The following is a 72,089-nucleotide window of genomic DNA, read 5'->3' on the forward strand; positions in this document are numbered from 1 at the left end:
TGGACCTCTTTCTTGAGGCCTTAATAATACTTTTTGGGAAGCTTCAGCTTCAGGGGCATGAGGCCAAGTGAAAGAGATGATACATTTTGTGACCAGCCTTTTGCCAACAGACCCAGTACTCCATTACTCAGAGAGTCTTTTCTAGGGCCTGGATCTTTCCAAAACTATATATCCCTGCCTTTTTTCTCTAGGTATTTCACTGGCTGATGTATAATTAAGTTTGTGGGGACAGGAAAATTAGAATCTATCAAATAAACTCAGAGCAAAATGTTTGCTGGAAAAAGAAAATAAAGTCCTAGGTAAGCAGAGGTTTGAGGACTGTCTGAGAATTTTCTTTCTCTCTGTGTTACAGTAAAACAGAAGAAAATAAAACATGAATCCTGTCTGGTCAGGGTTTGCCTTTGCCTAATAATAGTCTGTGGGCTTTTGATCTGGGCAGTTAGTGAGATATTGAACAAAAAAAAAGAGCTTGGTTGATTTACAAGAGAGGCAGAGAAATGGGTAAGCTAGAAGGGTAGAAATAGTAAAGGTGAGGTCAGTCTGAGCTGGCAAGAAAGCCTGGGGACTTTTTGATGGAGAGAAGGAAAAAGAGGGGCAATTGTTAGGTTGTACTGAAATGTGACTCTGGGGAGAAAGATGGGTAAAGAGAAACTTGGCTGTGTGCTATGAAGTAAGTTTCTTCTTTCTATTCTGTTGGCACTACAGGAAATTTTAAAACCACTTCTCAAAATTTAAAGAGTTTTTAGAGGAAACCAGAGAGATAGTAAGTACAGCAGGTAAGGTGTTTGCCTTGCATGTCTTGGCTTTAATCCTCACCACCTTATATGGTTCTCTGAGTCCACAAAGATTGATCTCTAAGCACATAGCCAGGAATAAGCCCTGAGCACAGCCACGTGTGGTTCTAAACCTAGTTTTTAAGAACAGTAGTTTGAAAGGTTGCATCTGTATGGAGTGCTGAGTTGTGGGATGCATAGTAGGAGTCCTGGAATTTTTATAGATTGCAAGTGAGGCATGAGTCCTGCCCATAAAAATGCCTTTCCTTCAAATCCCATCAAACATTTACGCCGAACCTACAACTTCCTTCCATTATATTTTGTGCATGTTTCTTGCTTGTTAGATGAATTTGCTCAGAATGGGGTAAATATACCTATACAAGCAGAGATAAAAGAGAAAACCTAATGCTGGATCTCATTTTGGAAAATCAGACAGAACTATTGGGCTGCAATTTATCTTAGATTAGAATTCTATCCTGAATAATCAGCTTTGAGTACAGAGTCTTCTAAATTTCAGTCTCTGTGTTCTTGGAGAAATCATTGTGGTGGTAGAAGTAAATTCAGTCAGCCGTCAACCATTGGGTCATGTTTTCATTGTGCTGAAATTCTGCAACTACATCTCAGCAAAGTTATTTTAAACATTATTGTATATACATTATACAAGTTCACTTTCAAATTTTGTCTTGACCCTAATAAATAATGCGTTCTTTAATGTTATGTACTTTTATTAGTCCCTTAAAATTACTTTTAGGCACACACACATTCCTCTTGTTCAACCAAGACATAATTCTTCTAGAAGGAAAAAATTCTAAAGCAATATACTAAAATTTTCATCATCCATCAGGATTTATTCCAGGATTGTAAAGCCTCAGTAGACATCTCAGAGGCATTTGGTAAGACACAGTGCCTGTTTCTGATGATAATTTAAGTCAGCTAAGAGCATAAGGACATTTCCTTAACAAGATAAAGAATATCTTTCATAAAACAACAAGCAACATAATTTTTAGTGTTACCAAACAAACAACAAAGGAGCTAGAAGCATTTCTATTAAAGTAAGGAGCAGACAAGGAATTCTGATCTCAACACTGTTGTTCAACAGTGCCCTGTAGGTTCTCGACACTATGATAAGATGTTAAACATCAATGAGTGGGGGAAAAAACTATCAACATTCCCAGATGATTTACTTGTTTGCCTGGAGAAACCAAAACAATCTAATGAAAAACCAGTGGTCCAAATAATCAAATTCATTAAGGTGGGCATTTCTAGAGAGAAATACACAAAACTAATTCATAGCATCTTTTCTATAAATTCACCATCTCCATTTAGAATATATATTGGAAATGGAAACCACCAAAGTGCACAATGAAAGATGAGTTGGTAAAGATGTAGTGTATTACACAACAGAATACTACTCCATCATAAGAAAAGCTGAAATCCTGGCATCTGCTATATATAATGTGGATAGAACTGGAGGGTGTCATGCTATGAGAAATAAGTCAGGAGAGAGGCAAATTAAGATGATCTCCCTCAGAGGTGGGATGTAAAGAAGCAAAGTAAGGAAGCACGTAAAACCTAATGAAAACACATACTGACTGTAGAACTGAGGCTCCCCAGGGGAAGGAAAGATAATAGGGGATGATGGATTCAATGGACTATGGAGAAAGGAGAGAGGTTCTAGGTTAGTAGGTATGGTGACAGGGTGATATCGCACTCTCAAAACATATATGATCTTTTAAACCAATGTTGTCTCAATTAAGTTAAATCTGTATGTGTAGATATACACATCCACAGGGAAATATTATATAACCATAACATTGTTTTAAAAGTTGATTTCAATACACGCAAGGTATTCTGCCACATCTCCTATGATTTCCACCAATTGAGATGAACACTTTGGGGTGATACTCCCAAGCAGTACTTAAGATACCTGGGACCAATCCCAGCAATAGTCAGCCCAGCTGTGTGAGGCAGGTAAGTCAGTACCCAGACCATCCTGGCCTTGCTGGAACCCACCAGAGTCGCATCCTGAGATATGTAGGGTGCCATGCAGTGCCAGAAATCAAATTCAAGGTTTGATGCTTTGGCCTTATGAGTCCTGCTCTTTAGAAGGCTGATGTTCATCAGTCATATAATAGATTTCCATCTTTCTGACTGGAGTCAACCAATGAAGATACCTTGCAAGAAACAGAGACATGAATGACAGTGGAGCCAGAGTATATATAGTCTCTAGCTTGTTCTCCAACAGAATTGTCTCAGGTTGATTGGGCCACAATCTCATGGCTATATCTAAACAACCACCCAGTGAGACCCCATTTCTTTCTGGCCCAGCATGACAAGAGCTTCATACAATTTCTACTTGGATTTATGTTCACTGGTTTCCTTCAACCGAGCTTACAATCTTGTAACATATCCCTTTTTTGGAATTTCCCTCAGAATTATCCTTATTCATACCAGGACATTGAATGATTTAAGTTTGGGAAGATGAACTGTGCAATATTATCATCACAATCACCTTTTAAGATGAATGTTATTATCCCAATTTGGTACAAGAGGAGCTCAGAATGTCTAGCTAGATAGCGAAGTCAATGCCACCAAACTATGAAATGGTAGTGGTGGACAAAATGGGCCTTCCAGATTGCTGTTTTAATGTGGAACATTCTACTACACACACTCTCAGGTCAACTCAACACTGAGTCTGACTTTGCTTCTAATTCATCAACTCCTTGTATTTATTCTAAGTAAAATACAATAAAATTCTGGCTAACTGTGATCTAACTCCTCAGGTCTTCTTTTCTTTAGACCAAAGGCTTCAGAAGGCCTTGTTTCTGAGGAGTGTTTGGTTATATATCCTTTTATGTACAAAATGTCTTCAGCTAGCTAGTAGTTTGGGATTTGAGGAGGAAAAGGAAGCCTATACTAATCTTTAGACTCCCACAGAAAAGACACTACTATAGTCGGCTATTTTCCACTTGAAGTGATAAAAATAGAGTAGAAGTCTGCACCCACCCAAGCATGGCAGACTCTGAGGTGATTTCAGCCCTTCTGAATCCACAAGAGTTCTCATAAGACTCAAGCCAATTAATAATGACTCATGCTGTTCTCTTTCTTTCCATGAATTTTAAAGGTTTCATAAACAGCACTGTACTTTATAAAAATCATGTGTGGGGTGGTGTGTGTAGGGGGAGACAATAACGTATAATCTCTAAATAGAAGAGATTAGGGACCGGAGAGGTAGCATGGAGGTAAGGCATTTGCCTTGCATGCAGAAGATCGTTGGTTCAAATCCTGAGATCCCATTTGGTCCCCCGTGCGCCTGCCAGGGGTAACCTCTGAGCATAGAGCCAGGAGTAACCCCTGAGCGTTGCCGGGTGTGACCCAAAAAACAAAAAATATATAAATAAATAGAAGAGATTAAAAAGTCTAAATAACTCAAAGAAACGATTTTTACTTTTTACTGTAGAAGATCTGAAATACCAAAACCAGTATTTTTTTACTGCAGAAGATCTGAAAGATCACAATTCAGTCTTTTTCTTTTTTATTGTTCTGTAACATTAACTATCCTTACAAATTCCAATTTTTGACTGCTTTTTAAAATAAAAATTCTCTTTTCAATATTTAATAACAATGAAATAAGTTTAATCCTCAGATGGTCCTTAGAAGCAAGAGTTGTACTTTGAGTATAAAACTTGAACTTTGGCATCAGTCATCTTAAAACTGACTCCTCAGATCTCGAGAGTATCATATTGAATGAAATCTGTTAGAGGGAGAGATATAAATACAAAATGATCTCTCTTGTGTGTGGGATATTAAGAAACATAATGGCAGAATACCCAAAGACAGTGGAAACAAAGAGCACGAGACATGGTCTTCAGTAGAAAACATGCCACTTGAAGGAGGTGGGGAATAAGACAGGAATGGAGCAACATCAGTGGTAGAGGGAAGTATTTATAAGCAGGAAGGAAAGGTAGTGCAGAAAAGGGCTAAAATGTTTAGGTATAAAACCCTATCAGCAACAGTACTATAAACCACAATACAAATATTTATATAAAAAAGTGCCTCACATAAGAAGCAGACTGGTAAGTGGGAGGGAAATGGGGAGAGGTACATTTGGGGATGAAAGTGAATACTGGTAAAGGAATTGATCTTAAAATACTGTATTATTGAAACCCAATCATGAATAACTTTATAACTTCACAGTGACTAACATACCTGACTCCTCAGCTGTGTTATCTATGGCCAGTTTCTTAAATTCTCTGTTTCTCAGATTTCTCATATGTAAAATGACACTAATGCTGGCACTTCCTTCATAAAGCTGTTGGGAAAGGTAAATGAGCCAATTCATGTAAAACTTTAAATATGGTGTTTATCATCCAGTAAACACTCACTAATTTTTAATTATTATCCTTGCTATGTTGAAGCTTCTATGATAGCCAATGAGAAGGGTCAAAAATGAAAGACTTCGCATGCCAATAGATTATAATTTCATAGAAAAATGAGGGTAAAAGTATAGGGTAGAACTATTGGTTGGTTTAATAGAAATACAGAGTCATATGAATAGGACGAAGAAAGTATTTCTAGCTTTATATTCTAAGGAGAGACACGTGACAATGCAATTTGGATTTATCTAATGATGGTAGGGATTTTACTAGATTTGAAAGGGAGAGAATCTTAGAGATAATGAGGGATCCTAAAGAAAAGGGACCACTATTGTGCTCAGGGAAGAATGAAGCTGAAACTTAGGTGGAGTACAATGAACATCAAGGAAAGAGACACCTAAGATTTGGAAGGATGGGCAGGAAACAATGCAAAAGAGAGAGGCGTGGGTGGGTGGACATGTGGAAAGGTAAAAAGCTGGATTAATTAATGAAAGGACTGAAATGGAAGCAGAACTCTGGGTTTCTTTCTTTCTCTTTTCCTTTTTTGGGCCCCATCTGGTGACACTCAGGGGTTACTCCTGGCTATGTGCTCAGAAATCGCTCCAGGCTTGGGGCACCATATGGGATGCCAGGGGATCAAACCGTGGTCTGTCCTAGGTTAGCCATGTGCAAGGCAAACGCCCTACCACTAGCACCTTAGAACTCTGGGTTTCTTACTACGGGCTTGCTATTCATTGGGACAGGTTCAGTTGCTTCATTTAGGTTAGTGTGTGGTAGACCAGATGATTGCCAAGATAATTTTTATCTATATCACTATGAGCCTAAAAAGTCTAAGGTAGGCTCATCTACAGTCTGTATCTAATTCCTGGGATGTGGAACTGGAAATTCATACAATTGTTAAGGCACACGTTTGGCATGCACCTGACCCAAATTCAATTAACAGCATCATATGGTTTGTTGAGCATTACCAGTTGAAATCCTGAAAGTCTCCAGTATAGCTGGGATGGCCCGAGTATCCCTGGCACTACAAAATTCAAGCAGCTTCACATTATTGAGTCCTTGCACAGAGCTGAGACTCACCGGTAGGGCCCTGAACATCTTAAACACCACTTGGGAGATTTCCCCCTGATCCCAAACTAAAATAATTCAAGGAATGATGTGATGGAGTCACACTATGAATGACATTGTCTGGAGGTGAGTAACCATGTCTGATGTTCTTTACAGACTCACAAACTGTATGTATGGTATGGTATCCTCCTTCTACCTAATCTGAAAGGGGCAAAATCCAGTGGAATCAAGACTGTACATTTCTCCTCATAGCTAGAAGTTCGCACCATGAAACAAGGTAAGAACACTGTCAAGAGATGGAACCATCTTCACTTCTCTCTTGGAGCCAAAGCAAAGACTTCATGATTAGGCCTTAGGGAGGACACAACAATTCAATGGATATTTAATGCAAAATAATGTTTGCATTTGGAGGCTTCCATTTTTTAATCTTTTAAAAACAGTTATTCACAACTGCACTCTCATACAAGGCAGATTCAGCAACTGAAATAAACACATACCAAATATGAATCCAGCCTGAAGACCAAAATCACAACAGTTAGTTTAATAAAGAGAATTCCATTAAAATATTAGTGTTAATCAGATTAAAATGACACAGAAGGAACAGAACTTCTAGAACCACAAAGAAAGACTTCATCATAAGCTCTATTCCTTGACCTGGGCATATACCAAGATCTCTAGATACAGAGGTCTGATCTTATCACCCATGACAGAGCAGAAGTATTCCATACATCACAAAAGCACCGAGGGGAGAGTAAATGAACATGCAAGGAGTCTATAGTTAATTCCATGACAGTATACTTCAAGAGTGGAGAAACCCTGTATCTCATAGGCCAAGGGAATTCCTTTTCTAATGTTCCCAATATTTACTGTGCCTATGCAGAAAAAAACACAAAATAATCTTATTTATTTATTTATCTAGTTATTTATTTATCTTTTTTGACTTTTTTGTTTTGGTGTGGATATTGAAGTTGTTGTCTCCAATTGTTTTTCCTTTTTGCACTCTGTCATGTTTTTATTTCAGGACTGTGGCTATTATGTGGTGCTTGTCTTTATTGCTGTAGTACTCACTGGATATTTTATTTGATATTTCTGTTTGTATTGTGGTGTTTCAATTCTTTTTTCCCCTTTCCTCTCTCAAACTGAGGTTGAGAGCCTCTAGAAGGACTTCACCCATTTTTGGGTTATTTGATTTTTACCCCATTTTATTGCTTTTCTTTTCTTCAAACAAAACCACATAACTTGAACTATCTAGTTCTGCCTCTCAAATAGAGGGGGAAATAATGGAGGGTACCAAGACCAAACAGTTGTATGATAACTAAGTAGTAAGCTAGACACAGAGGGACCCACTCATTCTAGCAACCTGGGGGGTCAGAGTGGGGGATATGGGATGCAAGATGGGAACGGGGGTAGAGGGGGAAGAAATTTGGTGATGGGAATTCCCTGCTTCAATGTTAATATGTACCTAAAATATTACTGTGAAAGATATGTAAGCCACTATGACCAAAATAAAAATTATCTATTTAAAAAATATTAGTGTTAATGGAGGATGGGTCGAGTTGGAAGAAGGCTTAGGGGCTAAAACACCTGCCTTGTATAAGTGAGGTCACTATTTTTATCCCTGTGACCACTCTATACAACAAGCATGATCATAGTATCACTGATATTTGGGCCTGGCAATTTCTTTTTCTTTGATCCCTGGTTCTTTCCAGCCATACCACATCCAGGTTGTGCAAGTGCTGCAGCTAAAAAAAAGGTGCAAACTCTATCCAGCACTGAAATTCAAATCACAGTGTACAAACACTGTGATCAGGAGAGTTGGCTTCCTGAAAGCCCATGTGTGAGCACTACAGTGATTCCTTACAAGCACTACAACCATAATATGCATAAACTCCACAACCTGGTGTGGGGTCTCTTGTAAGTGCCACAGCCAGCCCAACAATAGAGGCCAGGAATAGGGAGGAGAAACACGAATACCAATCAACCAATAATAAAATTATTCACTGGGTAGTTGTATAGAATAAAGTCATCATGTAGGTAGTATTTACTGGAGGCAGCTACCAGTCTTGAGGAACAGAAGAAATCAGTTGGAATGATGGACCCAGACCTTAGAGGTGATGGCACTGGTCATTCATGCTGGTGTTTGTTGTGTGTGCAAGAAGCTCCAGGCTCACCAGGAGGAAAAGAAAGCTACAAATGCTACAGAAAATATGCCCCTGCTACAGTAAGGAAAGTCCAAGGAGCTGGGCTTCTGCTGCAATGCTCCAGAGACAGGAAGTAAAAAGAAAGGAGAAGGTCATTACTTGTATAGTTTTCCAGTTAGCTCCAATACTTCCTTTTGGTGGAATCTCATAGTGAGTTGGCTGAAACTTCAGGAATGAAGTTCAGTGATGAGGCTCAGTGGTCAAGTGCTTTCCTGAATGCATGACAATTGGGTTCAATCCCTAGCTCCAGCAATGCTTGACATATCATTGCAAACTATAGGAGGGCGGTGTACCTCTTTTGCTTCTTTGGTGGCTTAAACCACAGATGCTTTTTTACTGCTCTGAAAGATGAAAGTCTCAGATAAAAGGGCTGTTTTCTCCTGAGGTCTCCCTGACTTGCACTGAATCTTGTATGCCCTTCTCTCCATGTGCACACACATCCCTGGTACCTTATTATTGAATGACCTCATGAGCTCATGTAACCAAAAACTCCCATCCTATCTCCAAAAATTGAGAGGGCAATAAATGAGTTGGAAGGAGGAAAACATAAATTGTTTTTTCTAGGTGGGGGGGAAGGGCTTCGCCAGCAGTGCTGATTTTAACCAGTAGTCTACAGCTGAGATTATAGATTACTTTAATAAAATATTACGTAGTTATTTTTTTTTGAAAATCACCAAGGATATCTCAGATGGCAAACAATAATCAAACTAAGCTCCAGAGGGTTTCAAACACATAAAGGTTATAAAAGGTTTTCACAGCAGCTTTTTGCAGCAGGGTGTTTGTTCTAACTTGGAAGGGATCACTAAGATCCCTAAGTTTAAGTAGCTTCATGACACAAAGAGATACCAATTTAAAATGATCCCACCAAAGGTAGGAACCTACACAAAACATCACTCTTTTCACTGAGAGCTTGACAACTGTATACTTTGAGTAAGAATGAAAGTCTAGATTTGTCTGATTGCTTCCTTATTATCAAATTCAGGTTAAACATGTTTGGTGAGAAAATGACATAGGTAATATTGTATGCTTCCCATGCCTCACATCAGGATATACATAATAGGGCTTATCACATTGTTTTTGATGATGTTAGATTTGATCACTAGGTTAAAGTTATATCTACTTGGAGACATTAGGCAATTTTCCCACTTTGTAATTATTAAGTTTTCTGTAATTTGATAGTTTGAAACGATCAAGTCCAATGGTTTGCAATGGTAATAATTACTTTGAACTGCCTGGAAAAAATGCTACATATTAAAACATCCAGGATATGCAAAATCACAAAATATTGTGCTTTGAAAGGATAAGCCTTAAATGCTATTTTAGTCTTTTATTAGCTTCAAATTAATGAACTAAATACCATTTCAATGTTTAAGAAAAATATACAAAAGTGAAGGCAAGAAAGATACTGAACTATAAAAAAGTGTATAATATATAGTATTAACTAAGGTAAAACTTAATTCTAACTAAAATGTTAGTGAAATTGATTTTAAAACCTTCCTAGAAATAAATATTTAAAAAGATATGGATATGGACAAGGGCTAAAAGCAGACAGAGGCTTTTGCCTTGCACTCATCCAATATGGTTCTCTGGATAGGCCAGAAGGCATTGAAAGTGGAACCTATGTTGTAATAGAAGTGAATGTTCACACCTAGGAAGGCAAAGAAATCACCTGCTGGAGTTATCAAATGAACAATTATGAGAGTGCTCCCCCCTTACCCCAGTATAAAGAGGTCATTTGCATGGGTGCAAAAGAGAATGGTTTGCCACTGGGGTATCAAAAGAAGTTAAATGCAATAGAATCCAATAAGTATCCAGGAAAGGTCTCCGATGAAATCGAAGACATTATCAAAAGGGAGGAAACAAGAACTCATTAGAACATTATGAAATAAGGCTAATGACATTTTCTCTGTGTGCTAATCTAAATCATTTGTAATGTTTAGAACAGAGATCTGAAATGTCTGTTTACTGTATTTTCAATAATGGTCTGAAAAAATGTCTCACCTGGGCAACCTTTTATTTCAAACTATAAAAAGACAAGAAGTGGGATGGTGAATGGATCTGGGTACTGCTTCTCAGATAAATTCAGTTATTTTCTTGAGTAGATCTGAAGTATAACCTTGCTCTGTGGTAAGGGGTAGAGTTGCAGCTTTGCTGATGGTGCTGGGGAGTTACTCTGCTCTGTACTGTGGTCTTAGGACCACATCAATTGCATATTCCATTGTTTTCTGTGGACATAAACATTAGGTAATATTTACAGTTATAATCAAATGGAAAATGAACTTAGAACCCCCAGCTAACATCATGTACGAAGGTAAAATCCAAATGGATTAAAGACCTTGATATCGGACCTGATACCATAAAGTATATGGTACAACACGTAGGTAAAACACTCCAGGACATTGAGACTAAATGCATCTTCAAGGAGGAAACTGCACTCTCCAAACAAGTGAAAGCAGAGATTAACAGATGGGAATATATTAAGCTGAGAAGCTTCTGCACCTCAAAGGAAATAGTGCCCAGAATATAAGAGCCACCCACTGAGTGGGAGAAACTATTAACGCAATACCCATCAGATAAGGGGCTAATCTCCAAAATATACAAGGCACTGATGATAGAACTTTACAAGAACAAAAGCATCTACCAGAGGTCTCAAACTCAATTTACCTAGGGCCGCAGAAGTGCAAAGTCAGTAGTAACATTGAACATTGGGAGTGTGACCCAAACAACTAAAACAAAACAAAACAAAAAAAGATTCCTCTAGGACAGGGCCACAAAATGTTGTACAGAGGGCCTTTTGAGGCCCACGGGCCGCGAGTTTGAGACCCCTGCGAGTCACAGCAATGACCATAGCATCCAACAGCAGACATAATGCTTTTCTTTAACCTAACCCCATCAAAAAATGGGGAGAAAAAATAGACAATTTGACAAAGAAGAAATACAAACGGCCAAAAGACACATGAAAAAATGCTCCATATCACTAATCATCAGGGAGATGCAAATCAAAACAACTATGAGGTATCACCTCACATCACAGAGATTAGCACACATCACAAAGAATGAGAACAAGCAGTGTTGGCGGGGATGTGGAAAGAAAGGAACTCTTATGGTGCAAATGCTGTCCAGTTCAACCTTTCTGGAAAGCGATATGGAGATCCTCCAAAAACTGGAAATTGAGCTCCCATACAACCCAGCTATACCACTCCTAGGGATATATCCTAGAAACACAAAAATACATTACAAAAATCCCTTCCTTACATCTATATTCATTGCAGCACTATTTACCATAGCAAAATTCTGGAAACAACCAAGATGCCCTTCAACAGATGAATGGCTAAAGAAAATGTGGTACATATACACAATGGAATATTATGCAGCTGTCAGGAGAGATGAAGTCATGAAATTTTCCTATACATGGAATCTATTGTGCTGAGTGAAATAAGTCAGAGAGAGAAAGACGCAGAATGGTCTCACTCATCTATGGCTTTTAAGAAAAATGAAAGACGTCCTTGCAATAATTTGCAGAGACAAAAGAGTGAAGGGCTGGAAGCTATAGCTCACTTCATAAAGCTCACCACAAAGAGTGATGAGTGCAGTTAGAGAAATAACTACACTGAGAACTATCATAACAATGTTAATGAATAAGGGAAGTGGAAAGCCTGTCTAGAGAACAGGTAGGGGTGGGGTGGGGAGGAAGGAGATTTGGGACACTGGTGATGGGAATGTTGCACTGGTAATGGGATGTGTTCTTTACATGATTGAAACCCAACCACAATAATGTTTGTAATCAAGGTGTTTAAATAAAATATTATTAAAAAAAGTTTTGTCAAGACATTATCTTAATAAGCACTGTCTTTTGAGGCTAATATAGTAATGCAATGTGAAACTTGGGCAACCAACCTATTTTTCCAAGTACCACTATGGACAAAAAGATAACAGAGTTATTATATAAAAAGGTAACAGAGTTATTATAGACATATTAAAATTAAGATCCTATGGGGCCGGAGAGATAGCACAGTGGTAGGGGATTTGCCTTGCATGCGGCCGACCCAGGACAGACCTGAGTTCGATTCCCAGCATACCATATGGTCCCTTGAACCTGCCAGGAGCAATTTCTGAGCACAGAGTCAGGAGTAATCCCTGAGCACTGCCCGATGTGGTTTTAAAAATTTAAATTAAGACACTAAAATTCTTATAGTGAGCAATGTAGTGAGAGCCCATGACTTCCAAACACATTCTGCACCTGTTTCTGTGAATAAAAGCATTAGAACATTCTTATAGACATCTAAAAAGAGCAGTTGTTTGAACACCTGCTCAATCTAAACATTTATCCATTCCTGTATACATGTTTCCTGGAATGGAAACATGTATCCATTTCTAAAGGTCTTTTTGAAGTATAAAAGAGAATATAAGCTTTTGTGTTTCTCCTTTTCCACTTCGTTCTTTCTCTTCTCACTATACTCTGGTGCTAATGGTGTCCAAGACAACTATCATTTAGACCATTATGTTTCTTCATGCAGTTGTTCTAAATACCACATATAAGTGACATCATTCTGTATTTATCCTTCTTATTCTGGTTTACTTCATTTATTGTAATATCTTCTAGTTCTATCCATGTTGCTGCAAATTACATGATTACATCATTCCTTACAGCTACATAAGATCCCACTGCATATATGTATCAAATCTTCCTGATCCACCATTTATCTGTTGTTGGACATCTAGGTTGATTCCAAGTCTTAGGTGTTTTGCTGAGTGCTGCAATGAATAGTGGTGTGCATACAGTTTTTGAATGAAATTTTTTTGTTACTTGTATTTAAAATAACACTGCCAAAGTTAATGTCATGAAGCTTTCTCTCTGTTTTCCACTAGAAAGTTTTGATAAGTGTTATCATTTTGTGTGCTTCCAGCCTCTGAATTTATCAATTATTCAGTGTTCTGGACTACAGTGAGCAGCCCTAAGGGGAATCAGCCATGATTACAGCATGAGAAAGAAGGTGGACAGCCCATTGGATGGGACTCAAGCTCCAAATTGTAACTCCAAATTAGTTTAGGGTATACAGAAGGTAACAAGACTCCTAGGGTCTTTTGAGATCTAAACATCCCTCATGCATCTACCTTTATTTTTCAGGAGATATGGTTCTAAGCATGTTCTTGTGCTAACTCTGTAAATCCTCAGGAAGCACAGAGTGTCTCTGCCCAGCAATTCCCTATGCACTAGAAATTAAAGATGACTGTGATATACTCCTTATACTCAAGGACTTGGGCATCTAGCTTAAGCCACAAGAGTTTATTTTTCACTTTCCTATTTCCCTTTGCTTATCTTATACTCTGGCTCTTCTTCCATATAGCTCAACATATGTCAGACTGTCAACATATGGCATATTTTGCAAACATATAAACAGTGGCATATAAGCAACCATATATTCTTGGCACACAAATGCCTCAGCTTGGCTTCGTCAGTCTCAGCAGAAAGTATTTGGTAAGTCTCTCTTAGAAATTCTACAATGGGGCCCGGAGAGATAGCACAGTGGCGTTTGCCTTGCAAGCAGCCAATCCAGGACGAAAGGTGGTTGGTTCGAATCCCGGTGTCTCATATGGTCCCCTGTGCCTGCCAGGAGCTATTCTGAGCAGATAGCCAGGAGTAACCCCTGAGCACTGCCGGGTGTGGCCCAAAATCCAAAAAAAAAAAAAAAAAAAAAAAAGAAATTCTAGAATGCACAAGCCACTCGTGTTATCCTCTAACAAGTGATTTAAAAAAGTTTTTCCATGCTTTTGGCATGAAAGGCAGAACAATGTCTCCCTGCCCTTTAAGTTCAGAGCATTTAATACCAAAGTATCCTTCCTCATTTTCACTTGTGATGTTTTGACCAGAGGTCAAGTTGCCCATTAAAATTATTTTGTTTTTCAATTTGGCAGTGTCTCATTAACTCCTCTGCTCTGTGAAACAGTTCTAGTAGGACATGGATGATCTGTACTCTAAGAGCCTTAGTTTTATTATTTTTTTCTGCCTTAATATAAATTAAGGGTTTGGAGTAATAGTACAGCATGTAGGGCATTTGCCTTGTATGCAGCTGACCAAGGTTTGCTCCTTGGCATCTATATGGTTATTCTGAAATTATACTTTAAATTTTTGGGAGTAGGAGATCAATAGTAAAAGAATTTCTTCAACTTTGGACTTCTGACTGCCAGTATATGGAAAAGTCTGTCCTTTAATACGGTTCTTAATGTCAACAAAATAGCAACAGGAGATCCCAAACTGTTAGAAAAACTATCCCCAAATCCTACCTGGCAACTTGATGTGGTAAGAATATTCCCTAGCAGCTAAGCAGCATTATCTTGCTCTGGCCTTATGAAACTGAGTATAATAAAGAGAGTACCAAAATTAGATTCTGTCACTCTACCTATTCTGTAGCTTCTTGCCTACCTTTGAAATCATGTTTTGTTCCTTTTGCTTAAAAAGATTACTATGTACAGAAACTAAGGTAAACAACCATGAAAGACTAAAAATAACATGACTGGCTGTTAATAATGATGCATCAACAGGTCAACATGTACAGCACTCCTGACTGCTTTATGAATTTCTCTGCCATCACCCTGCAACCTTTAGACCCAACCTTCAGATCCACCAGGCTGTAGGGTCTACAGGAGCTGGGGCCGAACTGAGAAAGGGCCCACCATCTCCTTACCAACATTAGGACTCATTAATTTATATTTAAACACAAATCAACATTAAGCTCCTAAAAATCAGCCAACATTCAAAGAGACAAAACTCAGTGAAAAAGTTCCCCCAAAGCATTATACAGATTTAATGCGATCCCTCTAAAGATACCCATGACATTCTTCAAGGAAGTGGATCAAGCACTTTTGAAATTCATTTGGAACAATAAACACCCTCAAATAGCTAAAGCAATAATTGGAAAAAAGAATATGGGAGGCATAACTTTCCCCAACTTTAAAATGTATTACAAAGCAATAGTTATCAAAACAGCATGGTATTGGAATAAAGACAGACCCTCAGATCAGGGGAATAGATGTGAGTACTCAAGAATGTTCCCCAGACATACAATCACCTAATCTTTGATAAAGGAGCAAAAAATCCTAAATGGAACAAAGAAAGCCTCTTCAACAAGTGGTGTTGCACAACTGGCTAGCCACGTGCAAAAAGGGAATTTAGACCACCCACCCTCAGCTAACATCATGTACGAAGGTAAAATCCAAATGAATTAAAGACCTCAATATCAGACCTGATACCTTAAGGTATATAGAACAACACATAGGTAAAACACTACATGACATTGAGACTAAAGACATCTTCAAGGAGAAAACTGCACTCTCCAAACAAGTGAAAGCAGAGATTAACAGATGGGAATATATTAAGCTAAGACGCTTCTGCACCTCAAAGGAAATAGTGCCCAGGATACAAGAGCCACCCACTGAGTGGGAGAAACTATTCACCCAATACCCATCAGATAAGGGGCTAATCTCCAAAATACACACGTCACTGACAGAACTTTACAAGAATAAAAAACATCTAATCCCATCAAAAATGGGGAGAAGAAATGGACAGTCACTTTGATAAAGAAGAAATGCAAATGGCCAAAAGTCACATAAAATGCTTTATATCACTAGTCATCAGGGAGATGCAAATCAAAACAACTATGAGGTATCACCTCACACCACAGAATTGGCACACATCACAAAGAATGACAAAAAGCATTGTTGGCGGGGATGTGGAGAGAAAGGAACTCTTATTCACTGCTGGTGGGAATGCCGTCTAGTTCAACCTTTCTGGAAAGTGATATGAAGATTCCTCCAAAAACTGGAAATCGAGCTCCCATTCGATCCAGCTATATACCACTCCTAGGAATATTCCCTAAGAACACAAAAATAAAATACAAAAATCCCTTCTTTACACCTATATTCATTGCAGCACTATTTGCCATAGCAAGACTCTGGAAACAACCATGATGCCCTTCAACAGATAAACTGTGGTACATATACACAATGCAGCCGTCAGGAGAGATGAAGTCATGAAATTTTCCTATACATGGATGTACATGGAATCTATTATGCTGAGTGAAATAAGTCAGAGAGAGAGAGAGAGAGAGAGAGAGAGAGACGCAGAATGGTCTCACTCAACTATGGGTTTTAAGAAAAATAAAAGACATCCTTGCAATAATTTTCAGAAACAAAAGAAAGGAGGTCTGGAAGTTAGAGCCCAATTCATGAACCTCACCACAAAGAGTGATGAGTTTAGAGAAATAACTACATTGTGAACTATCCTAACAATGAGAATGTATGAGGGAAATAGAAAGCCTGTTTAGAGTACAGGTGGGGGTGGGGTGGAGAGGAGGGATATTTGGGACATTGGTGGTGGGAATGTTGCACTGGTGATGGGGGGTATCCTTTCATATGACTGAAACCCAACCACTATCATGTTTGTAACTAAGGTGTTTAAATAAAATATTAAAAAATAGTTCACTCCAGAAAGCTGAAAAATTATATTTATACTATGTCCCTTTAACTACCTACTCCCAATTTTTCAAGGAAATCACAGTGACAAAATTTTGTCAGATACTGTCTATGGGAAAAGAAAACCATGTGTCATGAGTATGAGGCCTGTTACATTTTTATCAGTCATCTTTTCAGTAAAGTCTAGACCATGGTCATCCAATAGAACTTTATAAGATGTTGAATATGGGGCTGGAACAGTGGCATAATAGAAAGGTTTGCCTTGCACATCTCTGACCTAGGACAGACTGCTGCGGTTCAATCCCCCAGCGTCCCATTTGGTCCCTCAAGCCAGGAGCGATTTCTGAGCGCATGGCCAGGAGTAGCCCCTGAGCATCACCGGGTGTAGCCCCAAATACAAAAAATTAAAGGGTCCGGAAGGATAGCACAGTGGTAGGGCATTTGCCTTGCACGCAGTCGATCTAGGATGGAACTTGGTTCCATCCTCCAGTGTCCCATATGGTACCCTAGCTAGGAGTGATTTTTGAGCACATAGCCAGGAGTAACCCCTGAGTGTCACAGGGTGTGGTCCAAAAAGCAAAATAAAATAAAATAAAAATAAGATGTTGAATATTCTAGTGCTACATTATAAAAAATTATCATTATTATCATTATTGTGTTTTTCTTTTTTTTTCTTTTTTGGTTTATGGGTCACACCCGGTGACTCTCAGGGGTTACTCCTGGCTATGCGCTCAGAAATGGGATGCTGGGGGATCAAACCGTGGTCCGTCCTAGGTCAGCCTTGTGCAAGGCAAATGCCCTACAGCTGCAACACCACTCCAGTTCCAATTTTGTTTAAAATTTTATGCATTGTATTACTGGGCCAAAAAGATAATACAGGGCTTAAAGTCTTGTCTTGCATGCAACCCAATCCTGATTCAGTCCCTGGCACCACGTATGGTATACAAAGCATAGAGCCACGAGTAAGCCCTGAGCATAGACAGGAGTAGATAACCACCCCTAAATTCATATATTACACACATGTTGTATATATATTATATATATAATAAATGTATTTTTCTTCAGTCACTGTGGTTTATAATGTTGCTAATAATGGAGTTTTAGGCATATAATATTTTTGTTTGATTTTTGTTTAAAAGTCATACTCTGTAGTGTTCAGAGATTACTATTGGTGGAGTTTGGTGGACAATATGTAATTCTGGATCAGGGTCTCCCCTCAGCCCCCATTAACATAATGTATGACACCATATCTTTTTGAAGTGTTAGCATCTGTCCAATATCATAAGGGAATGTACACTAAAAAAATGAGAATTCTTGCCTCAATTTTAATTTACATAATATCTCCTTTCTTCAGACTAAGCTTACCCTAAATTTGTGGAGTTCATGACAAATTATTCCTGTACCAGAGAATATGAAAACACTATTGGAAGAAATATATTCATAGCCAGGCTCATCATGGCATTATTCACAAAAGTCAAAATAGAGGAACAAATAAATGCTTGTGCATGGATGTTGGCATACACAAATATATATATATATATGTATATATGTGAATGCTATCCAGATACCTAAAATTGGGGCCGGAGAGATAGCATGGAGGTAAGGTGTTTGCCTTTCATGCAGAAGGTCATTGGTTCGAATCCCAGCATCCCATATGGTCCCCCAAGCTTGCCAGGAGTGATTTCTGAGTATGGAGCCAGGAGTAACCCCGGAGTGCTGCCGGGCGTGACCCCCCAAAAAAGATAGTTAAAATAACATGAATTTTTGAATATTTGCAGCATCGTGGATGGTATTGTGTTAAGTGAAATAAGTCAGATGAATAAAGACAAACACCATGTACATTCACTCATATGTATAAGATAAAGTAAAACTCAATGTAATAAAAAAATAATTGGAAGGAAAGGAATGGATATATTGAACAAAAGGGATCAATTATATGGCATAGGATAGTAGCCAAAATAATATAGTATACACAGCTGTCTAAAATACAATGCCATATACCTGTAGCCTATATAAATTTATTTAATAATATTACTTTAATAATAACTTTCTTTAAAAAGTTATTCTTTGTGGTATGATGACACTGATGCTGTCAGATTTCTGCATATATCACCTTAGAGTCCTTCACCGTACTCTTCATTCTCAGCAGCTGTCACTCTCTGCCCCCCTAACCTAAGGTATTTAGGGTAGCTGGCACCTGCATTTCTTTCCTATAAAATCGTCCACATTGCTAGAAATTATGCAAGAAAATCAGTAGTGCCTAGAAACTATGACTCAGTGAGGCCATATCCAAAGGTTTCCATTTGGGTGAATAAATACTTCAACTCTTTTGTCCTTTGATAAGAAGCTACACTATCTTTGGAGTAGGACTGAGTCGAAGTTACCTTCTTGGGGATTTTTCTTGATATAGCACCTAGATTTCTTCCCTTCCCAGCTCCATTTCCTTACCAGTGTTTATGACTACTGGGGAATTCACCTAAGTATTTTTATTTTTGGCTTTTGTGCCACACCCGGCAGCACTCAGGGGTCACTCCTGGCTCTGTGCTCAGAAATCATTCCTGGCAGGCTTGGGAGAACATATGGGATGCTAGAGATAGAACCCAAGCCTGTCCTGGGTTGACCACATGCAAGGCAAACACTTTACCACTGTGCTATCACTCCGGCCCCCCCTAAGTATTTTTTTAATTTTATTGCATCATAGTGAATTACAAAATCACAAATATATTTATGATTGAAATTCAGGAGAAACATTGTTCTAATACCACTTTCTTTACCAGTATTCAATAACTTACATCAATGTCTCCAGTTTCCCTCTTGCCTCCCCTCCCAGCATGCCTCTGTGGCAGACACTTTTTCTCCCTCTTTCCTTCCCACTACTTATCCCCCACTTCTGCCATAGTCAAAAGCTTCCAATTGAAGTTCTGCTCTTCACTTCTATTTTCATTAGGTATTTGACATTCCCCTATGAAGTTTCTTTTTTTCTCACATATGACAGAGGTCACTCAGAGGTCACTCCAAATCTGTTCCTCTCCCTCTGACTGATTTCACTCAACGTGATACTCCCCAGACCTATCTAGGTTGCAAAAAATTGCATGACTTTATATTTTTATGACTGAGTAAGTATTTCATTGTTTATATGCATCATAGTTTCTTTATGCAGACATCTATTCTTGGGCATGAATGAATAGAATAGCTCCAATGAATAGCTGCAATGAACATAAGAGTTCATATATCTTTTCTGTGTTGTGATTTTGGGATCTTGGAGTTTATTTCCAGGCATGGAGTCATATGGAAGCTCAATTTCTAGTTTTTAGAGGAAAGTCCATATTGTCTCCCAAAAAGGCAAAACCAGCCAACATTCCCACAAATGAAAATCCTTTGCCTTTTCACCAACACTGGTTGTTGTTTTCTTTTTGATAACTGCCAGTGCTTGTGATATAGATGATATCTCATTGTTCTAATTGGCATTTCCCTGATGATCAATGACACAGACTTTTTTTTTTTTTTTTGGTTTTTGGGCCACACCTGGTGATGCTCAGGGGTTACTCCTGGCTATGCGCTCAGAAGTTGCTCCTGGCTTGGGGGACCATATGGGACACCGGGGATCGAACCGCGGTCCGTCCTAGGCTAGCGCTGGCAAGGCAGACACCTTACCTCTAGCGCCACCGCCCGGCCCCAACACAGAGAATTTTTAATATACTTTTTGGCCATTGGTATTTCTTCTCTGAGGAAATTCCTGTTTATCTCTTTTCCCTATATTCGGATAGAGTTGGGTGTTATATTTTCCTTGTAGAGTTCTACCAGTGCTTTATATATCTTGGATATTAAACCTTTGTTGAATGAGTTCTAGGAAAATAATTTCTCCTGATCTGTCTTTGTATTCTGGTCAGCATTTCCTTGGAAGAGCAGGAACAGCTTAGTTTAGTATAGCCCCATTTGTTTACCTTTGCTTCTACTTGTTTGGTCAGTGGCATTTTATTCTTAAAAATGCCTATAGCTTCAGTGTCATGGAGAGTTCTACCTATATTTTCCTCTATGTAATTTATAGATTTAGGTTTGATATGTAGGTATTTTTACATTTTTACTTTTATTTACAGTTTCAGAAAAATCTGAGTTTATGCTTTTTTTTTTTATGTGACCAATCAGTTTTCCCAACAACACCTTGTTCCACTTCATGTTTTTTGCTCCTTTGTTGAAAATTATTGGTCATATAACAGATAATCTGTCTCTGAATTTACTATTATAGTCCATTTATCTGGAGGTTTTCTCTTATTCCAGTCACTGCTGTTTAAATTATTATCACTGTTTGAAAGTACTAGTATTAGTACTGCTTGAAATTGAGGAAAGTCATGCCTCCTATTTTCTTTTTCCCCAAGACTGCTTTAGTTATTGAGGTGGAGCTTATTGCTCAACGTATATTTCAGGAGCATTTTATCTATTTATTTATTTCACCTATTTATTTGTAATGTCAAGGCTATCCTTATAGGACTGCATTAAATCTGTATAATGCTCTGGGATGTATTGCCATTTCCTACGAATCCATGTATTGCCATTTCCTACCTATCCATGTGCAGGGGATTTGTTTTCACTTTCTTGTGTCCTCTTATTTCTTTAAGTAGTGTTTTGTAGTTCCTTTTTAATGGTTTTCCACCTCTTTAGTTAGGATGATGCCTGGATACTTGATTTTCTGAGACACAGTTGAGAATGAGGTTGTTTTTTTTTAAATATCTCCTTTCTATTTCATTGTTGGCATATAAAAAGGCATCAACTTTTCTGTTTTAATTTGTATCCTGCCAGTTATACAAATATATTGTTTCTAGGAGCTTTATGTAGTCTTTAGGATTTTCCAGATATGGTATAATGTCATTGCAAGTAGTGAGAGTTTAACTTCTCTCTTTCCTATTGGGATGATCTTAATATTTTTTTTGCCTAAATGCTATGGAAAGTACTTCCAATAATATGCTGAATGCAAGTGGTAAGAGTGGACAGCCTTGTCTTGTGCTTTATCTTAAGGGGAAGGATATTAGTTTTTCCTCGTTGAGTATGTTTACTGTAGGTTTATAGTAAATGGCTTTGACTGTGTTAAGTAAAGGTCCTTCAATTTCCCTCTTTTGGGGGGGCCATATCCGGCAGCGCTCAGGAGTTACTTCTGGTTCTCTGCTCAGAAATCGCTCCTGGTGGACATGGGGGTGGGGGAGACCATATTGGATGTAGGGATTCGAACCACCATTGGTCCTGGGTCGGCCACTTGCAAGGCAAACACCCTACCACTATGCTATCTCTTCAGCCCCTCAATTCCCATTTGATTGAGAGTTTCTAATCATGAATGGTTGTTCGATCTTGTCAAATTCTTTCACTGAATCTATTGATATAATCTTACAATTTTTACAATTTTTATTTTACTTGTATTGATATAGTGTATCACATTGATTGAATTACACATGTTAAACCATCCTTGCATACCTGGGATGAACCCCACTTGGTCATGTTATATGATCTTTTTGACAAATTGTTGGATTCCATTTCCTAGTATATTTTTTAGTATCTTTGCATCTATGTTCATCAGGGATATTGGTCTGTAATTCTCTTTTTGTTTTGTTTTTAGTCACACCAAGCAGTGCTCAGGGATATGCACTTAGAGATTACTCCTGGTGGTGCTCAGGGAACCATATGGGAGGCAGAGGAAGAAATGCAGGTCAGCTGCTACCCTCTGGAAGTGGTGGTCAGCTACCACCACTCCAAACCCAGTAATTCTACTTTTCTGTGTTGTCTCTGCTTTTGGCGTCAGGGTAATGTTTGCTTCATAAAAACTGTTGAGGGGCTGTTTCTGTTTCTTCTATTTACTGAAAGACTCTGAAAAGGATTGGCATTAGGTCTTCTTTAGAGGTTTAAAAGAACTCACTAGTGAATACACCCTTTATTTTGAGTCTGTGTTTGTCCTTGCTGTTCTAATGAGTTCCTTGTAAGTTTCCTTGTAAGCAAAAAAAGGGGAGGCTGACCTAAATCTCATGGCTGCACCCATGTAATCTAGCAGGTCCCCTAAAACCGTGCCAGTCAGGATGTGACCTCTGGGCTAAAGATCACCATGCTGAGGGCAATGTGCCAGATACTTAGATGGATTCGGACTCCCTGCTGACCAACACCCCCAACTTAGCGAAGACTGTGCCAGGCTTTTCTCCCACCCATGGGGCTTCCTCTCACATCCTTGAGGTCTTCGCCTCCAGACCTCCTGCAGGTATGCCCTCCAGAAGCCAGTACCAAGCAGCCAAGATGTTGGCCCAGCCCCTTCCACACTGTTTAATGACTACCAGAATGTTTCTAAAGTTGACAAGGTTGATGATGATGTGAAAAAACTCTTACTTTTGGAAATGACCAGCAAGCCAGAAAAGCTGAAAATCAGGAAAAAGCAACTGATGAGCAAGGTTGTAGTCGACCCGAGATAACACCTCCATGGAAGCTAGAATTTCTTTTAATATCTTTATTTAAGCACCATGATTGTAGTTGGTTTCAGACATAAAAAGAATACCCCCTTCAACAGTGCAACTTTCCCACCACAAATGCCCACCATCTCCCTCCTCCACTACCACCCCCCGCCTGTATTCAAGACAGGCATTCTACTTCTCTCATTTATTAACATTGTCATCATAGTTGTTAGTGTAGTTGCCTTGACTGTCAAGATCCAAAGTTATGGAGAACACATGAAAAAACATTGAAAGGACAAAGCCCACAAGATGCTCAAAAACCTCTGGAACACAAATTATGAGGTCTTTGAGAAGATGTTCAGGGAGCTGAACACTTTTTCCCCCCAGTACTCTCAGAAAGCCCACTGCCACTTAGTGGCCAAGAAGGCCCTGTGCATTCGGGTTTTCCAGGAAACTCAAAAGCTAAAGAAGGGGGCCCAGAGAGATAGCACAGCAGCGTTTGCCTTGCAAGCAGCTGATCCAGGGCCAAAGGTGGTTGGTTCGAATCCCGTTGTCCCATATGGTCCCCTGTGCCCGCCAGGAGCTATTTCTGAGCAGACAGTCAGGAGTAACCCCTGAGCACCGCCGGGTGTGGCCCAAAAACCAAAAAAAAAAAAAAAAAAAAAAAAAAAGCTAAAGAAGGAAAGGGCTCTAAAAGCTGCAGCAGCAGCCCAGAAGCAAAAACTGAGGAGGCCAGAGAGCCCATTCAAAGCTGAACCTAAGGCAGTCCAAAAGAACCAATAAAATCTGGTGAAGTTGAAAACATATTAAATTTGTACAGAACAGCATCTTGCTGCCAAATTAAATATTTTAGTACAACAACATTTTGACTTGACATCAACTACTATTACAAATATTCCAATGAAGTAAGAACAACATGCTAACACATCTGTCAATTATGATGTGGAACTTCTCCATCAGAAGGATGCACATGTGGATTTCTTGAAAAGTGGTGATACCCATCTAGGTGGCAGCAGTAGAGAAGGTGCATTTAAAGAGATGATAACATTGAAGTGGTGTATTTCCAAGAATGAATAACATTGAATTATACTATTGTACTAGGGCATATCGAATCTCCCCTTTAGATGTTAATAGCAGGCCTTCCTTCTGCCTTACTAATTTTCTGCTGAACAGTTGCTGTGTTCTGTTGGAGCAGCCACAAAAGTTAGGCTCCAAAGTCATTAGTCATATCTTATTAGACACAGAGGAGAGATTCTTTTGCACGTCCTTAGCAGTTCTCACGCTATTCTAGAAGATCTTCCTTCAATTAGTGAAGGATGTGGAATGAGAGTTACAGAATGCTGGATTACAGATTTTGGTGAATTTATGAGGGAACACAGATAATTTCTTTTATAGACCTCAAATATAAAAATCGATGGAAGTGGTGAAATCCCTTTGGAATGAGCGAAAGATCAATCAGAAAAACACACACATTACTGGCCTATGATCATTTCACAAACAACCATTTTTAACATGTAAATGTTAGTTCCATTAGCCAGTATTATTGTGAAAGAGTCTTTGAAAGAAGAAGACTTGTTAAATTGTCATAAAACAATATTCAACTTAGTTGATCTAGAAAGAAAAATGATCCTCTGCCTATTTCCACAGTTGGAACAAGAGGAAAAGGCCCTAAAAGAGATTAATAGTACCAGGTCATGTGGAGTGAATTAGAGACCCTTGTCAGAGTCCATATCAACAGCTCAAACAAGCACAAAGAGTCTTGGAATGTCTGATGGCATGTAGGAGCAAATCTCCCAAGGAAGAAGAATGGAAGAATCAGGAAAGAAAAAGTGAGGACAAAGAGGACAAGTCAGAAAAGTAATGAAAGATATGAACAGGAGTCCTGGCAGAACTCAGACAAATTGAAAGGAATCTTAGAACGTGGAAAAGAGGAGTTGGCCGGAGGCTAAAATTATAAAAGGTTCTCCTGGTTCCCCAGAACCTCCGGACAAAAAGCCCCTTATTGAGCTGGATGAAATGCCACCAATAGAGAAATCCAAAGGACCTGTCTCCTTGTTTCCATAATCTTTATGGAGTAATAGGATCGATGGTGCCAATTCCAGGAAGCATCAAGCATTTGCTGGACATTTGAACTCCGTTAATAACAAAGCTGAATTATATCAACATTGTAAAGAGGAAATTAAATGGAGTCAACAGAAAAAGCCTGTGAACAGTGAAAAAACTAACCTGAGAAACTCAACTTAGGGTTTGGGACATTAGTACTTTTACAGCAAGATTGTATAGTTATGTAGCCTGAACCAATTTTTACATATTTACATATTTTAAGTATTTCTACAAAATTTATCTTTATTGTATTGTAAAATTGGCACATATGTCAAAGATATACATTGAGATTTGTCTTCCCAGGACACACAAATTTATTTTATGGTAAAAGGTATTTCCTCTAGAGGTGTTTCTCTCTCTCTCTTTCTCTCTCTCTCTCTCTCTCTCTTGTTTTTGGGCCAAACCCAGCTGTGCTCAGGAGTTACTTCTGGCTCTGTGCTCAGGATTTTATTCCTGGCAGACTCAGGGGACCATACAGGATGCTGGGGATCAAACCCTGGTCTGTCCAGGATCAACTGTGTGCAAAGCAAACACACTACAGCTGTGCTATCGCTCCAGCCCTAGAGAGTTTTTTTAATTCTTAGACTTCTTTTTGCTAAATATAACTATTAAAAATATACCAGTTTTCACCGGCATAGATGTGGGGAGGCCCCAGGCGAAGGCCTCTTCCCAACCTTAGGGAGTGTTGGGAGGCTCGGGTGGCCCCCAGCTGTCTTCAGTCTCCTTCCTCCTAGACTCCAGGGCCTTCCCTGGGTGCCCGGCTAGGGGGCCAGCGAGGTGGGTGCTGGGAAGGCATCTAAAGCGGACCCCAGACCTTCCCCAATCCCCACCCAGCACAAGAGGGGCAGAATAGGAGCAGTCATTGGCAACATTTTTTCTCACCATTCTCCATTTTCAACACCACAGGGGGTGGTTTAATAGATAGTTTAATAGGATTTCCTAGGGATTAATGTATGTTTGCAATATGCAGAATGTCCATGTTGTATTCTGTCCTTTCCTCCTTGGCTCACTGCCCTACAATCTCATTTCTAGTACTTTACACCACTCCCATCCACCATTACCCCACATTTAAACTTTTTACCCTCAGTTCTTGGCTCCTCAAGAAGCAGATCATTATCCCCATGTTGGGAGCCAGTGCTTCCTTGCAGAAGCTTGACATGAGCACAGCCATTTACAGCAGCCACACAAAGCCAGCTGCCAAACAGCACCCTAAGTGATAAGATAGACTCTCACCCTGAGAAGATCCCAATACACTGTTGCTATTGATCTACTCTCAGAGGCCTCCTTTCCTCCTCCTTCCTTCATTGTGGACCTTTGCTTGCTAAGAGACTGTTTCTGAGAATCTCGCCTCAAGAATTTTACCGGACTATTGTGAGTCATTTATCAGACTACACAGGCTGAATCACAGACCAAAGTGTTGCACCAGACTTAATACCCCCTAACTACTTAAAAGACATAAAAGGGGCATGTATATATCCTCTGAATATCTTATATGTATTCCCTTAACAGCTATAATCCTTACTGAATATTCTCTTATATAGTGACAAGTTCCTCCACTATTTTGTGTTGTTCTTTTCTTTGTGGTCTGTTCAATGAGGAATTCTGGTAGAAGAGTCCCTGGGTTTAAAGCTTATATTAGAACCAAGTTATGGGGATTGTAGGACTTGTTCCCTCGACGCCCATATGCACCAATAATACCTTGTGGCATTGTTTCTCTTTTTCATAGGCACATTAAAATGGGAGAATAGTACACATACAAACAAGTCCTTATCTAATAGTGATACAAACACACAAATCTTGTAATGCAATGGAGCTTTACACTCTGAACATTGTAATAATGACCTGGCTCAGGCCTCAGAAGAATGGGCATTTTCTATTCACCCCTGAACCAGGATACCATCTAGAAAAAAACCAAAGCTGTTTATAACATCACTCGGAAGCAATCCTCTACCAGGGAAGACTCTACCACTGCCCTGGCATTGACTTACTCCAAGAGGGTTCCCTTAACACTTAGAAGTCTTAACAGCAACAACAATTTGCTTTCAGGGCAGGGCTCTCGGCATTGCCCTCTAATTGTGAGGTGAAACTAGAGGATGCTCCACATCATCCTGACTTCAATGTAGGATATGCACAGAATCCAGGAACTTTATTTTTTTATTTTATTTTTTTGGGTCACACCTGGTGGTGCTCAGGGGTTACTCCTGGCTGTTTGCTCAGAAATAGCTCCTGGCAGGCACGGGGGACCATATGGGATGCCGAGGGATAGCACCACAGTCCTTCCTAGGCTAGCACGGGCAAGGCAGAGTGTTACCGCTTCACACCACCACCCCAGCGCCTTTCTTTAACTCTTATCCTTAAAAAAAAAGAGCTTACTAAACCTTCAGCTAGGGCTTGAATAAGTTCGTCGGTGATTTAATAATTTTAAAAAATATACTTGCTACTGAACTTTTTCTTTTCTTTCTCTTCCATGTTTTTAGTTTTTCTTTCTACTTTTTAATAACTTTGCCTTTGTTCTTCCTGAAACAAATGTGTTATGATCAATGTGTCAACTATGTGATGTATTTTCTTTAAATAAATTTAAATATAATTTAAAAAACTATTAAAATAGTGAAAAGGGAAAATAAGTTTTAATGAGAAAACACGCCTTTATTTTTTTAATAACCGACTGGTAGGCCAGGAATGGGGCCATGGGGAAAAAACGACTCCAGTTAGTCAAAAACTCCTGTTAACCATTGTACAAAACTCTTATAAAAATAGGATCAATGAAGCAGCAGTGAGGAGTTCAATTACATGGGAGTTAAGAAATGACTTTGTGAGTGTGTCTTGTCTTAAAGTTGCCCCTTTACTTCTTGGGAGGATGGTTTCAAATCTATGAATTTCCTGAGCTCTTGCTTCTCTATGCTGTTCAGTGTACTTCCATTAAATCTGAATGAGAGTGCATCTGGGTAAAGCATTCTTGGTGAGTGATTCATTTAATTGAGTTTTTAAAAACAATATTCCACCATTGTTGGGGACTGACTTGTTTGAGGCCATTTTGCTGTTCTTTCTGCCATATTCCAGCTTTTCACCTAAAAGCTATTTTGCAGTCTTGCTGTAAGTTTTTGAGCTATAGAGAAAGGAATGTGCAACTGTAGATATAATTAACTCTAGCCCGGAGGAGAGCAACACTGTCCGGTACCGTTATCAGAAACTAGGCCTCACTCCTTAAGACCACATTTCGGAGTGAACTAGGCTATTATCAATAAATGTATGCTACATTGTCTGTTCAAGATCACTGAGGCAAGCACATCTTGCACCAGCTCCTGATGGTCAAGCAATTAGGAATGCAGCTAGAAGGACACTAGAAATTTCCATGGAAACAGCACGTTCATCATAGCTTGAAGGTCATCCAGCCCCCCTAGCCCGCTGCCCACTTCCTTATTTAGAGAATGCCTAACTTTCTTTGTTCCTTGAAACCTGAAATATATTCTTGCCTTGTATGGGCCTTCGCGCCAAAAGTATGACTGACATCACCTTTGTACTGCCCCCTTCTCCTTCATTATATAAGAAGGAGCTGTAGCCCAATAAAGGTACCCTTGAACAGTGAGACGCTGCCTTGGGTCTTTATTATTAACCTCTTTCAGATTTTTTACAGGTGTGGTTGCTCTTCTACTCAGCAAAATAGGAGTGCGGTTGTCTGAGAAGCCTTTCCAGCTAATTCCTGCTGGCCGGGTCCCCCCTGGGGGGGCTTCAGGACACCGCATTTTGGCGCCCAACGCTGGGCTCGAAGACCACCGCCACACTCCGAACGACTACGGGTCGGCGAGTCCGGAGCTGTTTCGTAAATCGCAGGATATACCCCATCCGGGTAGGCGTTGAAACGAGTTAGCCTTAATCAAATATTTAAACTGCAGTTTTTTCAGTCGTTCTGATCACCGCCCCTGATTGGCTCTTGGGGCTTCGCCCGTTGGCTTCACTTCCATGGGTGTTTTCATTGAGTACTGAACTTAAATTCATTATTGATATTCAGTCTGAGTTGAAAGCCAGACATGTAGAGGTTACCAAAAAAGAATATTTGTAATTTTCTTATGTTTATTCATAATGTATGTCATTGGTTTATTATTACCTGTCCAGAAATTGTTGCGTCCACTTGGGACAAAGTAGGACATGAAATGAGTGATTATTTTGTAAATAATGATGATTCACAGAAGGAAAAAATTATGTTCCAATATTGGAGCCTGTTAAGAGATATCATTGTAACTAAAAATGCCGGAACCGCCAAAGACATCATCAATGCCGTTGAATCTCATGTACAACAAGTCTCCCGTGAGTGTTCCAGGACTCCCTCTCATTCTAATTCTGTCTCTCATCTCCCTTCTCCCTCTGAGAATACTTCCCCTTGTCCTCCCTCCACCACTGACCTTTGTCTCCAAAGTAACTAATGCTCTTAAAGATCTCTCTAATGCTTCTCATTTATATCCCTCCCTTACTTCTGTCCATGCTTCTGCTCTATGCACCCAGACCCCTACAGAAGAGGCCGCTGCACCCTCTGTGCAAAATCCTAAACAGCCCTTCACTTCCCTAGCTTCAGCTCCGTCCCTGTTTCACCACCCTCCCCTCCTTAGCCAGCAATTGCAACAATACAAAGCCTTTAATTGGAAAAGCCTCAAAGAGCCATTTCAAGCCGTAACCTCCTATGGCCCCCAAGCCCCTTACACGCTCTCCTGCTTAGAATCTAAAAGCTGAACTCTTTGTCTCTTGGGAAGTTAACTTTTTTTTCCGCTGCAAAGCCCTTGCAGATAGGCAGGAATCCTGATCTCTAAGCTCTTATAGCTGGCCTCGCCTCTTTTCATACCTTAAAGGTACAGCACACACTTTCCAGGTCCCAGCTTGCCAACATGGCTCTTGCTGCCCTCCGTGCCTGGAAGTCGCTCCCCAAAGCCAGTATTCCAGCAGCTCCCCCACACCGGCAACAAACTGTTGCTGCTTTCTCCCTCCCCCCCCCTTTTTCTGACTTGAGTTCCCAACTCACCACAATTACATCCATGGTCTCTCACCTCTCTAACAAACTTGATAATGCTCTTGGCTCAAAAACCAGCGCTACCTTTCCTGTCTTTCTCCCTAATGGAGAAAGTCTTCCCCCGCCTGCTCAGCAGCCTCCACCGCGGAGAACGCTCAGTCCCTAACCATGGCAGATTCCCTCCTCTCACCGCTCCCCCTCTTAAAGCTATAGAAATGAAACTACTTGGCCAAATTAAAAATCTTAAACAAATCTTAAGCCTTCAAAAACAGGCTGCTTCTCTTAATTCACAGGTTTCTGCCCTTCAGGCGTTTCCCCCCCCCTCCTAAATCTATAGTTGTCTGTCCTCTGCCCACTGAATTCCACGGCCAGGCCCCCCCTCTTGAGAACTCAAAGAGACAAACTAATGAAAGTGAGGCTAAGTGCCATAAAACAGAAACTGCTGCAGTGCCTACAAAAAATTCTAAGGGCACAGTAAGCAGGATAATTACAAAGTATCATCTGCTAAGCCATAAAACCTTGCGATATCTACACTTTGCTGTTAAAACTTCTGAGCCTAATGTACCCTTTACTTTGCTCAAACCAATCCTCAGCCTCCTTCAGCCTCTTTCCTGCCAGCCTTGGAGAACAGCCAGCTCAAGCCCTGACACTCCCACTTTAAGCCTTCCAATTCACCTTGAAATACCCAATCTTTGTTATTCAAAAAAAAATCTGAAAAGTAGCATCTCTTGCATATTCTCAAATCAATTAATAAAACCATGATTCTCATGGTGCTTTTGCAACCCAGACTCCCCTCTTCGGTTGCCACTCCCTCTAATTCCAATAAATTAGTAATTAATCTTAAAAGATTGCTTTTTTTTTCTCTATATCATTACACCCTGCTAACTGTAAATAATTTGCCTCTAGCCTTCCTGCTGTTAACTGTGCTAGCCCCTCCCCGAGCTATCAGTGAAAGACTCTGCTTCACCTTGTCAGCCCTACACTTCGTCAAATATGTGTTATTAGGTTTAGTGCATTAAGTGGTGTAAAGTAATTATTAAAACATTAAAAAGCAACAGAAAGATAAGAGCAATAAACTTTTTTTTTTCATGCCTCTCAGAAAATTTTAAAGCAAGGTCATAATTCTGTCACTTTACAGATAACAAAATATTGGTAAAAGAAAAACTTCTTTGTGTTTTAAAATCCAAACGAACACAAAAGTGTTAAATTTAAATCTTATATTTCTATTAAAAGTTTTATTTTAATTTTTAAAGTATTTACAAAATTATGTGAAAAATAATGTGGTTAGCCTTTTTAAACAATATAGTTAATTTAATGCACAGTGAACACCTAGGTGTGCTTTATAGTACCCTTAGTTTTAACTTTGTGCTACAGCAATGGTTGTTCTTTATTTCTGCATTGAAAGAACTATTATTTTAAGTGCATTCAAAATATCAGCACATTATACAAATCTGTATATTTGTGTCGCAGTAAAAAAAATAATATAAATGAAAAATATATTATATATAATTTTATAAGTAATATATAAAAGTAACTAAACTTTATAAGCAAATTAACTAGTATTAAATATAATTTTAGTCTTAAGTTCTAAGTGTGTTAAAGATGTCTTTAACTATATTTTATAATAATCTAAGCATTTAGTTAATTTAGTATATAATATTTTTTACAAATTATTCACTTAAAGTCTTCATAGTAAAAACAGTTGTTTGTTTTTTAAAAAATCAGTTTTTATACCTTTAATAATCATAGTTCATGCTATTGTGTTTAATCATAAAAATTTTAACACTTTATTGCAGCTGTCTTACTGTTCTACTGCAAAACCAATTTAAAGAAAACCTATTCATTTACAGCAAATCATTTCATACTTCCAAGTAGAGACTCCTTCTACAGTGCTCATTAACCATTTTACTTAATGTTTTAAACTTCAAATTAAAATTGTTTTAAAAATGTTTTGTGTTAAATCTAAACCTTAAAATTTATTTTCAGCAAAGTTCCACTCCATCTACATTAAGTACTTCTCAAAACTAAAAAAGTTTTTCTACAAAATTTTTTTTTCTCTTCTTCTCACAAACATGTTAGCTAAATATTTAAAAGCGCTTGTCAATTTTTTATAAATAAGTCTTAAATCAATCCTTTTGTCTGTTTATGTGTCTGTTGTGATGAATGAAAGTGGCCACAAGTGTAAAATGTTGTGTTTAGTGTTGTTTTGTTTTGTCTGTTTATTTGTTATCTCTACATTTTATAATAATACAATTTTTAAAGCCTTATCCATTTTTTAAATTTCAATTAATTTTTTCAACCTGGTTCAGTCTGGTCAGTTCACAAACTGGCATCTTACAATTAAAAATCATGTGTTAAAAATTATGTATTAAGCTAGCTTTGTCCTTCTAAGAACATGGCGGAAAGTGTGAGGGATGGCAAACCCCAGATTTCTCAATGGCCATCGGGGATAACTTTTCCCTGGAGAATTTCTGGACTTTGCAGTCACCTGGCTTTCCTGCTATGTGTAAGTTCAAGCCTATAGAATATGTATTTATGGCTAAAAAATAGCATCCAGCTTTAACATAATAACTAGAAGTTTAAGAAAAATCCTTTATATTCAGTTTAAAAAATTTTTTTTAATTAGCAATTGTTAATTATAAATTTTCTTTTATGCCAAAGTCTAACAGAGGTCAAATAGCATTCCCGTGGTATTCAAAAATAACTAGTGTAATGTAAATTGCTAATGTTTTCTGCAAATTCTTAATTTTTATATGAAGTAACCATTTTGCCTTCTGCCAAGCTGTTTTCTTATAAACCTCCTGCTAGACGCCATTCCTGCAAACCTGTTTCTAACTGACTCCACCTTTGACAATGCTGAATTAGACACTCTGCCTAGCTGCCTTGGATGCCCACCGATGCCACCAACAACCTCCATCCTCTCTACCTCCATCCCTTGGCCGGTCTTGCAAGTCGACCTTTGTGCCCTAACCATGGGTGCAAGCCTATACTGGGGCACCTCCAATTTCCGCCTGCCTCAACCTCGTGCTGTTGACCCCGATGACTATTACTCCCCTGCTAGCGGTGGCTGCAACTCTGTTATTCGCCGTGATGTACTACGCCACCCCTTCACCACCTTCTACGTCTGCCCTGGTCACCACCGGCCCCGTTCCAGCGACTATAAGTGTGGCGCTCATAACCAACACTTTTGCGCCTCCTGGGGCTGTGAAACCACCGGAACTGCTTATTGGAAACCCTCTTCCTCCTGGGACTTCATCACCGTTTCACGCCCCCCAACTCCTCCTTTTCTGAACTGTGATGCATCCTCTGCTACCCGTGGTTGGTGTAACCCCCTCATCATCGAATTTACTGCTGCTGGACGTCAGCATCACTGGACTCAACCCGTACAATGGGGACTCAGACTTTACGTTAGGTGTACCGACCCTGGACTTCTTTTTTCCCTCCGTTTACTTAAACAGTTGCCGAATTCTCACCCCCTCGCCGTTGGTCCTAACACCTTTCTTCATCCTCATTCAGGTCCATCACACATGCCTTCTCCTCCTTATCCTCTTCCATCTGCCTCTCCTTCTCTCAGACAGCTCACTATGCCTTCAGGTCCTTCTCCGTCCTCTCAGGTTATTCTCAATCTCATAAATGCTTCTGCTCTTGCCCTTACAGATCCTGCCTATGAAAGATGTTGGCTTTGTTTTTCTCCTCAACCTCCTTTCTATGAAGGTGTTGCAGTGTTTGGCAACCTTTCCTCTACCTCCAACCCCTCTGACCTCCGTTGGAACACACAACCTCAACATGGCATTACAGTCGGTCAAGTCGTAGGCTCTGGCCTCTGCATTAAGCCTAACGACTCCCTGCTTCCTAGCCAATTACTTGACGTGTGCAACGAAACTATTGACATCTACAATTCTTCCTCCTCACAACCCTATCTGTTAGCTCCCAATGGTACTTATTTTGCCTGTGCTTCTGGTCTTACTCCTTTTATCATTCGTTCTTCTTTCCTCCTTTCACATGATTACTGTATTCTCGTTATTCTCATTCCAAAAATCACCATTCACTCAGAACATATCTTTCCCTCTCCTGCCGCCTCACCCTATTCCTATTCTTCTCAATCCCTTTCTCGACAATGCCGTGAGCCCTTCACCTCCATTACACTTGCAGTGCTCCTTGCTGTTGGCGCTACTGGCGCTGGCACTGGTATCTACTCTCTTGTATCCTCTCAATCCAATTTCCGCACTCTTACTCAAGCAGTGGAACAAGACATTAATGAAATCAAAACTAGTCTGCAATTTCTCACAGATACTATTAGTTCCCTTGCTGATGTTGTTCTCCAAAATCGTCGTGCTCTATATTTTGCCCTTATGTAAGAGGGGGGAGTCTGTGTAGCCCTTAAGGAACAATGTTGTATTTTCAAAGATAAACCTGGATTAGTTAGGAATAGCGTTCAACACATTGGTGACGGTATAAAAGATTTTGAAAAACATTTCGATGAAGAACAAGGCTGGTACCAGGGCTGGTTTTTCTCTTCTCCTTGGCTTCACACTATCTTGTCCACTATTTTGGGCCCACTCATTAGCCTCATGCTGCTCCTTTCTCTTAGCCCATGGATTTTCCGCAAAATCACTGCCTTTATTAAGAACCAGGTAGATGAACAGGCAAAAACCTCTATTCAGGTTAACTACCAGCATCTAACCCCGCGTGACTCCTGTGAAAACTTGGCTTTAGTCACCAAGCCGCCTTTCCAGCCACTAAGTTTCCAGGAGATAGAGCGCATAGCTAACAAGCGGAGCTCGCTCCGGCACTTGTGCTCTTGGCTGTGGAGACACCTACGACGGGATTAGCAAGGTCCCAGTTAGGGCACGGCCCAAAAAGGCTACAGCGCATAATTCGGATCCCTGTGCACACCCACGGCGTTTGTAGCCACCTTTTAATTGCGGCTTTGGCCGTGTCCGACCTGGTCAAACCTTGTATGCCTAAGACACGGTTCTTCCACCCGCTCACGACTTTCCTTCTTTTATTAGAAGAGAAAGGGGGAGATGTTGGGGACTGACTTGTTTGAGGCCATTTTGCTGTTCTTTCTGCCATATTCCAGCTTTTCACCTAAAAGCTATTTTGCAGTCTTGCTGTAAGTTTTTGAGCTATAGAGAAAGGAATGTGCAACTGTAGATATAATTAACTCTAGCCCGGAGGAGAGCAACACTGTCCGGTACCGTTATCAGAAACTAGGCCTCACTCCTTAAGACCACATTTCGGAGTGAACTAGGCTATTATCAATAAATGTATGCTACATTGTCTGTTCAAGATCACTGAGGCAAGCACATCTTGCACCAGCTCCTGATGGTCAAGCAATTAGGAATGCAGCTAGAAGGACACTAGAAATTTCCATGGAAACAGCACGTTCATCATAGCTTGAAGGTCATCCAGCCCCCCTAGCCCGCTGCCCACTTCCTTATTTAGAGAATGCCTAACTTTCTTTGTTCCTTGAAACCTGAAATATATTCTTGCCTTGTATGGGCCTTCGCGCCAAAAGTATGACTGACATCACCTTTGTACTGCCCCCTTCTCCTTCATTATATAAGAAGGAGCTGTAGCCCAATAAAGGTACCCTTGAACAGTGAGACGCTGCCTTGGGTCTTTATTATTAACCTCTTTCAGATTTTTTACAGGTGTGGTTGCTCTTCTACTCAGCAAAATAGGAGTGCGGTTGTCTGAGAAGCCTTTCCAGCTAATTCCTGCTGGCCGGGTCCCCCCTGGGGGGGCTTCAGGACACCGCACACCATTGTCTTTGGGTTTGTATAATAAATCTGTTGTGAATCTTATTGAGATTGTTTTGTATATAATTTATTTTCTATTCTATATTTATGTCTTTTATCATCCTGATTAGTATGACTCTTGGAGAAATTTTACTTGAATCTCTTTGTGAGACTCTTTTTTTAAATATATTTTTCATTTAAGTAACATGATCATAGTTGGGTTACAGTCATAACCAGAACACTCCCCTTTGGGACTGGAGAGACAGCACAGTGGTAAAGCGTTTGCCTTGCATGCAGAAGGTCGGTGGTTCAAATCCCAGCATCCCATATGGTCCCCCGAGCCTGCCAGGGGCAATTTCTGAGTGTAGAGCCAGGAGTAACCCCTGAGCGCTGCTGGGTGTGACCCAAAAACAAAACAACAACAGAACACTCCCCTTCACCAGTGTAACATTACCCCCTCCCCCCTTCCCATCTCCTACCTGTATTCGAGACAGGCATTCTACTACAGTTATTTGTTTTTTTAAGTTCAGTTAGTTATATTTCTTTCCTTAAAGAATAAGAGTAAAAAATATATAGTAAAGGTGTGGTAGTGGCAATCGCCGTTGTTTGCATAGGTCCAGAAAAATGGGAAAATGGAAAAAAATCCTTGACCTGATTACAAAAAGGCCTCAACCCAGAAGTTTATTGGCTTAAGACCGAGTCTGGGTTTCAGGCATACCAGTCTGTCCAACTCGAGTCATTCTCAAGGTCCCGGTGAAACTTTTTCATACTTTAGCTATTGTTGGTATCTTATTCTTATATTTAAAGACTCTGGATTCTGTGCATTTCTTTTATCGATGTCAGGCTGATGTGGAGCATCCTCTAGTTTCAGCATACCGTTAAATGCGGAGCGATCTGCCCTGCATGCAGACTGTTGCTGAGACGTCTGGGTGTTGGGAGCACTCTTTGGAGTAAGTCAAAACCAAAGCAGTGGTAGGCCTTCCCTGGTAGAGGCTTGGATCCTGGTAATGTTATAGACAATTGTGGTTGTTTCCATAGATGGTATCCATTGTTCAGGTGTGGGTGGGCGATGCCCATTCTTCTGAGGCCTAAGTCAAATCATTATGCCAATGTTCAGGGTAAAAGACCTAATTACATTACCAAATATGTGTTCCCATCTCTATTAGATAATAACTTGTTCGCATATGTATTATTTTCCCATGTTATGTGCCTATACAAGAGAGGAGCAATGCCACAAGATATTGTTGGTGCATCTGGGGGTCAACTAATAAAGTCCAACATTCCCCGTAACTTGGTTCAAACATAAAATCTATACAGAGATACTCTTCTACCAGTATTGCTCATAAAATAGATCTCAAAGGGGGGAAAATCAAACAATCAAATAACAAATCTAGTAGGCCAAATTGTCACTATATGAGGATGTTCGAAAAGAGTTATACATATTAAGGGAATACATCTGAGATATACAAAGGAGATACACGTGTCCCTTTTGTGTTTTAGAAATAGTCAAGAGGAAAGGGGTATTTCTGAGACACCACTTTGGTCTGTGATTTGGACAAGAGAAGAGAACATGGAGTCATGTCCTCCCCTTGTTGCCTGTTGAAGCTTCCGACTCCCCAAGAGGCGTTTGCTTCCTAATTGCTGGAAGTTGAAAGTTCACCAGTCCCCTCCCAGTCCCTTGCAGCTTCCTAGCTTTGAGTTCCAATACTATTTAAAAAAATAAAACAAAAGAAAACCAAGCCCTATTTTTTGTAATCTCTCTTTATAAATATCAACTTTTTAAAGGACTAGTTTTTAAAAGTTTTTAACATTCATTTTAAATGTTTTTAAATTTTTTAAATATTTTAACATAGCAGTTCAGTGTTACCTTAAACTCTTGAAATATTCTAATTTTTGTGTCTTTAGGTCATATCCATCGATGATCAGAACTCACTTTTGGCTCAGCACTCAGGAATCACTCCTGGTGGTGTTTAAGGGACCATGTGGGATTCCAGAGATCAATTCAGTTTGGCCAAGTGCAAGGCAAGCACTTTACCCACTGTATTATGTCTCTAGCCCAATTTTAAATGTCTAATAAATAGGTTTAAAAACATTTGAATCAGCTGCTCAATATCAGGCTAGGGACACTTCTAAATTTATCAAATATGTATTGTGGCTCTACAGTGTTTTATGCAGTTGTATTATATGAAGAGATTATAGTATCAAGGTACCCCAGTCACTGTCAATTTTAATTTCAGAGGAGCCTGCTAATCACTTTTCTGCTTTGTCCAACATATATAGTGACAGGAAATTATTAAAGATGGAGTTGGGATCTTGAAAATCGTTTAAAAAATACACCCAAGTACTATTTCATGATCCACTTTCTTTATTAAGTAATAATACATGGAACATCTTGTTTACAGTCTTCAGCAGCTGCCAAAACCTAAATGTATCAAATCTAGCAGACCCAGCCTTCTGGGAGATCTATTAATATCAAGATAATTTTCAAGTCCACTGTACAGAGTAGCATTTTGATTTTTGGTTAGACATTTAATACATTCCATATCATGTCTGGTGAGTTGTATTTTAAGGTTGCATTCTTTGAAAATAAATCATGCTTGTTTTAAATTAGGGGAATAACAAATTCATCACTATTTGGTATTTGGGCTTGGGATATTGTGGTACTAAAGTTAATATTTAGGTTTGAGAAGACTAAGTTAAAAACCACTTGTCTTGTTCTTGTTTTTGTACTGTGTACTTTGTCATTTATTAAGAATCACAGACACGAAAGAGAGTAGTTTTTATAGAAGAAATCAGGCTGTGACAATTCCATGTATTATATTATTTATATATATTCAGTCTACTTGGGGGCATTTCAAATGATGTAAGAAAACATATTTCATCTCTTCATGCTATTTATCAGGTATGTGTATATACATATGAGAAAATAAATATAGAGATAGGGAGAAACATATGTTACATATAGAAATATGCACATCCTATTTGTTATGTTTTCTGAAAAATGTTCATACAGATATTCTCATATTCTTTGAAAGTTAGGTTAAAATTTCAAAAATCACCTTTTTGGAGGTGGTATCATGGCTATAATTCAAAGTCTCATTCACATACAACTTTTCAAATGATTGTAGATATATTCTATTTCTAACTAATTTTTAGTATTGATAGGTAACGTGGTTATAGTAGTGTTTGCATTAGTGGTACTGATATATACAGTTATCTCTTCACTACCCAAGATCCTTCACCAAAGTCCTTTTTGTTCAAGTTCACTTCTTCATTTTCCCCCTATTCATTCCCCTACCATTCTAGCCCTTCTTACTTGCTAATTTTATATTTATAGTCTAGGTCAGAATCTGCTTCCATTTGAAACTGTTTATTCCCTTGTTTTAGTTCTCTATATCCCACATATGAGATCATTTAATATTTATCCTTCCCTCTATGGGTTATTTCATTTAATACCATACGTTCAAGTGCCATTCAAGTTTCTGCAAACTGAATGGTTCAATCTTCCTCATGGCTGTATAGTATTCTATATTATATAGACCAAAACATTTTTATCCATCTGTCATTGGACGGTTAGGTTGTTTCAATTTCAAAAGACTACTTCATTTAGAATAGTGTCAAGGCTTGCCCTTCAAACCCTTGAACATGTATGTCATTTGCTTGTATGTATCTTTACTAGCTTTCTCTACTCTGTAGAAATCTGTGTTGAACTCTGTGTTGAAATCTCTCTTGAACACATATTCCTCTCTCTCCCTCACATATTTCTTTCTTTCTTTTGTTTTTTTGGGCCACACCCGTTTGACGCTCAGGGGTTACTCCTGGCTATGAGCTCAAAAATCGTCCCTGGCTGGGGGGACCATATGGGACACTGGGGTCCGTCCTAGGCTAGTGCTGGCAAGGCAGACACCTTACCTCTAGCGCCACCTTCCTGGCCCCTCCCTCACATCTTTCTAAATAAGTTTTACATATTCCTCTCTCTCCCTCACATCTTTCTAAATAAGTTTTACATATCCCTCTCTCCCTCATATCTTTCTAAATAAGTTTTATTCAATAAAAATCTATTCTGCTTCACAAAAACTACTATTCAAAAACATCATATACCTATGAATCAACAAAAGATGTGAAAGACCTATATATTGAAAGCTATAAGTCATTACCAATATAGAAAACCAAGAAATAGAAACATACATGAATTAGAATAATTAAATGATCAAAATTACTGTCCTACCCAAAGCACAGATTTAATGCAATCCCCATAAAAATTCTTGTGGTATTATACAAGAACTTAGAACAAACTCTACTAAAATGTTTTATGAAATACTAAAACTCCTAATTTCCAGGCCATTGTGAGAAGTAAGTTGCAATGTATCATATTTCCTGACTTTAAATCATATAACAAGTCTATAGTAATCAAAAGTGATACTGAATTAAAGATAAACTCTCAGACCAAAGGAATAAAACAGGAAGCCAAGATATTAAACCCTCAGATATATAGAGAATTAATCTATTACAAATTAATTGGGTGCACAAATTTGAGCAAGGAAAGTCTCTTCAAAAATGATATTGGGGGGCTGGAGAGATAGCATGGAGGTAAGGCGTTTGCCTTTCATGCATGAGGTCATCGGTTCGAATCCCGGCACCCCATATGGTCCCCCGTGCCTGCCAGGAGCAATTTCTGAGCATGGAGCCAGGAATAACCCCTGAGCACTGCAGGGTGTGACCCACAAACCAAAAAAAAAAATGATATTGGGACAATTGGGTAACAATGAAAGAAAGAAAATACACCTCACACCATACACAAAAGGGAACTCAAAGAGGATTAAAGTTCTCAAGAGTAGGTAATAATTCATAAAATAAATTGAGAAAAATATTGGCAAAGATTTACATAATGTGAAACTCAAAGGTATTTTCAGTGATTTGATTTCATTGGCAAACATAACAGAAACAAAAATAACCAAAGGAGACCACATTAAATTAAAAAAGTGTGTATATGAAAAAAAAGAAACTTGTGCCAAAATAAAGTCACCTTATCAAATGGAGAAAATATTTTCAGAGATCAGATAAATGATTAATATCCAAAATAGAGGTCGGAGAGATAGCACAGTGATAGGGATTTGCCTTGCATGCAGCTGACCCATAAGGTACCCGGTTTGATTCCCAGCATCCCATATGGTCTCCTAGCCTGTCAGGGGCCATTTCTGAGTGCAGAACCAGGAGTAACCCCTGAGCACCGCTGGGTGTGGCCTAAAAAAATTAATCAATCAATAAAATTTAAAAAAATATATAAAGCACTCACAAAGCTCAGCAGCAACAACAACAACAAAAAACTAATAACTGGGGCCGGGCGGTGGTGCTAAAGGTAAGGTGCCTGCCTTGCCTGCGCTAGCCTTGGACGGACCGCGGTTCGATCCCCCGGTGTCCCATATGGTCCCCCAAGCCAGGAGCAACTTCTGAGCACATAGCCAGGAGTAACCCCTGAGCATTACCGGGTGTGGCCCAAAAACCAAAAAAAAAAAAAAAAAAAAAACAAAAAAAAAAACTAATAACTTCACCAAAAATGGGGAGAGATGAATAGATTCTTCCACAAAAAGGACTTACAAATGGCCAGCAGTTATATGAAAATATGTCCATTGTCATTTATTATCAAGGAAATAAAAACAAAAATGACAATGAGATTATCATCTCACACAAGTGAGAACAGCATATAGAAAAAAAAAAAAGACTGGTGGGGCCAGAGAAATAGCATAGTGGGCAGGGCATTTGCCTTGCACTTGACCAACCTTGGTTTAATTCCCGGCATTCCCAGTAATGACCCTGATTGCAGAGCTAGGAAGGAGTCACCCCCGAGTACTGCCGAGTGTGGCTCAAAAACCAAAAAAAAAAAAAAAAAAAAAGAAAGAAATTCATCATTAAAAAAAAAGGCAGGAAGACAGGAAACAGTGTGTTGGCTGGAATGTGGTAAAAAAAAAAAAAGAAATTCTTAGTCACCATTGGTAGGAATGTTTTCTGGTTCAGTCCTAATGGACAAACAAGATGGCAGTTTCTCAGAAAAGTAAGGAGAGAGCTCCCATATTCCATATCTTGGCTTGCTTCTACCCTCCAAACATAAAAATAATTCAAATATGCATACATATATACATATATGTGTATATATAAACACCTATGTTTATTGCAGCACTACATATAATACCTAGATGATGAAAGCAACCCTTATGGAGACAGTTTAAATATTTGGGGGATATTGTGCCAGGTCTTACTCCTGGTTCTGTGCTTAGAAGTTAGTCCTGGTGGGCTCAGGGATCAAACCTGGGTTGTCCAACTTCTCCTAAAGACTTAATGTTTGGTTTACTAAAAGTCATATAGTTTGGAGAAAAAGAAGAAAAGTTTGTTTACTGGTCATCTTGTACTGAAAGTTTGTGACGATGTTAAATATTTTAAACTATATAAAACTATATTATAAGGCAAAAGAGGTATAGATATTAAGGTATACCTAATGCATATAGTGGTGGCAATAGATGATAATATTGTAATGTGTAACTAAAATTTGTTGTGAATAGAAGTCAAAAGTTCTGACACGTAGCAGGTAACTATGTGAGGTGTTAAATATATTCATTAATTTGAGAATAGAAATCCTTTCACAATGTATATGTATATCTATTTATTACTGTTCACTTCAACTATATTATAATTTTGCCAATTTAAATTCAATCAAGCTGAAAATTATAGTGAATTATATCTGTATGGTTTCTGAACTTTATTGAAATAACATTGATTTAAAATAGTACATAGGTTTCAGTTATAGAGACTTATAAGTTAATGCCTATATATACTGCATTATTTTTGCAAACCAGAAATCTAGGTTCCATCCATTGATCCATTGATCTCTTAAGTACAAGTTACCTATCACTGCTACCTTTCTATCTAATGACACTTTGGTTAAATTTATCAGAAAAAATGTATCCAATACAATATTGTGCCTGCCTTAAAATGGGGAAATAGCTAAAAAGTATTGTATTAAATATGATCAATTTTGTTCAAGTGTACATTTATGTATTTATATTATAGATATAAAAAGCAAGTGTATATGTACATAGATGATCATTTTAGCAGTACTTATCTGTGGTAAATTGCAATAATAACCACAAATTATTCCTTTCTTCATATAGCTATACTTTTAGACTATGATTCTGGCACTCCTCATATGAAAACATAAAATCTTTCTCTTGTCATATGAATCTATGTTTAATCTGTAACTAACTTTGACCAATGGGACATTAACATATGTGGTATTAGCAGAGGCCTGAAAATGTTTAGGTTTTTGTACTTTATCTCTTATTGCTACTCATGAAACTGTAAGACCACCATATAACTAGACCCTAGTCAGACTTCAGGAAATGTCAGTGAGAAAAATCCCCAGGGGCCCTGGGCCAACTGTCTGCCAACTGCCAGCTCTGATTCAGGCTATGTTAAACTATCTAGCTCCAGCCAAGATTTCTGTCAACCAACAGAACTGCAAATCATTATTGATTGTTGTTTCTAGTCGCTAAGTTCTGGATTATTTCATGTTATATCAAGATTGTAGAATTTAGATATTTAAAGTGTCAATGCATTTTAATAACTGCATTTTATACATGTGAACAACAAACATCTATTACTTTTAAAATTGGAGGAAAGAATAGTATTTCCTTTAAAAACAACAACACTGAAGTCATGAGACAAACTATAACAACCAAGCTTAAAAAGATGCCTATCAAGATGGCAGGCAGGCAGGAAGAAGGAGGAATGGGAAATAACCTGGGAACCTGGGTGGAGGAAGACTAACACCGATGGTGGGATTGGTTCTGGAATATTGTATGTCTAAAATTCATCTATGAATAACTTTGTAAATAATGGTACTTTAATAAAAATAAATTTAAAATGAATTTTAATTAGAAAAAAATTCTACCTAATTTTTCTATCAAAATAATAATATATTAATAGGTAATATTTATATAGCATGTAAGTGCTAGATACCTCATGTTTTATATAGTATTTTAATCTCCATCAAAATTCAATTTTAGGGGCTGCAGAAACAGTAGAGTGTTAAGGCATATATCTTGCACACGATTAAACTCAATTGGATCCACAGTACCACCCTAAGCATTTTCAGGGGTAGCCATGGAGGCCTCCAAACATTTCTGGGGTGGCCTGAATAATTTCTGGCACCAAAGAGCCCAAAAGTGTCACATTACTGGGCCCTCAAATTGATCTACAGGCCTAGTTGGGAAAGAGTTGTTGATAAGGAGACCTATATCTCCTGAGCACCACTTGAGGAATCTCCAAAATAAATTGTAAACAATAGTATTATTATTTATTTTTTACAGTGGATAAGACTGAGGCCCAGAGAGGTTATATTTATAACTTATTAAAGTTATGCAAAGTCACTGCTAGTACAATAGATCTCTATTTGTCCAAATCTATGTGCTTTCTGAGTTTGTGCCTTTAAATGGTATTGCCAGAGACAAAAACCCATATAGAAATATGAAATGTTTCTAAATACTTTTGTCGTAGAAATTTTTAGCAATGTGATATCCAGGATGCTTGATGGTCTTGGGTTTTCTAACTTCATGCAATTTCTTCACAAAATATAATGTTGGGGTAGAAATGATGGAAAAGATGTGCTAGAATTCAAATTTTTCCATTTTGCTGTTTATTATAAACTCTCTTAGTGGGGTTTGTTGAGGGAAGTAGAGGGCGCTAAACCTCTAACTAAAAGCAGGTTTGTCAATTGACAAGCTTCTTATAATTTATACTTTCCTGCTCCACCAAGACCTCTAACTAGAGAGAGCTATTTATAAGGCTGTTTATCCCACGTTCTATTGTGCAGGAGGCTTTTTTATATCACACTTTCAGCCCAGTTCTGCAAAGTACACTTTATGCTCAACAAAAGTTCAGCAGATGATAACGGTGCGGAGGACAATGCTCAGACACACTCAGTAATTTCTCAACAGGGGGTGATATGGCTGAGTAGTTAAGAATAGAACTTTACAGAGTCATGATGGACCTGGGTTCAAGTTCCAATTCCACCATTTTCTAGTCATGGGCTATTAGGAAAATTAATCTCTTGATGTCTCTGGGTTTTCCTGTATCAGACAGGTAATAAGGTGGCTGTGAAGATTAAATGATATGAAAATTGTCAAGTATATGACAGAATCTACTATTATTATTATTATCGGTCTAAAACTATGATTTCACCAAATTATAAATCATCTATAAACCTCAATGTCATACAAAGCAAATAAAGGACTTGATTATGGCTAACACAACTGAGATTTGAAAAATTTTAGTGACAATATACTTTTATAGTCTTGATTAAAAAATAAGTAGAAGATGGTGGGCATAGATAGCCAAATGGAATCACAATTGGCAATCCTATCTGAAGCCACTTGATGATCCGTGCCATTTTCTAAGATAAACTTTATACAAACAATGTTGTGAATTGAAGAGGTAAGTCCCTTTCAGTTCATTGTGGCTCAATTGTCGATGTCTGAAGAGAACAGAAAGCAAGCCTAAGCTTGTTCTGCCTTTTCACTACTGTTTCCCCAGTCATAATTACCAAACATGACAGGCTTCTTCTTTTCAAACAGACAGAGCTAAGATGTCCACTCTTAGACAGTTAGACAGTAATTTAAAGCCTGTAGATGTTAAACTGTAAACAAAAAATATAGTCATATGGGGCAGGGGGAACAAGGGACAGGTTTTATCAAATCAAGTGAAACTAAGGAAAGCTCATCGATTTTGTATTTCTGTAGCAAATGCAATTATGATCTGTTAGACTACTTTTTTAGGTTAAAATAAAACTTTGCCTTCAATAATCAGGTTGAACACTTTCATTAGGGTAATTTATTTTCATTTTATTACATCTTTGAAAATGATGTTTAAATATATTTTAATCAGCCTTTCCTATTTGCATCATTTAAAATAGTGTTTCTCAATCTTTTTCCAAGAGTGAGCCCATTCCAATCTTGTTTCCTGTCTTTTGGGGGGCACACCTGGGAGTGCTCAGGGATTACTCCTGACTAGTGTTCATAAATCACTCCTGGCAGACTTGGGGGGGACCATCACTGCAGAGAAATTCCCAGAGCTAAAGAATGCATGTAACTAAATCCTACATGCCCAAAGTGTGCCAGACAAAAAAGATCCAAAGAAAAGTACCCCAAGACAAATCTTAGTCACAATGACAAATTCCACAGATAGGTGTATAATACTGAAAACAGCAAGAACAAAAAAGGATATTAAATTCAAAGAAGAATCCCTAAGACTTACAGCAAGTAGATTTGTCACAAGAAACCCTAAAGGCCCAAAAGTAGTGATGGAATATAGTGACAATACTTGATAAAAATTAATGCATCACCAAGAATACTTTACATAGCCACACTTACATTCAGGTTTGAAGGAAGAATACACAGCTTCAAAGATAATCAACAGCTCAGAAACTTTACAGACTAAAAACACCCTTAAAAGACAAAATGAATGTTCTACTTTAAAACAAAACGAACAAACAGACACACCAAAAGATGAGAATGGAAGGAACTTTTCCCAATATAGCCAAGGCCATGTATCACAAGCCCATGGCAAATATTATACTCAAGGAAGATAAACTGAAAACCATTGCTTTAAAATCTGGCACAAGACAAGTCTGTCTCCTCTCACCACACCTATCCAATATAGTACTGGAAGTACTTGCCATTAGCAATCAGCAAGAAAATACATCAAGAGAATTCATATAGGAAAGGAAGAAGTCAAACTCTCACTATTTGCAGATGATATGAAACTATATTTAGAAAATCCTAAGCACTCTACCAAAAAGCTTCTAGAAACAACAAATCCGTATAGTAATGTGGCAGGTTACAAAATTAATAGACAAAAATCAATAGCCTTCCTATATATAAATAATGATAGAGAAGAATTAGACATTCAAAAACCAAAACCAAAACTCTTCTGCCCCTTCCATATACTTTCCCCTTCCCCCCCTTTGGAAATCCGACTATCCCTTCACCCCTCAATCCCACCCAGATTTCCCACCTCATTAAAATTCTTCACCCTCAGTTCTTAACCCATTAGGCATCAAGACTGACCTCCTACCCCAATGAACCAGTACCCAGCACCCAAGCAAAGAGACAACCAGTCAAACCCACACCTCGTCCCCTGCAAGAAAAGGCAACCAACTCCCCTACTACTCATGCTGCGCGGTCCTCCTTACCAACCCTTCCTAACGTGGACTGTTACTTGAAACCGGACTTAGCTATAAAAGTATCCCCAATGCAAGAACTCTTCCCAAGACCTCCCTGCCTCAAATCTTTTGCCATTCTCAAGAGGGTCAGGTTGTGTGATGAAAAGGCGCCCGGGAACCCACACACCACAAAAAAATCTCAAAAGACAATGGGGGAACCTATACTTCCATCATAAGTATAAGACCTGTATTACACCACCTTTTTACCTGCTTTTCCCCAAAAGTAAGGTAGTCTCTTGCATCACTCTGTTCCTTTAATCACTTTTTAATTCATTTTTTAATCTTTTATATATATATATGAGTACATATATTTTTATTTCTATTTTTATCTTTTTGGGGTGTGTGACCTATTTCTGTTTTCTTCTCTTTTCACCCTCAAATGCACCGGCAATATAATGTAGCACCATTTCTCCCTGCAAAGGCACACTAAAAAAAACAGGGAAATCTTACATATAAAAACAAGCTCTTATCTACTAGAGATAAGAACTTATACTTCTTTACAATACAGGGGCATCTCCCACCTTAAAATATGTCACGTAGACCCAACTTAGACCCCAGGTGATTAGACACCAACCGTCCAGCCTTGAACACTGGATCCCAAACATAGAAATGACACAGTTCTTCACAACAGCCACAGGAAACAAATCCCATCCGGGACATCCTTAATACTGCTTGGACATCAATAAGTGCCAGCTCTAATACGATATCCTGACAACGAGGAAACTGGGAATAACTTGACCTAAGAGCAGGTTATCCTACCTCACCAGCTAACGATAAGACAAAATCAGAAGATTTGTCACCCTTTGGTCTGTCCAAATGCCAAGATCGCGATTTACAGATGACTGGCTGATAGAACCAGGACCGAACTGTATGTATCCTGGGACCAATAAAAAAGCCCTAGTCTAGGGTTTGAGCTACAACCTGCACAACAACCATGATCTCTAGTTCCAGAGGTCTGTCTGAGACAATGGCAACGGAATGGGTCTTCTGGATACATAACGAAAGACGCTATCCCAGGCCCTGTACTAGGATCAGCACAAAGACCAAGGCCACCAACCACAGAAAATGGATTAAAATGACACGGAGGGAACAGAACTTCTAAAACCACAAAGAAAGACTTCATCATAAGTTCCACTCCCTGACCTGTACAGATACAGAGATCTCTAGATACAGAGGTCTGATTTTATCAACCAGGATGGAGCAGAAATCTTTTATACACCACAAAAGCACCAAGGGGAGAGTAAATGAACCTGAAAGTAGTTTATAGTTAATCCCATGACAATATACTTCAAGGATGGAGAAACCCTGTTTCTCTTAGGCCAAGGGAATTCCTTTTCTATTTTTTTTCTTTTTTTTTTTTTTTTTTTTTGGTTTTTGGGCCACACCCATTTGACGCTCAGGGGTTACTCCTGGCTATGTGCTCAGAAATCGCCCCTGGCTTGGGGGGACCATATGGGACGCCGGGGGATCGAACCGCGGTCCTTCGCTTGCAAGGCAGACACCTTACCTCCAGCGCCACCTACCCGGCCCCGGAATTCCTTTTCTAATGACGCCAATATTTACTGTGCCTGTGCAGGAGGGAAGAAAAAAAAAAAGAAAAAACAAGGCAAAAAAGCACAAATTTGTTTTATTTATTTATCTAGTTTTTGCCAATTTATTTGTTTTGGTGTGGTTATTGAAGAAGTTGTCTCCGTTCATATTTTTTTCTTCTTTTCTTCCTTTATGTGCTCTGCCATGTTTTTTTTTATCTCAAGACCGTGGCCTTAATGTGGTGCTTATCTTTATTGTTGGAGTGTTCACTGTTTTATTTGACACTTCTTTTTGTACTGTTGTGATGTTCCACCTCCTTTTCCCCCTTCGTCTCTCAAAACTAGGATGAGAACTTCCAGAAAGACTCTGCCCATTTTTGGTGTATTTGATTTTTTCCCCAGTTTATTACTTTTCTCTTCTTCAAACAAAACCAGATAACTTGAACTATCTAGTCCCGCCTCCCAACTAGAGCGGGAAATAAGGGAGGTACCAAGACCAAACAGGTGTAGGACCACTAAATAGTTAGCTAGGCACAGAGGGGACCACTTATTCTGGCAGCCCCAGGGGTGAGGGAGGAGGATATGGGAGGTTGGACGGGAACGGAGGTGGAGGGAGGACAATTCGGTGATGGGAATTCCCCTGATTTTATGTTATTATGTACCTAAAATATTATTGTCAGTGATATGTAGGCCACTATGATTAAAAATTATATTAAAAACACCAAAACCATTCAAAATAGTACCATAGAAATTCAAATACCTTGGAGTCAACTTAACTAAAGAGGTGAAGGACCTATAGAAAGAAAACTACTAAACATTGTCTCAAGAAATAAAAGAGAAGAAAAGGAAATGGAGACATGCTGTGCATAGATTAGGAGGATTAACATCATTAAATGGCAATAATCTCCAAGGCATTGTACAGATTCAATTCAATCCTTCTAAGGATACTCATGATGTACTTCAAAGAAATGGGTCAAATACTCCTGAAATTCATTTGGAACAATAAAAACCCATGAATAGCTAAAGCAACCCTTTGTAAAAAGAAATTGGGAGGCATCACTTTCCCCAACTTTAAATTGTACTACAAAGCACTAGTTACTAAAACCGCATAGTAACAGAACTTCAGATCTATGGAATAGAGTTAAGCATTCAGAAAACAATCCCCAGATATATAATCAATTAATCTTTGATAAAGGGGCAAGAAACACAAAATGGGGCAAGGGAAGCCTCTACAACAAGTGGTGCTGGGACAACTGGTCAGCCACTACAAAAAAAAGAACTCAGACCTCTATCTAACACCACGTACAAAGGTCAAATCCAAATGGATTAAAGACCTTGACATCAAGCACAGCTTTTAGAAAATAAATGAAGTCATTAAATTTGATGGACATGGAGACTGAGTGAAATAAGTCAGAAGGAAAGAGATAGACACAGAACAGTCTCACTTATCGAGATTTAAGAAAAATAAAAGACAGTATGGTAATAATACCCAGAGACAATATAAATGAGGGCCAGAAAGACCAGCCCATGATATGAGGCTTACCACAAAGAGTGGTAAGAGCCTTTAGAGAAATAATAGCACCAATAACTCACCAATAACTACCCAAATATCATGACAAGGATAGTAAAAGAGAGAAACAGAATGCCTTTCTTGAAGACAGGCAGGGGATGGGGGAGGATGGAAATGGGGAATATTGGTGGTGGGAATGTTACACTGGTGAAAGTTGGTATATATCCAAAGACTGAAACCCAACTACAAACATTTTTGTAACCAAAGTGCTTAATAAAGTATTAAAAAATAAAACTGTTCTGCTTTTACTTTCATTTGAATTAATATTTTCTTTAAGCACTGTGCTTTACAAAGTTATTTGTAGTTGCATTTTAGGCATGCAATGACCCAACACCGATCCCATTACCAGAGTTAACTTCTCTTTCCAGAATTATTTTTTTGTTTTGTTTTTTTTTTTTCCTGGCTCTGCTCTCAGAAATCGCTCCTGGCTTGGAGGACCATATGGGATGCAGGAGATCAAAAAACCCTCGTCCTTCCTGGGTCAGCCACAAGGCAAACTCCCTACGACTGTGCTACCACTCCAGCCCCCTCTACCAGAATTCTTAAGAGCTATGAACCAGTAGTGTGGTTTTATGATCAGGGCATGTGAGAAAGTTTTGTAACTGAGTAGACATGTTAAGAGAAGATCATTTGGTAGACCATCGTGATAATGGCTTCCCAATTTGTTAATCTCCCTGTACTCATACTCTCAATTATTGTCTTGGTGACGAATTTTCACTTTATAAACTGTTGATAAACAAGGTAGTAACAAATATGATAGCCACTTTACTCTAAAGACGCTTGGGATAATGCCTGTGCTAAACACAGCGTCTGCTTCCTCTGACGTCATCTACAGCACCAGTCTGAGACACTTTACGTTACCTAGAGCAGTACTTCCTGCTAGTTGCCATGACGACGCACTTTCAACTGACTTCTGTGATTACGACACCGCCATCTTCTAGGGTCCTCATTCACCTGAGGTCACGGCCGTTGGTCCACCATTTACGAAGGCTCCTGGAAGACTCCGGTGAACACCACCCCGCCCTGTAGCCATGGACATCCATGTGAGTGGCAGAGGACTCGGTGCCCGTATCAGCCTCACCCTCCGGCTGATGATGCGCAATCCGCAGCTCTGGAGAGGATTCGAAGACCAGGAGATGCAGTTTGTGATGGCCCTCCATGAGGCAAGTGGGGTGCAGGTCAGCATGTCCTGTAGTATTCGGTTTGAGAGGAATCTCACCTTGAGTGGCAGCATCAATGTGGTCTTCAGAGCTGTAGAAATCATTATTGACAAGCTCCAAGACAACGTCCTTAGATACCTGCCCCCCACCCTGGGCCCACATCCCACCATTACCCTGCGGTTGATTGTACCGCACAGGCTGTGCTACGAGCTGCTGTGGAATGGTAGCTCTATGCTCAGGTGCATCTGCTTGCACTCTGGGGCCCAGGTGCATGTGTCCAGCAACCCTCTGTCCAGAGACACTGATCTGACCATCACCGTGGTTGGCCGGCCATACAGTGTGAACAACTGCATGAAGCAGATCTTCCTGACTCTGATGGAAACACTAGTCTGTCTCCCTCAGGAGCATGGCCAGGCCTTTCTCTACCAGCCCAGGCAGGTCCCAGTTCTCTCTGAGGGCTTTATTAACGCCATGGGTCAGCTCTCTGTGGCTGATTATACCTGTGCTACCATTGGCTACCCACACGCTCCCCCCAATGCCACTCGCTACCTTTATTGTGCTCTCTACCTGTCAGGGCAATCACTGCTTCAGATGGGTTCTTGCCAGGGGCAGCTATCCACTACTCACTTCTTCATGCCTATAGAGCAGTCTATCTACATCAATCTACAGAACTGGTGCAGACGCTGCAGAAGGGAAGCTAGACAACGTCGGAGGCGGGCCACCTATGAATTCATGATTCCCAATGGCTTAATTGGCAGCATGATTGGGATCAATGGAGCCAATATCACCGCGGTCCGTCACATATCAGGTGCCCGGGTCAGCATCTCCCCACTGGTGGAAGGTGAAAGTATGAGACTGGTTATGATCACGGGAACATATTCCAGTATATGCCTGGCCTACTATATGCTCACTTTCAGCTTGAGCAATGAGATGCCCTAGGGACGCTTTGCTGAGAGACCACTTGGGCAAGTTCCCTCTCTCCGGTTTAATCAGTTTTGGACATTGTTTCTAAGGTTTAGGTAATTTGTAATAGTTTCAACATAAGTTTATTATCTGCTAAGAATTTATAAGTTTTCATTCTGTGTTCAGGTGTTAATGATGATACCTAGAATTTGTTTGATAGGCTTTTCTGTTTAAAGTTTTGCTTTTTTGGCTCATAAATATTATGCTGATATATAAAAGTGGATTGTTCACAAATTTCAGTTGAATTCCATATGGTCATTTATTTATTTTAAAAACGAATTAGTTGGGGAGTCTAGCAGGAGGGGTTTGGCAGGCCACCTCAATGCCGGAGGCCTTCCTAACCAGTCCTAGTGGGGGTGCGGGACTTGGGTAACCCCAGCACCCCTCTACCACCTTGCTCCAGATCTCCAGGGCTTCCCAAGGCCACATGCCTGGGCAAACCAGTGAGTTGGGCCCCTTGGTGGAGCTCGAAGGTACCCTAGGCTTTCTCCCATTATCCATTCAGCTCCTTAGGGAGGGGCCCTGAACTTCTGGCCTCCCAGCTTCTTGAAGGATCTCTCTTTCCTGGGAGCCGGGAGTCTAGCAGGAGGGGGGTTGGCAGGCCACCGCCATGGCGGAGGCCTTCCTAACCAGGCCTAGTGGGGGTGCGGGACTTGGGTAACTCCAGCACCCCTCTACCACCTTGCTCCAGATCTCCAGGGCTTCCCCGGGCCACATGCCTGGGCAAACCAGTGAGTTGGGCCCCTTGGTGGAGCTCGAAGGTACCCTAGGCTTTCTCCCATTATCCATTCAGCTCCTTAGGGAGGGTCTGGGTGGGGCCCTGAACTTCTGGCCTCCCAGCTTCTTGAAGTCACTGGCAATCTCTGTCCAGTCTATATTTTGAAAATCGCGGTGGGGGGGGGCTATTGCCCCCGCACGCACAAGAAACATTAATAGTACTCACTATCATTGAATTATGTTTTTATATATGCAGAATGTCCATTTTGTACTCTGCCATTTTGCATACCCCTTCATAAGATCATATTTCTCTTTAACTTCCTTAACTCCTATCATCATTACTCCTCATTTACCCTTTCTAACTTAAGTACTGTAGTGTCCTAAGTCACAGATCAAAGTGGTGCTCTGGAGTTAACACCCACCCATTAAAATTTACAGGGGCCGGAGAGATAGCATGGAGGCATTTGCCTTGCATGCAGAAGGATGGTGGTTCGAATCCTGGCATCCCATATGGTCCCCCATGCCTGCCAGGAGCGATTTCTGAGCATAGAGCCAGGAGTAACCCCTGAGCGCTGCCAGGTGTGACCCAAAAACCAAAAAAAAAAAAAAAACCTCATGAGAATTCCATTACTTCAGGAAGTATTATTTATGGACTGTACAAAAATAAAATAGGGGGATTTAGCAAAAATTTCAAAGGAAACTTGATACATGATTTCCAAATCTGAGTGGGAAATGGACTGGGCTAGTTTTGTATTAGACTTGTTCTTCTAGCTGGACTTATTCATCTTGCTTTCCCACTCACAAAAATAGAGTGTGTGTGTGTGTGTGTGTGTGTGTGTGTGTGTGTGTGTGTGTGTAGAATGGATGTGGTATGCAGAGATTTTAAATACCAGCTAAATAAAGGGTCTTTTTAATGTTAATTAGACTACTTAATCCCTTTTGGAGACTTGCACATTCAATAGCTTTAAAATAGAAGGAAACTGCAATAACTGGAAGGGGGCAAGGAACTGGCTATTTAGGAAAGTAACAACTGAAGTTAACCTAAAATAAGTCTGGAGGGCAATGAAGAGGGATAGATTGAGAAGAGCTGTTGAGGCATGAAATATATTATTCTGAACCCCTCTAGATTCTTCAAAGACTGAAAAAATAAACACCAAGAGGATTGATAGAAAAATTAAGAATTTTATTAACAGTTATGCATGCTTGCTTAATATTTAACATTATTAGGGGCCAAAGAGATAACATGGAGGTAGGGCATTTGCCTTGCATGCAGAAGGACGGTGGTTCAAATCCCGGCATCTTATATGGAATGCCCGAGCCTGCCAAGAGTGATTTCTGAGCGTAGAGACAGGAGTAACACCTGAGCGCTGCCAGGTGTGACCCAACACCCCCCAATTTTTTTCTATTACCACTAATGTTTAATGAGGGTTTTTTCTTTCCCTGATAAGCAGTGGTGCCAAATATTTTAATGTTTTATTTATTTGTTTATTTAAAGAAAATGCATCACATAGCTGATCATAGTACATTTACTTCCAGATAAGTAAAAAAAAAAGTAATTGAGGGGCCAGAGAGATAGCACAGCGGTAGGGCATTTGCCTTTCACATGGCTAACCCAAGACAGATCCGGGTTCGATTCCTGGCATCCCATATGGTCTCCCAAGCTTGACAGACCGGTTTCTGAGTGCAGAGCCATGAATCACCCCTGAGCGCCTCCAGGAGTGACCCAAAAACCAAAAACCAAAAAAAAAAAAAAAAAAAAAAAACTAAAAAGGAAAGCTATGCTTAGAGAACCCTCCCCCCAATTTTAACATTATTAGATGGTACAGCATCTTTCCCAGTTTAATCCCTGACACCCATATGACGCGAGTGCAGTCAGGCGTAAGCCCTGCAGATGTGGTTCAAACTTTGCCCCAAAATTAATATTGTTAAAGAAAAATTATCATGAGGCCCTAGTGATAGTACATGGGGACAGTGCTTGCTTTGCACATGGCAAATCTGGTTCCATCCTCCAGCATCCCTGAGGAGTGATCCTTGAATGTAGAGCCAGGAGTAAGCCTTGAGCATCCCAGGGTGTGGCCCAAAAACAAAACAAAAATTATTCAGATATCTATTGAAATATTAAGGAATGCCTTCTCAATACAATTGCAATAGGTGCCTATAATTCTCTCTCTAAACTCTTAGTGCCTTGAAAAAGGTTCTTGTATTTTAATGTTTTCACTCCACACCTACCTCTGCTAAATTCCCAAGGCCACGATGACTCCCATTAGGTCCCATCCAGAACTAGAGGAGAGCGTGCCAGCTCCAGAAACCCTCTAGGAATCTCTTCCCATGGCCTGAAAAAAAAATCTCTTTATGCTACCCCTGCCTGATTGATCTTCCTCTCAAAGGCCTCACTGTAAAGATTACTTACCTGGAGATTCCTTTTCTGACCCTCAGTATAAATGAGCTTTCCCCCATCACTTATCCTCTTTACCTTGTGTTTTCTTCAGAGAACTCATCACAGTGCATGTTTAGATATTTGTCACTCTATTTATTGCCTGAGTTCCTTTCTATGAACTATGAGGTAGAGGAGAAATGAAACATAATTTACTACTGATAACCTGGTGTTCAGCACAGGTCCTGAATGGATGTAATAATAAAGGTGCATTTAAGAGATAAATGCATGAACAAATTATTTACAAAGTTAAATCAATGAAGTCAGTCATCCCTTTTAATATCCCATAACAGCCTTCTCTACGGCCAACCAACTGCAGAAATCAAGTACTGGAGGGATGGTAAAGGATTTGGGAAATGAGAGTGGTTTTTACAGATGGTTTTGAAGATGTGGGGCTTGTATTCAGAGTGATATGGGAAGTCATTGGAGGGTATGAAGTAACTTTGATTCAAACTCTACTTGCTTTAACATCCTCTTCATTCCCAGCGACTAAACAAATTTCTTAAATACATTTATAAATGATTAAAGTAAAAATGTGACCTTAGATCCTAAAGAACTTATGAGTAACACGATGAGACCCAAGTCCCATTTTCATGAAATTATTGGAGATTCCCTGGGATTTGGAGGTGATGACACATGCCAGACTTCTACCAATTATTTGGTAAAATAAGCATGGTAATCACTTTTATTTATTTCAAATCGGTTCCCCATCTGCCTTGTCCCCACTGTTTCCATTATAAACAGCTTCAGAGAAGAATCCAAGTCTATGACTGATTCAGATTCCTGGATATCCAGTACTGAGCCCAAAATACTCATTTACAGTTCTCATAATGGTTCAGAGAACTGGATTAATGTTCAGTACAGTGCATTTCACATCCCAGTTCTCAGCTTAGACCCTGGAAAATCCTTCCTTGTGAGTTACCAAATATGATTCACATCATCTTGTGTAGCCAAGAGATGGCCTTGAGGATTTTGGTCTTTCACTTGATTACTCTAACTCTCCTGCTGTTACTGGTTTGGGCAGTATTGGTCCAAAAATTACATTTTCTACACAAAGACCTCAGGGTTATGGAAAAAGTACCGAACTTGTTTTTTAGGTACAGCTCACTCTCTGTGCGTCTATAAAGCCACTATTTCATGTCTTTGGACCTCAAGTGCTAGTCAGTTATAAAATTGTGGTTATGGTGGGGGAGGAATAAGAAAAGTCCAATATTTCTCCCTGCTTTCCTTAGATTCTAATTCCTGATGTCACATGAGAAAATAATTCCTTAAATGGCCACAATCCATCTTCTGGCTTCCAGAACACTCCTAAACTATATATTTGTTGAATCTCTGGATGATGTCCAGACATTTTGATTTTGCTCATCCTAAAGACTCTTATTTCTGAAATACCAGACCCTGATCAGTTTAGTAACTGGAGCTTATTTTTATTTTTGGCATTGGATTTCTGACATCTGGAACAACTTCCTATCAGATCCCAGAAGGTTCCATCTCAGAGTGTCTGCAACAGAAGCAAACAATTTACACCAACCCAGGACCCATCATGCCTAAGATTTCTGAGGCATCTTATTGCAATTACAATAAAATGAAGCCAGGAGCTTAGTCTGAGGAAAACTGAGGTTAGAAACTAGTATTAAAATAGAAATCATTAATGCAGGCAAAATGTAGCCAGAAAGTGCCAATTTATGTGAGATAGTGTGTTTGGGAGGCTAGGAAGAATGCCAAATAGTAATGTGTGCAAATTCTATGGTACAAGACAAATTCAAGAGCAACATTAAGCACCCATTTGTTGGTTAATGTGCCAGAGGTTCTGATAAGCTGAGAAAACAGAAGAAGCCATTGAAAGGCTCCTGGGACTGTGCCCTTAACCATCACATCCTCATATGCCTAGTGATTCACAAGTTTAGGTTGTGTTCACTCAGGTGCAGACCTTGGGAATAAATAGGACTGCAGTCATTTATCTAGGAAGGGATCCCAGAAGGCACTTGCAGGGGAATGGGGGTGTGAGACCTGATAAGCAAATGGCACTGATAAAGGCAGAACTTGGGCTGGAACAACAGTACAGTGAGTAAGGTGTTGACTTTGCACACAGCCAACCTGAGCACACTCTTTGGTACGCCATATAGTTCCCTAAACTCAGTCAGAAGTAATAATATCTACATCCAGAGCCAGGAGACAGCCATGAACATCACTGGATATGGCCAGCAAACAAAAAATATATATTACAAAATAATGGAAGTATTATTTGAGCAGTGAGTGCTGAGACTCAGTCCTGCTGTGGGCTCTGGGAAGCTGTGAAGAAAGTTTATGCCAAGGGATACAGAAACAGGGGTACTTCTGATCCAGTTTCATCCATTGTTGACAGTCACTTCTGGAGGCCTTGTTGGTCTCAATTCTTGCAGGTTGGTGTAAGTTCCTAAGAGTAAGATCTGTGGAGGTTTGAGGTAAGATGGTTTCAGCATGTGTTAGAATGGTAAGTGTGAGGAATATGAGCAGGACACTGAGAATATCACTTGCTGAGTGGTCAATTTACAAGTTAAATGTAGGGAGGAAACTAGATCATCTCTGAGATGAGACCTTACCAACACCTTACCCACAATACCCTATGTCCCTCATTTTCCCGACAAAAACATCAAGGAAACTAATATAATGCAAATCATACATGGAATTATAATTTTATTTACACAGTCCAATACTAAAATAAGCAAGGGATCATGGAGATAACATTTGCCTTGCATGCAGCTGACCAGGGTTAGATCCCTGGCATCTCATATGGCTCCCCAAGTCTGCCAATAGTGATTTTTGAGCACAAAACCAGGAGTATCCCCTGAGCACTGCTGTTTGTGGCCCCCAAACAAACCAAAAATAACATTAAAACAGTTTAGATGAATTCTAATATCATACTTAATTTCACTCTATATGATCACACTAGTTAGTAAATATATTCTTTACAAAGGCTTTTAGGGAATCCCAGGACCAATCCCACCAATTCTTGGACCCAGCCGTGTAGGGCCACTGGTCCAATGCTCAGTTTCAAAAATGTAGTGTTTAGCCTAGTGATGCTTAGGAGTCAACAAGGCTACAACCATAGGTACTGGGGTGGGGCTGGGGCTGGAGTATGTGGTGTTGGGTTCAAATTCAGAGTTTGCAGATGCTGGGCATGTACTCAAATTTGAACCATATCTCCAGGCCCAAACTACTAAATACATTAATCAACATAAAAATTGTTACAGTCGATAGAGATAAGGACCACGAGGACCAATCCATGGTAGGAAGCTTGCCACAAAGAGCAGTGAAGTGTAGTTAGGACAGAGAAGGGTCTACTATGACAATGATAGTTGAAAATGATCATTTTGTACAAAAAGTGGGTACTGAAGGGGAATAAAGTGATATGCATGGTACTTCTTCATTAATAATAGTGTAAAGCACAGTGTGAAAAGAAGAAAAGAGAGAGAAGTAAAATATCTGTCCCAGAGACAGGCAGGACAGGTGGGTAGAGGGAACCTGGGAACATAGGTGGCGGGAAATGTGCACTGGTGAAGGGTGGTGTACATTTTATAAGTGAAACTCAACCATGAGCAATTCTGTATCTAGGATGCTTAAATACTTATAAAAATGTTCTTGGGAAAAAATAACATCCCCCCAAAATATTGTCATAGTATTGTGCATATTTTATTACCAGGACTTCGAACATCTTCATGTAGAGTACATCTTAATTCTAACCAGCTATGTTTTTGGAGCCAATAGTTACCTGTGGCTGGGGCCTACTATTTTACAGTACCAATTTAAAACTTTAATTTCACTGAAGGAATATCTGTTGGATGATGCTGGACTACTATTTTTATTTGCCCCAAGTTAGAGAGTTTGTGGGTTGCAGAGATAGTTGACAAGAAGCTCTAAAAGAACTCTGACATCTCTGCTTTGGTTGAAACCCTGAATTTTAAATCTCCAAAAAGATAACGGAAAGGGCCCTTATGACATTTAAGCTGCTGAATGCCAAAACTAACTTGGCTCCTTATGTAACTTTCTATATATAAGAATATTCAGAGGTCACACTTAAGTAGGCTTTGTGAGAAAATGGAAGGTCAAGTCACTCTTGTTCATTACTTTGTCCCCAACCCAAGACTTGACCTATTTTATGCTATCAGTAGAGTATTGAGTATCAGTATTGAATGTTGAGTACTGTGTTAGTGGTTCTGCTAATGGAAACAGACATTAGTGCTATGGAACAACTATGAAGCTGTGAGCAGAACATTATCACCATTTGGGAGGCCACCTGGGTAAAGAACTCAGGAGCAAACTACCAAAGGGCTAATTTCACGAAGGAAACTAAAAGGTGTAAAATTACCCTACATGCTGTATTTCCAAGCATAGGTAAATGAGTCTAAAGCAGGCTTTAAAAATAAAATAATATACATGAAATAATCCAAATCAGGCTGAGGGTGAAACACATATAGTCTGTCAGTCTTCTACCTTGTATCTCCACCCCACTGCCTGCCAGGACTGCCATTTTTATTGAGTACTGAGTGGGGTAGTAAGGACAGTGTAAGGTCAGATAGCTCAGGCTATTCTGAGCCATTCTCACTCAGGTTTACAAGCAAGACAATCTCTGTTTTGCGGTGAATCAAAGTTGTAAACAAACATACAAAAGAACCAGGGATGATCTTTGTTTTAGGTAAAATAATGTGTAACCTAACTAAAGGGAAGGAAGAGTCTTCCCACTCACTGATGATTCCTCATAAGGTCATTTAACATGACACCTTACAAAGAGAGAAACAGAGGCACAAAGCTTTTAAGAGACTCTTCCAGCAAGACCATTATATTGTGTGTGAGCTGTTTTGACATTGGGTATAACATACACATTTAACAAGAGGCAATTTTCTTAGGGTTTTATTCCACAAGAAATCTTATCATTTTCTGCTCCCTTTCCCAGCAGTGGTAGTAATAAATGATGTGCTTGCAATGTGAAGTTAGGATTTCAAGGTGAAGCCTTTGGAAGTGATGCCTTTGTAATTTCACTTACAACTATGCCATATTTACCAACATACTATATCTCATGGTGCAACAACTCACCAATTCTGTGGGTAGCTTTCTGTGTGTTCCAGAGAGAGGGACAATGAGATGCATCCTTATTCTTCAATGCTCACAGAACCCTCCAAGTGGAATTTGGGAGTTAAAATATGTCTCTGGTTGTAAAGAGAAATTTGAACCTCTACTGCTGCTATCTGGAGGTCCTTGTTATCTAGCCAAGCATAATAAGGCAAGTAAAAGATGTGGCTACTCAAGGAAGTCTCTTCTAATCCCTTTAACCCTTGACTTGAGGCCTTTTCCCTGGAATTCCTACAGTACTGTCTAAGCCAGACCCTTGTTTTCTGTCCATATTTAGGCAGCAGATTCCTCTTGAGGATGGTAACTGGGAGGAATCTTACTTTCCTGACTATTTCTCTGCTCTATACCTTCAACCCAATTCTGCCAGAGCACTGGTAATTGGGTGAATGATTTAATGAATTATTGGCCAAACTCCATCTTTGGTATACTAAAAGTAACATTTTAGTTGCTCTTAGAATATCTTTTCTAGGGGAAAATAGTGCAATGGATTGGTCTCCAACCTCTAAGAGATCCTATAGGACTGACTACTCAAGGACAAAGTCGATGTATTCTTTTATTTGTATATTCAGCATATTCACTATCTATGAATTGTTGAGCAACTAATAGTTGCTCAATAAATGTTAAAAAATTAATAAAGGGGATGGAGCAGTGGCGCTAGAGGTAAGGTGTCTGCCTTGCAAGCGCCAGTCTAGGATGGACCATGGGTTCAATCCCCTGGCGTCCCATATGGTCCCCCCAAGCCAGGAGCAATTTCTGAGTGCATAGCCAGGAGTAACCCCTGAGCGTCAATGGGTGTGACCCAAAATTAAAAAAAAGATCAAAGTTACACCTGTGGATTTGTTTATCCTGGGGAGGCTCTATGATAGAACAGGGAAAGCACAGCTCTGACTTTGACCAGCCTCCTGTTACCAAAATGGGTTTATAGGTAAATCTCCAAGAGTGTCAATTTTCTCATCTATAAAATGGAAATAGTAATAGCCACCTCCTGGTATTATTTTTATAATTACATGAAATGTTGTCCAATATCTCAATTAGCCAATAGGCATATGGGAACATATTACTTTCCCCTGTCTTCAATCATTGCTCCATGCTGCAATGATTGGATCATTTCTCCTCATCTTTGAAATAAACCAACTTTACACCATTTGTTTCCTTAGTGCCTAGCATGGTGCCTGACTCGTTTTTAAAAAAAATGTACTTTTCTGTATAGAGTAAAAGATAACAGAGACACATATCAGCATGAAATAGTGGTTATCTTTGATTGGTGTGGTTATGAGCAGTTTACTTAGTTTGGGAGGGGGTGGGTCTTATTCATCTATATTGTTAAGAGTGTCTTTCCCTATAATGGACATGTTTTAATTGGCTGACCAAATGTTTCTACAGAAATAGGTACATATATGCTCAATGAGAAGATGGATAGGTGGGCATATGAATGAATGGATAATTCAGCTATATGGATAGCTGGAAAGAATATATGAAATCAATACATTTACGCAATTTCTATTCCTCCAGATATTTAGTATCTGGATCTGGTGCTACATTTGCTTCAGGGTGATGAAAGGCACTTCTTGTCCCATAAATATTTCCTTTATTTCCTATAAAATGGCAATGAAGTTGTACCCTCCCTGTTCAAACTCATTTTCTGAATGCCCACTCCAGGAAAAAAATTACCTCCCACCAGGATTCAACAAAACTTTAATAATGACTCGGATATAAATATTTCCATCTTTAGCATGCCATATAGAGCCTTTTCACAAGTGATTTACTCTAGTCTGGGTACATGAAAGCAGCCATAGACTGTTGTTCAATGAATGAGCATAGGTATGTTCCAATAAAACATTGTTTTACAGAAACATGCCACATCCCATTCCGTCTAATTGCCAAAGCTGACCTTGGGTTTGACTTTAGAGATGCTGTCCCCCTTCCTGGAAGGCCCTCTCTCCTGCCCGCCTACTTAAATTCTATCTACCTTCCATCTTTCATCTATGAAATTACAACTTATCATTTACTGTCTTATCCTGTTGTTACTGTGCTATAATTACATGTATTCAAATAGGTGCTACATAAACATTGAACAGTTCGCTGAGAAGTTTCCTATTTCTGTGGGGATTTTATAAAGGGGTATGTTTTTGGAATTATGCTTATAGAAGACTGGAATGAAAGACTGTAAATAATCATTGTAGCCGTGTATAGGGCACTAGCCTTATAATGATGTGGTCAGTATAGTGATTTCTTTTTTAGAAGGAAAAAAATGATAAATGACCTAATGGCAGGGTATCTAAGCAAAGCCAGGTACTGTAATTCAATGTCTCACTCTTAAGAAACATCCTCATTCTATTTCTAAAGTAGAAACTAATAGCAACTTTTGTTGTTGCACTTAAGACTCACAGACAAAGCGGATTTTTGTCTTTGGATAAGTTGGGGGATGATAAATCAAACCCCACCACTAACAGAGTTGAGGTTTCCCTTCTAAATGAGCCTACATATAGCAGCTTGGGCACTCTCTAACTTCAGCTTTTGGCTTTCCCTTTTTCTGGTCTCCAGGACATTCTGCCAGTGCTCTTGGCTCGGTGAGATGAGGTAAGGTTTATGCTTAGGATCACGTGGCAGCCCTAGCAGTTGTCAGCAAACGCAACTGAGTAATCCATAAATGGTCCTTGTTTGGTGGCAAAAATGCTTGTCTCCCTCTCCCTAAAAAGGAAATAATACAGAAAACGTACATTATGACCACCATGCCACTGATAACAATTTCCTGGCTCTCTGACCACTTGCTGACAGAGCAGTCTTTAGAAAGCTGAGATGTTAAGCCTGTTGATTCACACTTGGGGGTTTTCTGAACATTTCACAGCCCTGGACCGACAGCAACAGCAGCTCTGTTTATGTGCACACACCATCTGGCTTCAGTGCTGCTGAAATGAAATGAAGGGAATACATTTGAATAGAGCTTTGACCTGGGCCTCTAAAACAAGCTTCCCATGGCTTCCTTTAGAATTATAAACTTAATGACTCCCCCCTTCTTCCCCTCAATTCATTCCAAGCACATAACACCTTTTAAATGGAGCTAGTATATTCATTCATTGACTGTTGACTCATTCACTTAGTCAGTGAGTCAGCATATACGGAGCACTTCACAATTGCCCAGACCTCAGAGCCTGCAGTGGGAAAGTCAGGCATGGTCCCAATTCTCCCAGAAATTCCATTTGAGCAGACAAAAACACCAAACATTTACCATTAAGTATGAGGAAGGTTATATTTGGAGTGTCCCAGTGTACAGGTAATGTGACTGTGGCATTTGCCATCCAATTTCGGATGTCTATAAAGGTTAAAAGAAGGTGCTGTTTATGACTCTCCAGTTCAGAAGGTTATGCTAAGACTGTCCTGGACCCCATGGTCCCTGTGGTTACTCTAGCTTTGGCAGTAGACGTCCTAAATCATCGTCCACAGGTCCATTTCACCATTGTTCTTCCTTCCTGCTACTCTTGCTGTTGCTCCTTCACAGTACAACAGCATTAGCTGGCATGTATGAGGAAGCCATGGTAGCAGTGAGTTAAATCCAGCACAAAGCAGTGTTCCCCTGCACCAATCCTCCTTTTCCTCCTAGTCCAGGTCACCTTGTAAAGAACCTTCACCACACTGAGGCTCTGTGATTTTTGCTTTGACCACAGACCCTTTCCCATATTTAAGAATGCGATGGAGCCTCTACCCTGGCTTGACCTCCAATTTTATGCTCTTAAATAATACAAGGTTGTCCTTGGTGTTCTGCCAGTTCCTTCTCTGGGGATAATGAGTTTTTAAAACCCCAAAGCCCAATCTGATTCAGTGGCCACCTAGAGGGTGGACCAAAGATATTAAATACCTCACCAACAAGCCATCATTTTGTTCTGCCTGTAAGTGAACACTCAAGGATTTCTCTTTTTATTAACAAGGGTGGACCCCCCACCTGACATTGGCATTAATGACAGCCTTGGGGCATCTGGCTGATGCCTGCCAGTGAGGCTCTGTTTATCTGAGTCTGCGTTTATTTGCTGCCACAGTTAATCCTTTCTAGTAGGCTGGTAGCTTCTCACCACAAACACCTAAACTCTTCCTGAAGCTTTCTCCAGACTCTCCAGAGCTTGTTCAAACACTAGGCAACCCTCAACTAAAGAGAGAGGCATTGGAGAGGTAACAGACTACTTAAAAAAACCACTGATTCCTAGTTTTCTTACTCATTTTTCTTTCTGTCCTCCTTCCCTTCATTCTTTTGTCTTTTTCCTTCCTTCCTTCCTTCCTTCCTTTCTTGTTTTGGGCCAAACCCATCAGTACTCAAGGCCTATTCCTGACTCAGTGTTCAGGGATCATTGAAACCCTTATATTTTATATATATATATAATATATATACAAAATCAAATCCTTGAGTGTTCACTTACAGGCAGAACAAAATGATGGCTTGTTGGTGAGGTATTTAATATCTTTGGTCCACCCTCTAGGTGGCCACTGAATCAGATTGGGCTTTGGGGTTTTAAAAACTCATATATATATATATATATATATATATATATATATATATATATATATATATATAAACTCATATATATACTCCTGAAAGTACTTGTGGGGGGTGGACCATATGCAGTGTCAGGGATCTAAACAGGGTTGGCAGTGTGTAAAGCAAGTGCTTTAATTTCTGTCCTTTTTTCCAGCCTTGATTTCTAATTTTTATGTTTTACACAGCCAATATAATATAGAGGAAATAATGGTGTGTGACTTTCATATTAGATCATAAAAGACATTGCTACTTCCATCTTTATCTTTCTCTGATCACTTGCTGTGAGGGACACTGTCTGTCTGCTGTAATGTGAGGACACTCAAGTAGCCTCATGAGGAGGACTATGGAATGATGAAGAGACATCTTGATAAAGACAAGTACTGAGTTGTCAGGAAGATGAGAGAAATGCCATGAATGATCATTTCCAGGCCCAGTTTAGCTTTCAGTTGACTGTGACCCAGCAACATCAATACTGCAACCTTATGAGAGACTCCATGACAACTTGAGATTCCTGATCATTAAGAATATAAGAGTAATATATATTAATAACTACTTTAACTACTAACTTTTGGGTAACTTATTATACACATAAGGTAAGTACCTAGGTGGATTAATATCCCTGTGTTCCCAGAAGCACATTCCACCTGATATGTCAAGCTACCCTCAGTGGGTTTGAGTTGTGGCTTTTCATGAGAGCTCTATTTTCCTGTAGTTCTATTTTAATTACTTGTTTCGTTTCTTATTGTATTTTATTATGCTCTATTCTACAATCATCTCCCAAGCAATCTACCTGGGCTCTGTGTCCCTGCCTTGGCATGCATTTTAAGGAAACCTAAACCAAAAGAGAACATTCTGGTGACATCCTTGGGTATACTTCACCAAGAAAGATCAAATTTTGTAAACATCTCTAGATTTTTCTCAAAGTCCTATCATAAGTTTTTAACACAAACTATTTCTACTGGGGCCAGGGAGGTAGTACAGCATGTAAGTGCTTGCCTCGCATGTGGTCCATCAGAGTTCAGTCTCTAGCACCTCATATGTTTCCCTTAGTTCCACTAGATGCAATCCCTTAGTGCAGAGATATGAGTAATCCCTGTGCATCTCCATATGTGGCCCCCAAACCAAAAATTACAAAGTTCTACCACATGTTGTTTGATTCCATTTATATGAAATGGCCAAAACAGACAGATTTATAGATAGTAAGTTGTTGAAAAACATATTAATTATAAAGTCCTTGATGGTGGGATGGATGGATGGACGGTGAGAGGCCTTTCTCCTCCAGCCTGGGTCATGCGCCTGCAACCCCCTCCAGCTAGTGGTCTCAGGGTGTCGGCGAGGAAATTATCCATAGGCAGTCAGGTTTCAGGAGACTTCAGCTTTATTAAGGCCTTAGCCGCCATGCATGTCTCCTAAGCTTTTTAAACCTTTTAAGCCTGCTCCATAAGCACCCCTGAATTCAAACTTCTCTCAACCAGCCACCTCTCTTGCTGAAAACCTCCTATCTTAATCCTCTCGCTCAATCTTCCCCAATATATCTCTCTCTTGCCCCTGAGGCAACCCTCCTTTTGCCTTTCTAGGTCAGCGAAACAGGAAGCCAAAGACCACTCCCAGATGTGGGCAGGTTTGCCTCTAAAGGTGAGCAAAACAGTAAATTGGGGGAGGGGAGTAACAGTAAGTAAACCCCTGGTTGCCTTTAGACTGAATGCCTTAGACTGCAAATGGGCAAAAGGAATCCTTGGGAGTTTGTAGAAATATATAAATATATAATATAAATATAAAATATTCTAAAAATAGAGCATGACGATGCTGGCTGTATAGCTCTATGTATTTACTAAATATCATCGATTGATTTACTTTAAACAAGTCACATTTTAGTATTATTAATATGAAGTATAATTTATACAGTTATTTTGGGGCTGGTGAGGTGGCTCTAGAGCTAAGGTGTCTGCCTTGCAAGCGCTAGCCAAGGAAGGACCGTGGTTCGATCCCCCTGCATCCCATATGGTCCCACCAAGCCAGGGGCAATTTCTGAGCGCTTAACCAGGAGTAACCCCTGAGCATCAAATGGGTATGGCCCGAAAAAATATTTTAATAGTTAAAATATACAAAGAAATTGAATAAAGAAGTAACAAAAGAAAAAAAAAAGAAAGCAGCAAATAGAAAAGACAGGCTTTCTATTGCTAGTTACTTTATACCCATAAGAACTAGATTTTCTACATTCTTTTCCAAATTAAAGCCAAAATAATTGACACAATATGAGCAATAATTAGTCCAACTATGCCTGCACAAATGCAAGAATACCCCTAATATTAAAGAGAAAAACCTCACGAAGACTTTGTCTAACTAAAGAAGACTTTCCCCCATCCTGAAATATTACATCTGTGGTTTTAGACAACCCAGTTTTATCCATGTCCAGTATAAAATAACATTCCTAGTTAACCTGTCTTATAAAATCCATCAGCAATGACCAACCCTTGTAGGGATAAAATATGGTCGTAGTAATAATAAAGTTCTGGAGCCAGAATGATAGTACAGAGGTTAAGGTGTTTGCCTTGCAGGCAGTCAAGCTGGGTTCCATCCCCAGCACCTCATATGGCCCCTTGAGCCTGCCAGGAATTATTCCTAGGTACAGAGCCAGGAGTAACCCCTGAGCATTATCAGGTGTGTTCCCCCCCAAAATAAAAGGTTCTGAAAAACTCCATTTGTTATCATCCATTTCCTTACAATAGGGAAAATGGAGTTGTATGGATTTATCTTTATCCCTTCTGAAGAAATTGCCAAAGAGATGCATGATCCTTGGGGAAATGAGTGGGTAAATCTTCTAAAGTACTTCCTGCCGTTAGATTGGCCAGATCTCTACTTGGCTGTGCTCCCAGTTCAGGATCCTGGTGCAGAAGAGCAATGAGGGAGGGATGAGGAGAAAGCGTTTAATCTTTCTTTATATGTTGATTTGTAGAGCTTGGTGTTCTTGCAGAGTAAACAAGTAAAGATCTCATGATAACTGTGCTGATGCCAGCATATGTTGGGAATATCTATTATGTACATTAGGGAATATTTGAGACCTGTATAAAATTACATACTGGTAAGAACACATGCACATCTATGCAAACATATGTACATATATCAATGAGTATGGTGTGACAAAGCACCCAAAACTTAAAGACTGAAAACACTACTATTTAATAAGATCATGATTCTGGGGTTCATCCAAGTAGTTCTTGTGGTCTAGCAGGAGATTCTCTTTTACTTGCAGTTAGCTAGTGAGAAGCTTTCTAGGAGGACCACATTTAGGTAGCTAGTTTCAGTAAAATATTGGCAGGGACGACAATGGCAACTACATGTCCCTCATATCTGGCAGGCAGTCTTGGGTCTCAGAGCCCCAGAAGTCACAAGAGAACAAGGTCCAATGCACAAACATGTTATAAGCCTCAGCTTGATTCATGTTTTCTCATATCCCATTGGCCAAAGAACATTTCATGACTCAATTCATAGGTTAAAGAAATAAATTTTACACTTTATTGGGGTGACCTACAACTTCATCATAGGGGAAGTATGAGGGGCCATCATTCATACAATCTGTTTGTTTATATTTTTAATTTTCATTTAATGTCTATAGGTTAACATCTGCTTGTTGGAAACTGCTTTGTTCAGTGGTTGTTTTAGCAGCCAGAGAGTAATATTTATTTTGAAATGAATCACATGTGCCCAGAGATGAATTAAACTCTACCTATTTTTTTCAAGAGAAAATTCCTCGTTTGTCCTCATCAGTTACTGACCACCATGAAGATGCCCCAGTGTCTAGTTACAAGATAAATATAGAACACCAGTCCAGGGGACCTGTTGATAGTGTGGGTTTGACTCACAGGTCAGGGTGAGGCTGAATAAAGAAAAATGGCAACGTCAAAGTCATGAAAGGGAGAGGAGACAGGAAGTATTCAGTTAGTAGAACTTGCATTAGTATCACCATGTTAGAACACCCAAGCACATACCACTCAACACCTCAGAAGGAATTTATAGCCTGGAGACCTTAGTTGCATCTTTTGAAGGGTGATTTGACTGCAAATGGGGTGAAATTTGACTAATCACAGTGAAGAAAAATGTTCTGTGTTCAAGTTTATACTGTTACAGCCAGTCAACACTTTTATGGTTTCTGGAGGGAAAGATTCGGATGGGTTGTAATGAAAGTCAGTAGGATAACTGACATATGGCTTGGGAGGATTTTCTAGGAAATTGAGATTTGAAACTTCAACTTCAGCTCCCCATTGTGAGACTAACATGTTAAGAAAGAAACTAGGTCCTGTAACTCACTTCTGTCTTGAAATGCATCCCACTATAACTTTCTTATTGTCAGAAAAGGGCTTAGAACTAGTTGATAACCCCCTTGTATAAACCATGTGATCAGTGTGGAGCACACACTTACACAGGGCAGATGAAGGATAGGTCTGATGTGGAACAGTCTCATTGGGGGCTAAAGAATGTTATTCTTCCCTAAAGCACATATGAATCAGACCCCCCTCCCTGCAAGCAACTCCTTGGGGAATTTGATGGCTTATGGGGGTGGAAGCAACCAGTTGTCTATTAGAATTCACTTGTTTTTATTGGGCACACAACTTGACTACATTTCCCAGTCTTCCTTGGAAGCAGACTTGATCACATGAATAAACTTAAGACCATAAACTTTATTTTTATTTTTCCTATGACATGCAACCCACAGCACTATAGTTTTAATGACATAAATAGCAATGTTCTAAAGCAGAGTTTCTCAATGGAGGGTCAGATGTCTCTTCCTATAGTCCCCACAAGCTATTCCAAATGTACCACGGGTGAAAATATATGGGGGTTCATATACAAGATGAGGGACTGACTAGTCAATAGGATATGAAACCATGGAAATGAAACACCATTGGAAGGAAGCCATGGTCTGAAAAGGTTGGGGGATGGTAGAACCACATTATTGAAGGAAGTCGGGGTTCAGGTCAACTGTGCTTCACCAACCTGAATCATGCACTCTATGTTGTACCTGAAAATGAACAAACCTCTTGGTACTCTAAACCACTGTATTGATAAGTCTCCATGTTGCAACAAAGACTTTTAGCATAGTATTTCCATTTACTCAACTTAAATACTGTAGGACTCTTTGGGGAAGATTTTCTTCAAATCTCAAGGTTACCATAATGCCAGTTTAAAACATTAAAGAATTTTTAAAATAAAAAACTTTTAGTTTTATTTTTTTATTTTTAAAATACAAAAACATACCCAACTCAACAAAGAAAGGAAAATAAAGAACACTTTCCTGGAATTATTTTCTTTTTGGTGTGTGCTGTGGGGGAGGCTGATAGAGACCATGTGTATGACTCATTAAAACTGTCTCAGAACATCTTTTTTCCCTTCCCCAAGTTTAGACCCAATGGCCACTATTATCCTCTTATCATTCTTTCTTTTGCTCATATTTTCTCTTTTCTGTGCCCTCTCCTGTCATTTCTCCCTTCCTCCTCCGTCCCTTCTTATATCCAACCTCCCCTTTCTCTTACCACACACAGACTTCTCAGATTAGTCCTTACTCCCTCTTCTGCTCTTTGCTCTCCTGCAGTTTTCTTCTCTTTGTTTGTCTTGGCTTCCTTTACTTGTATCCTGTGTGTGTGACCACCCAGATCACAATAAAACATAAGATTATCCTTAGTATCCATCCTTATTAGGAAGTAGAAAATTCAATGAAGCAGTAACTATTTTCATATTCTGAAATGAGAAAGAGTGCAAATAATTGATTTTTAAAATATAACCTGTATCAGGAAACAAATTTTAAACAGAGCAACTATTATTATCTCCCAAGACAGACAGAGAGCTACCTGGAAGAAATCTTGAAGGTCAATTAATGAGAATCCCACAATACAGAAAATTACATGACAAAGAAACAAGACTTTACCATAGTCTCTTAACTATGTATGCTCAATTCTAGGAGCATGCTCACTCCTGTCCCTACACCGAAATTTGTAGGTAAGTATTTGAGACCCCTAAACAAGATGCATACTGGAACTTCACTTCACTTCACTGGACCTAGCAGAACAGGAGGAAAATGTATTCCAGGAAGATGCATACAGAAACTGAGCCTGCTATAGAGGCAACTGGAGCAAAGCCTTCACACTTACCTGGCAATTCCACAATTTACTCCTACATATTTATTCAAGAGAAATGAAAACATTTGCCCACAGTAATACTTGTACACAAATGTTCGTGGTAGTTTTATTCTTCATAGATCCAAATGGGAAATCACATACATATCTATAATAATGAGAAGTGGTACATAAATTATTCTATAATCAGTCATATGCTGGAATGTGAGCCAGTGATAAAAAGGAAATGAACTGATATGTATAACATATGTATCTCAAAGTTATGAATGGAAGATGACATAATTTTTGTGAAGTTCTAGGCCAAGTATGATAAATATGTATGATGATAATAGTGATTTCCTGAGGGTAAGGGGAGGGAGGGACTGAGTGCAAAGGCACAAGGGAACATTCTGAAAAGATTGAAATTCTATGTTTTGGGATTTGTGAAATTTGGGTTAGGTGTATACATTTGTGAAAACTCATCAAATAGTATATTAAAGAACTTTGTATCTCGCTATATGTAAATACCTTAAGCACAC

The 72,089-nt window shown here is 39.4% G+C and overlaps 1 protein-coding gene, 1 non-coding gene and 2 pseudogenes across 2 annotated transcripts; all 4 read left to right on the plus strand.

Moving 5' to 3' along the window:
• Window positions 1-6,484: 6,484 nt before the first annotated feature.
• On the plus strand, window positions 6,485-24,095 carry LOC125999396 (28S ribosomal protein S15, mitochondrial-like; annotated as a pseudogene).
• A 30-nt stretch (window positions 24,096-24,125) lies between these two features.
• Window positions 24,126-25,556, plus strand: LOC125999397 (integrator complex subunit 13-like; annotated as a pseudogene).
• Window positions 25,557-31,728: 6,172 nt separating this feature from the next.
• On the plus strand, window positions 31,729-31,858 carry LOC125999701 (small nucleolar RNA SNORA22). The gene has a single exon (XR_007492181.1). It is a non-coding gene; the product is annotated as a small nucleolar RNA SNORA22 (small nucleolar RNA).
• Window positions 31,859-51,560: 19,702 nt separating this feature from the next.
• On the plus strand, window positions 51,561-52,628 carry LOC125999400 (poly(rC)-binding protein 1-like). Its single transcript, XM_049767452.1, has one exon. The coding sequence runs from the start codon at window positions 51,561-51,563 to the stop codon at window positions 52,626-52,628; it is 1,068 nt and encodes a 355-aa protein (XP_049623409.1).
• Window positions 52,629-72,089: the final 19,461 nt, after the last annotated feature.

Source organism: Suncus etruscus, chromosome X (genome assembly GCF_024139225.1).
Source record: "Suncus etruscus isolate mSunEtr1 chromosome X, mSunEtr1.pri.cur, whole genome shotgun sequence".
Lineage (NCBI taxonomy): Eukaryota > Metazoa > Chordata > Mammalia > Eulipotyphla > Soricidae > Suncus > Suncus etruscus.

Bases quoted from the DNA above. Each gene is read 5' to 3' on its own strand.
- LOC125999400 (XM_049767452.1), top strand. From the start codon at position 51,561: ATGGACATCCATGTGAGTGGCAGAGGACTCGGTGCCCGTATCAGCCTC.